Below are 72,089 nucleotides of genomic sequence, written 5' to 3' on the forward strand. Positions count from 1 at the left end.
TTAGTGCAGACGATATTTAAATTTACGAAATCAGGCACAAAAATGTACATTCTGTGAATGAATAAATCTCCTTTTCGACGGATTCGAATTATTGATACGCCAAATATAGGGGATAGCCCCCACTCTGGGAAATATAGTACCATTAGTTTGGTTGGAAGAATGATTAAAGGTTAGGTCCCTTTCATATTAACTTTATTTTTTGCACATTTCGACATATTTTGAGAATTTTGTAAGCTAATTGAAAAGTTTCGGCACATAATTATTAATTTCATTTATCCAAACATAATTCCATGCAAAAATAACTTTTAGTAAGTATTTATTACTTTATTTAATAATAGTAGCAGAATTTTGAATTATAAGGTATGCTATTCTTTATTTCATTTTAAAGATTATAATTTTACATGGAAAAATACAAAACCTGAGAGACATCGGTTGAATAGTTGTTGAGAAATTAATTTGTTTTTTAAAAAAACACGCTTTTTATGGTCTGTTTGCATTCATTTTTAGACGTTTCAATTATTTCATATTAATTTCAACCTTAGAGTAAAAATTATATTTTTTAAACTTTCGATTTACTGCAAAAGTAATTTAATATTGATAGTAAGCAATTGTCTTCTGTATCACTTGCAATAAAATAACAGTTTCCTACTACCTACTATCTTGCTGCAAATTTCGTGCTTAGATCAAAATTTCGTAAAATCTAAATCATAAAATTCTTAGATCTAAACTATTCAGTCTTGATTTCAGGGCAATAAACGTTTTAACAAAACACTAATTTAAACTTACAAAAAGAATATTATAATATACTAGCTGAATGCTGTTTTTTTGCACTTGTTATTAAAAGTAAATAATCAAAATATCGGTATTGATCAGCACTATGAGATCATGCATAAAATTGACAGACATATACGGACACATTTATTGCCGCTAAAAAAATACCTCATATTTGTCTCTTTTCGAGAACTTTACGTTATTAGATTAAGTAAAACACGTTTTAAAAATTCATTTGATTAATATAAAAATTTACCATATTCAGTGCAATTTGGCATGATACTGCGACTTGAGGTTAACTCATCATAGTAAAAACTTACCACAATCAAGCGATTTTCTCCAGATATTATCCATTTAATATACCCTTAAGCAGGGACAGCGCTAAGGATTTCAAATTATTGGCCATTTAATTTGCCAGATATCAAAAGTATTCACCAAATGCAAATCTTAAAAAAAAATCGTGATAAATTATTTTCCCTTAGAAAACTATTTTACGATAGTTTGAATTATGCTTATACTATTTGGAAGTTCTAATAGGTTATGCATCGTATCTACCAAATATTATAGTAATCGAATAAAAAATACTGATTTGTATTAAAAAATTAATTTTTCATTTTTACGAAAATTTATTTTCGTCCCAGAGGAAAAAAAATCATTCTCCAAAACACATTTTTAATTTCCAAATTTACGATTTTATTGCATTTGGCGAGGTACTGAATGCTTAGCGAAGGACCTGCTTAAGAAACTTTTTATCAGTTTTTTTAAGATATTCTTAAGAAACATTTTTACGCCAGATGCTTACATTAAATAACCAAATTTTAACATATTTGCTGCGCATGTAGTATTACTTATTTATACCAAATATCGGTGCATATTAATCTTACACCTACTACCATAATACGAATAATACCCATTACCAAGATTATTTAAGCAGCTAAGTATCAATGACAGTAAAGTGGTTTTTTACGGTTCTTGAAACGAAAAGTTCCTCTTCCCCATTAATTTTACTTTCTCATATTACATATGATTTGATTTGTCATATGATTTATTGCATTTCAATTAAAGTTTCAATTCACTTTTCCATAAAAACACGTTTCCAAAGTGTTACTATAAATAAAATGAACACATGCTCTCAGATAAATTTTTAAATAGTATTTCAGTGACGTAGCCTTCACTTTGCTATAGTTGTTGATACGGAGTTTACTGCCATGAACAGTAAAGAAAAATTATAATTTTAAGAATGTACAATAAATTCCCTTTCTAATAAAACAGAGCTATAAGACAAAACTAAAGTCAGTGGTAAGACATTACATAGAAAGCCAATGCTTACTGTGCCCATTGCAGCTTTCTTGACTTTTGGGCTCTGGGGTGCAAGAGCAGATATTTCGGTTGAGTGTTCAGCCTAACGTGGAACTCCCAGTGTTACCAAGCATGCTTGGTACTCATTTTATCGACTCACTGAAGGGATGAAAGAGTGAGTCTACATTGCTCATCCCGAGAATCGAACCAAGGACCAGTGGGACGACATAGCAAAATGCTACTACTCAGCGACCGAACGTCGAGCTATGAGACTAGCAAAGTAAATTACATATGGTAAATAATAGAAAAAAAACATAATGTCTCAATGTAATGCTTGAAAAAAAATTATTTTTCCTGCATCCCTCTCCGAGGTATTATATAATATTTTTAGGATTAATATGTTTTAGGATCCGACTGCAAATTTCAGGATTATAGCAGAAGGAAGAGACGCACTCGCAGAAGCGCAAACTTTCTCTTTTACTCTTATAGATTATTGAACAAAAAAATAAAAGACATGCGAAAAAGTAATATATATATAATTTGTTTCTTCTCATTTAAGTATTGCAACAGTCTGTTATCTCGTAGAGAAATTTCTGATCTTTCAGGAACGTTAGTAGTCGTTAAGTCGAAATTGGGTTGGTTGTTCAACGATGGGTCTTGAAGTAAAATAATCTTTCAAGAAGAACCGTGGTGGATCAGGGGATAGAGCATCAGCCATCCAATGAGGTAAACCGGGTTCGAATCCCAGTGATAGCTAGTCAATACAAATTCCGCACTCGGCTCACACCGATCACAATGTTGACGAAAAATATCATCAGTGGTAGACAGATCATGGGTTAGAATCCCCTTGCCATCAGGCTTACAGTGGGAAGTTTTCGTGAATTTCTACTCCATGTAACGTGAGTACGTAATAGTTCCATCAAAAAAGTCCTCGACTAAGGCAAATTTTTCTCAATACTTGATCCAGGAGTTCCCTTGTCTTTTAGATTGGGTTCAAAATTTTAAGGCTACTGATTCCAACAATAGCAGTCGTAAGTCCGTAATTGGGTCGGCTGTGCAGTGACGATTATAAAATAAAATAATCTTTCACGAAAGAGATATTTATTTCCATCAAGTACTGAAGTCATTAATGAATATAAGATATTATTAGGAATCACGAACCAGATATCTTCTGTTGACAAAAAAACTTTTTCTAATTAAACCATGTTTTTCCCCAATCATAAAATTACAAAGTTCTCCACCATATGAAAATGTCTGAATTACTAGAAAACGCTTATTGATGATAATAAGTTTCTTAAGCATTATGAACAAGCATGTAATTCTTGCTGATTAGATCTGTCAGACACTAATATATTTATAAATATCTGAGATATATCTGAGATTTACAGTTTTTATATCTTATCTTGTTTCTCAAAATTCTTCTTAAAATATTGCATCAGTCTATCTGGAAAATTTTTCTAATATTTAAATAGAAGGCATAATTATTTCCATAGCCTTTTTAGAATCAGCAATAAGCAGTCAATATTCTATTAGAAATCTTCTATCAGGTACCTTCAGGGACAAGATTGCGATCCATAGGTATATCGTAATTTCCATCAATCGTAAAACCAACATTCTTCAAAAATATATAATTGCGCGGTTTCAAAAAAATCATTTCTAATACGGATATCAAAGTTTCTTGAGCACACTGTAAAATATAAACCTTCAAATTTCCCGATCAAACTTTCTTCGTTTTTTGAAGAAATCATTTACTGGTATATGTTCTGAATGAAAGTTTCTTCAGAGTGTCAGGAGGAGTGAGTGTCTTTGAGGAAATGAATTTTGTCAACAGTTAAAAAAAATAATTCAACATATTAATTTAAAAGAAAAACGCACATCGCAGTGTCTAATGTATCTAATAATCGTTCTATCGTGGTACTACATAGATGAGTCAATGTCACCTTAATAGCAAAATAAAGACAAATACAGCATAGAGATAAATTATACCCATACCTGAAGTGGGATCTGTACTCCGCATCTTCTTGGTTCGAGGCCAACTCCTCGTCCACCAAACAGCAGGTAGGCTTATTTCGTCACTTTATTTTCGTTATTCTAATCTTCATCCTAGTTTCATCATTCTAATCAACAATCTCCCACAATGCACTACGATGAGGCTTCCAGTTGAAAAAACATTTTCGTCATACATTTTGGAGTTCCGTTTCATCACAAATCACGTAATTTGTGACGAAATAATTCTAAATATTAACGAAATATAACTAAAGGATTGCTAAATCGCCAAAAGCGAGAGTTTAAATCTGAGAATTCATTATGTATTATTAGTCAATCCTTATTGAAGCACACTAAAACCTGTAAGGCCCTGATATGGTGTAAATAAAACTTTCAGTGCATTAGCGATTTCCAGTTTTAAATTTTAGATTTTGTGGAAAGTAGATTGATAAATGTAAATGTAAATGTGGAATTAGACACTGATAAATGTAAATCAGATTTATTTTGGTAGAAAATGACTGTGTATTTCATCACTTAAAGTAATATTACAACTACTACTTATAATAAAAACTACTGTCACCTATTATCTTGCTGTAAATTTCTCTTTTTTGAAGAAAGTTAAGTCTCAATTTCTTGAAATAAAGACTTTTAGAAAAAAAGCAATTTAATCTTATAATAGCATTTATCTAACATCATTGTTGTAATATAAAAAATAAGATAAAATAAAAGAAGTAATCTGTCTGACTTGGATGACAAAATATTTCTATTTATGTATTTAAATAGTCCGTTTCCACGAAAAACGTTTTCCAATCCTTCATGGAAGCTAAAATTATCTCCATCCTCTCAGCCTTTTTAATGTTGATGATGCTAAGGCTGATAATGATGTTGATGATGATAATATTAATAATAATAAAACTTACTGTCACTTATTATCTTGTTGCAAATTTCTTGTTTTTGAAAAAAGTTTTGTCTCAATTTCTTGAAATAAAAAAATGGAAAATAAGTATTTTAGTCTCAATAAGAGCATTTATATAGTAACCAGGATTGTTATAATATTCAAAAAAATAAAATAAAATTGAAGAAGTAATACCTTTGACTTGTAATACAAGATATTCCTATCTATGTATTTCAATAGTCTGTTTTCACGGAAAAAGGTTCCTAATCCTTCTTGGAAGGTAAAATTATTTCCATCCTCTAAGCCTTTTTAGAATAAACAATATCTAGAAAGTATCGACTATCATAAGAGTTTCTCATGGATCAGGTATCTGTTATCTTTTAGAATGAAGATTATTATTTGTAGCTAAATAATGTTTCTCATCAATCAGGAAATTTCATACTTCCCAATTATATGTAAATGTTCATATACTTGAAAATGATTATTAATAAGGATGTTAAAGTTTCTCAAGCATTATAAATAATAATTTAATCCACAATAGGGTCTGTCAGACCAAAATATATGTTGAAATAGTATTGAATATCACAGAGAATAGAGTNTGATTATTCGTAAGGATATTAAAGTTTCTCAAGCATTATAAATAATAATTTAATCCACAGTAGGGTCTGTCAGACCAAAATATATGTTGAAATAGTATTAAATATCACAGAGAATAGAGTTGTTTTATGATATATATATATATTTGCCGGATTTAAATGTGATAAAATATTTGTAACAAGTAACCAATGCTCAGTGTGTTCAAGTTCAATGTGTTTAATTCTTCATAAACATCAAAAACAGAGTTAAAGATGGATTATTTTTTGTTATTTTTATGCAAATTAATTTTAAAGGGAATTCTAATATTTGTTTAAAGTTTCTACATGATTGTTCGAAAAAAATGAAACGTCGATTTGAAATGCAATGAAAAATACCGAGATAATATCATACTTTAAGATTCTAAATAATGCGAAAAAAATTAATTTCCCAAAACTGTAGTTTGTGAAAATTTTTCGTTCGAGTTGAATGAGTGAGTTAAATGAAATAATAGTATTTCGCATTTTAAACGAGTTAAAAAGCAAAATATTATTTTTTCAGTCTGATATTGAAAAAAAAAGTATTTACTCAAGTGGGTAACTTAAGTATGATTTGGATATTCATTCATTTCATATTCAATGAAATCGTTGGTATAGTTCTAAAAAAATAATTCAATAAATCATTTTTTTTTATTCTAAGCTATTTATATATGAGTTTTAATGACTTAGTTATCTATAGTTAAATAACTCTCTTTAACTAAATAATTCTAACACTAACCATATGTAGAATCTAGTGATGCATGTTTGAACTAGAATTTATAATAAGAAAAAATATTAACTTCCAATATTAAATCTGTCAAAAATTGTGTTTTAGTTTCATTTAACTTTCATATTATTCCCAACAAGTATGAGAAAATAATAAATATTGTCCTCAATTTTTTCTTGTTCTTAAATATTTCTGAAAAAGAACATTATTTGCTTTCAGGTAAATCCTGAAGCTTTAATCCTTTATCTATTGCATTTCACAAACGGAAAAACTATTGAAAGTATGAAAAATTAAATATTAATGTATAATTTTCAAAATTTTTTTTATGCATTTAGCTCTTATTTTTTTGTTTTATTTACATTTCTGTTAGTAACTTTTTGTGGCTTTTGAAAATAATTTACCAGATATTTTTTCCCTTCTCCTTCGGAATAAAATAAAAAGGTCATTCAGATAAAAATAAAAACGTAAGTCTAACTTTAAAGTAAGTCTACTTAAGTGCTTGGGAAAATGATACTGATTATGCAAATTCTGCGGCGAAAACTTTTTGAAGTATTTATTTTTAAATTTTATCAAAACTTAAAAGGTAAATACATGTTAGTTAAAAATTTATTTTAAAATTAAACATTCTTTTGCTTTGTACTAATAGTGTAAATAATGTAATTCGAAATATTTGTAAGTTGTTTTACTTATTATAATTATTACCATTATGAATGTGAGTATAACTCCTATCTGAAATTGAATTCCCTAGAGTTTTTACCGAATCTCATTATTCAATTGAGTTGAGGGCATCTTTCATTTCAAACCTTTCACTAATTCAAAGTATAATTAGTTTCATCAGTAAAAAAAATTAGATTTTAAAACATAGTTTCTAAATTTTTTGAGCAAAAATGGCTGCCTTGGAGTATTAAGCATGCTTTTACATTAAAGTAATTAAAATTATTTCCGCACTAAAATGTTTAATAGCAATTAAGATTGAAACCTGAATAAACATGAGCTAAAATGAGCACTTTTGTATTTTATTAGAGTATCAAAATNAAACATAGTTTCTAAATTTTTTGAGCAAAAATGGCTGCCTTGGAGTATTAAGCATGCTTTTACATTAAAGTAATTAAAATTATTTCCGCACTAAAATGTTTAATAGCAATTAAGATAGAAACCTGAATAAACATGAGCAAAAATTTTATTTCAAATTTTAAAATTTTATTTATATCAAAATTTTAAAAAGGTCTGTTGCTATTTTTTCACTTTTCTAAATGCGTCTATCACATCATATTCTATATGCATTATTTTCGTATGTTTGATTTCTTGATTTACAATTCAAATGTGTTTCCCATGAAATGGAACTGACTGAAATAACTCTTTTTAAGAAGATAAAAGAAAAGTCTGTTAGCAGAACTCTTTGAAAAATTTTTTGATATCTGTTTTATAAATTTTCTATTCTTTATTTTGTTTTTAAACTAATTTCATTTCGTTTCTACATTTGTCATTAAGGAGGAAATCGAAAGATGATGTTTGATGTAATTTATATTCAAACATTTTCCGATCATTTTTTGAATTATACAAAAATATGTTTGTAAAATCAATTTTTGGAAACTAAAAATTATACTTTCACTGACTTATAATGCTTTTACAAAGAAGGATTTTTTGCCCTTTTTTGTAAATAAGGATTCCTTATTTCCCTTTGTGCTAAAAAAATGTATTATGCTTGTAATTTAAATAACATTATTATAACTGCATTTTATTATTAAATTTTATGATTTTAATTAAATTAAATAATTTTGAATTTCTATTTTTTAATCACTTTACGTCTGATTCAGTAAACTTTGATTCAAAAGTATCATGATATTCATCATTGCATAAATAATCATCAAATGAAACTGAGGGTGTACACTCTAAAAGAATATCTGTAAAAATTTATAAGAAACTACTGTTAGCTTGTGTGACAGTATAAAACTGCGTATGTCACATATTTGTTTTTTTTTAACAAGCAAGCTCAGTTTTTTAAACAAATTGACTCAACTCAACAACTAAACAAACTCTATAAAATAACTATGTCTAAATTATGGTTGTATTTACCTTAGGAATCCTACTTATTGAAATAATATTCAAGTGTAAAAATGCTTATAAATATATTGTTTCTTCACCTTATAAAAGTGCCTGGCGAATTTACTTGTCGAAAAAGTATATCTAAAGGCGGATAAAAATCGGGAAGATTTCAATTCACAATGAAGTCAAATCACAATTTTATTTATACTTTGTTCAAAACCGGAAAATAAGAGCAATTATAGAAAATTGTCGAAAAATGATTTAACATTTTTTTAATTGATCTAAAATTAATTGAAAAGTTATCTTAAGTAAGTTAAGTAAAACTGTACCGCGTAAACTAGAGTGGTTGATCGTTTTAATCCGTTTATGATTAGTGGACAAACTGCTTTAAACAGCCAAATATACAGAGAAAATCCTGCAAAACGTTGGAATTTTTTGCAACGCTCGGGAATCGATTAAAAACTGGAAAAATATCTAATTATCTATTAACAATATTTTTCCATGCAAATCTTAAATGCGAAAAATAGCCATGTACACTGCGCAGAAACCTTGAATAACTTTTTATCTTGCTATCGAGTTTTCAAATACTAAGGCTCAATCATCATCGTTGGAAAAGGTGAGCTCAAATATGCTTATTAAGACGATATTTTAAATTTCGAAATCAGACTCAGAAAGGTTTTTTCTTTGAATGAACATTACTGTTTGTCGGCGGATTTGGATTTTCCACCGCAATCAGAGAAACATATGGTCTGAATACTTTAGTCAGGAGAGCGGTCAGAAGTTTGGATCAATTTGGTTTGAAGTTTGTTTTAATGTTAATTTTACTTTTTGAGTATTTCACCATGTACCGAAAATTTTTAAGAGTTTTTAAGATAAATTAGTTTATCTAAAGAAACGTTCCATGCTAAAAATAATTTTTAATAACTATTATTAAATGTTTTATTTATTAGTAGTAGAAAAAATTTTAAAATATAAAGTATACAAATTTTACAGAATATACATTACAGAATATAACATAATACACATTTTACAGAATATAATTTTACAAGGCAGACATAGAATATTTAAACGAAATCGGTTGAATAGTTTCTGAGAAATTGAATTTTATAGAAGCAGTATACTTAAAACTAGATTTCTCCGCGACTAATTGACCAGTTTCATTGAAGTTAAGTATTTTGTTTTAAGGAATTAGATTATTTAAAATTTTATAAGATTTGTAAGCCGTACAATTTAAACTTTTTTTTGACTATTTTAAAATGAAATACTTTTGAATATTATAAAAAATAATAAATATTAAAAATATTCTTTTGCAAGGGATTGTCTTTGAATAAATGAATTTTGTAATTTTGGGCAAAAATTTCATGATTTGTTTAAAAAATTCTAAGGAATGGCGAAATATGCAAAAATTAAATTTACATTCGGGACCAAAATCTGGACCGCTCTCCTGACTAAACTATTGAAATTATGTTCCCCAAATTGCGATTGTCTACTTTTTATTCTGAGAGTCAAAAATTTATATCCATAAAGGAAAAAAAAGGAATGTTTATTTAGCAAAACTACATTTTTGTTTCGGATTTCGTAAAGTCACCCTCTTGTACTATAAGAGTGAGCCCTAGTGCTTGAAGATCTGATCACTAGAATCAATAGCTTTCGCACACGCTGAGGAAAAAGCATGACTAAAACTACCATAATATGGTAAAATTTATCTTATTATTATACCCCTAATAGATACTTAGTTTTTACCGAATGTTGGTAATAATTTTAGTAAAATTAACAATAAAATATTGCTTTATAAAACGTGACAAAATTTGTTAAATTGTTTAACATTTGATAATTTTATCATGTTACCTTAGAGCATGACATAAAAACAATTTATTTAGTTTAATTCATTTTTCAGTTTTGTATCTTTCACCAATTGTATGGTAATACGAACTATAATTTTGAGAACTAGAATTCCCTGATAACCGTTGCCATATAAACAGAAAAATTGCCTAATGAGGTGTTTAAATACAGTATATTTTGGTTTTAATAATAAGAATTAATTTTTTTTACCACAAATGTGATTACCATTTACCATTTTTGTTCCCTCGTACACGTATTTCAGCGGTTGAATTTTTTTTCTCAGTGAGATTCGAAATTAGATTGATGATGTTACAAAATGAGATTACATTGAGGTAATATACAATGTGAAATTAATATTGTTTTTTATTTGTAATTAAAATAGTCTAGAAAGCAGAAACTGATTTAGGAGTATATAGAAATGCCGACCGGCCTGTGTAGGGAGCAGGGAACTGTCCTTGCATCAGAAAGGTCCGGGGTTCGAATCGTGGAGTAATACCTGGATCCAATTAGGCATGGAAGTTTCTTTCTCTCTCTGTGTGTTCTATGTCCTTTCTCTTCTGTGTGTGAATGTGACCCGCCCTATAAACGGGTTGTGGTTGTGTGAATGACGTGCCAGAAGTCGAATTCCTGGCCATAGATGGCGCCACTGAAACACAGGAACAATCGCACCCCCACTGCCTAAACAGGCATACGACAAAAAAAAAGAAACAGTATATAGAAATATCAATGTAAAAAATGCATGAAGATGAGTCATTCAAACTTTTTAATGCTTTCTGAAACGTCAACATTTCATCAGTCATTTAATCGTCTATCACAAATTTCTAAAACGATTATTTCAAACTCTCAAAAGTAACTTTTTTTAGAGTCGTATCAATCATTGCTTAACTTATTTAAATATCCACGTTATATTTCTGAAATATGTTCTGCGAACTGAACATTTTTCTGAAATGGATAAATAAATATAAAACTATAATTAAAAAATGATAATCTCGCGCATCCGCTTCATTTGGATCATTCATGGTAATAAGAAATAATTAATTTTAAATCAAAATTACATTTTATACATTAAATAACTATTATAATAAAATATTTCGAAGGACAGAAGATTAAATTTTATTAAAATTGAGCGAATAATTATATTGCAATCTGAATGAGACGCTCAAAAGTGACGTTAAAACTTACTTCTTTGCAAAATCGATAAATTTTAGAAGAGCAGTAATAGCACTTTAAACCAAATTTTAATTTTTAAAATTGGGTTAGTAAATGTGTGAGGCTAATTAATTTCTAGAATACTCAATGCAGGAATCAGAATATTTCTACTACGTCACATTTTCTAGACATATAAATGAATTAAAAGTAAGGGCGGCCAGGATCCAGTGTTAGAAACATTTTTACCATTATGCCGTTAGTTTTAAAATTCTTGAGTCTTAACCCTCATAATCTCTAACATGACTAACAACTGGCTGTATTTTAAGTAAATGTAACCTGTTCGCAATGCTAACAAGGCTACCATCATACTACTAATCTCCAAAATTATTTAGTTTTAAACTTTTAAAATTTTTTTTTTTTTTATATATTCAACAATTAAAAACATTTATGAGCTGACTGTAAAACTCTATTTCGGAGAAATTTAAAAATAAAAGCTATGAAAAAAAATAATGCAAATAGTCAAACAGTGTTCATAGAAGAACATAAGGCTAAATATAAATTTTGTTTTTCTAAAAAGGACGTCGATGAGTCCTTTTATTGCCATTTTAGCTCTTCAAAAGAAGCATTTAAAACGCATACTTCAATACCTATTTTCAAAATATATTTAAAACCTTACATGATGCGATACATCCTAAGAAAATGTTTGATTTTACTCAAAATATAAGAAAATTCCATATTTTAAATCAGATGCAAAATGGGTGTTGAGTAGCATAAACAAGGACAATCAACCACAATTCATTATATCCAAATAGAACAGCAGGTTTTTCAACGCATGGAATATTTACAGAACAGATAAATTAAATAAAAAATTCTTCTTAAGTCACTGTTTTCTTTTTTAAAAAAAGTTTATTTTTAAAGTATCTGTTCAATAAAGACATTCAAATTTATTTATTCAAATAGCTTAATTTATATTCATGTATGTGCAGCAAACATCGAAACAAAAACTGTCAGATAGAAAACAATTGAGAAATGTCATTATAAAAAGATTTTGAAGCTTTCTTCCAGATTCCTTCACGCAATTGTATCTTTCCTTTTTTATGGTCTGCTAAGCGTACAGACACGGGAAATAAAGAATTACCAAAGAATAACAAATACTAGAACACAATTCTCGCAGTGTCATTTATTGAAATAAATATCTAGTTATTCGAGAACCAAAAAAAAAAAAAAAAAAACGGAACAAATGTCAAGGAACATCTCGCATTCTGTTCTGCGAGATCTCTTCTCGCAAATAGAATATTTGAGTTGAGGGAGTGGAAATTAATTGAAAGACAGTGGCAGAGGCTAAAATAAAACAATATTCACCCCCCCCCATATCACTTCTTCAAGCTTCGAAGATCTTCTAAGATCTCAGAGTGTCGTCTTTATTATTTATCCCCAATGAAATGCGTTTTTTTCCCTACCATTTTTCTCTTTCTTGTTTTTATGCCTGTCAGACGAAAGATTGATTTCGAAGAAGAACAAATAAAAAAATAGTAATGCTACTCATCACCAACAAAAAAGAAACGGAAGAAATGCGTTAGAAACCGCGAAATGTGTGTGGCTGGCCTTGTCAAACACATCTTTCTGAATCGCTGACCCCAAATTCTCTATTTATCCCTACGATCAACTCATCTTTTAGCTTCTCCCTGGTAGGAAAGTTGTATAAATTCTGACTTCAACAAATGTTAACTAGATATAAATTGTTTGCTATTGTCTAGTGCAGGCCTCGCCAAAGTGGTTGATATCAACACCTGGAGATTCGGTATAGTATAATTAGGGATCGATCCAATCTGAGGGGTTCTCACAGCAACATATGCTTTTAATTATTTCTTTTTTTATTGTTTGAAGTAAACAAGCTTATGAAATGAAAATTACTGTCAGTAAACTTTGGACAAATATAAATATCATGCAATATATATAATTGATNTATACATATATATATATAGTCATCAGAAACATAACTCTCATTCATTAATGCAAAAATTTTACTTTTTTCGAAATGAAAAAATAATTTGCGATGCAAGTTGGTCCTTCTTTTTTTAATACATAAAGAAGAAAAATCATGGTTAATATTTCACCCATCCCGCTACTTCAAGCTTCGTAGATCTTCTAAGATCTCAGAGTATCGTCTTTATTTATCCCCTATTAAATGGGTTTTTTTCTCAAACATTTTTCTCTTTTTTGCGTCAGACAAAAGATTGATTTCGAAGAAAAACAAAAAAAAAAAGAAAATAGTAAGTCCTCTCATAACCGATAATAAGTATAGTAAAAGAGAAAAAAAAGTGTAAGAAACCGCGAAATGAGTATGGCTGGCCTTGTCAAACATATTTTCTGAATCTCTGACCGAAATTCACTATTTATCCCTACGATCAACTTATCTTTTAGCAGCTCAATGGTATGACAGTTGTATAAATTCTAACTTCAACAAATGTTAACTAGACCCAAATATCTTCTATTGTTTAAAGCAGGGATCGCCAAAGTAGATGATGTAGATTCATAGTATAATTAGTGATAAAATTACCAAATTGCACCACATTTTTCAAATTTTATAAATCCATAATTTATTGTTAATTTTGCCAAAATCATTACCAGGTGCTTTAAAAATTTCAGAACTTCTTGGGGTTCCCATAGAGCCAGAACTATTGTGAATTTCACCTCATTCTGGTCGTTTTGATATCTTTTTATGCGCTAAAGTAAAATATCCTCAGGGGTAGAAAAATCATAGATTAATGTCCCCTTATAGTCAGGCTAGCCTTTCTAGGTTTTCCTCTCAATGTAACGCAAATGCGCGTTAGTTCCATCAAAAAATACTCCACGAAGGCAAATTTCTCCCAATACGTGATCCAAGATTTCCCTTGTCTTCTGGATTGTGTTCAAAATTTATAAGGCTAATGAGTTGAACATTACTTGTCGTAATCCCCCCCCCGAAACTTTGGGTTGACTTTTCAACAACGGTTATAAAATAAAGTATTTTTTTATATGGAGAATTAACTTGTTCGGAATTTACTGACTTATCCGATTCTGAATGAACTTGGTAAATAGTTTTGCATGATTTTTGAGTAATTCCATTCCTTGAAATATGTCATGTTGAATTTAGTTGCTATTTTTTTAATTTCAAGAATGTAAGTTTAATTTAAACTTAAACATTGAAAAACTTCATACTTTGAAAACATTTTAAAATTACTTATAACCCCAAAATTTAAAATTCATCAGCTGATTTCAATTGTTTTTTTTTAGAAGAATAAAATTAAGCAAAAATTGTTCAGAAATATTAATCCGTCGCAAGGTAAAAAAGGAAATTCTAAGTAGTAAGGAAATTCCATAATTAATCATAAGTGAACGTAAAGGGAGTAAAACATTTCTTTTTTCCAATTCAATGAAAGAGACCCTTAAAGCTGATTTTTCAAAAAACCACGAATATATTTGAAAATAAGTAATCAATATAATCCTTTGCAAACTCAAACTGGGTGAATTGAGATGTTCGTTTGTTTCCAGCCCTTTCAAGAATTTCGAGATAAAAGTTTCTCCACTTATTTTTGACAATGATATAAACATCAAAATTACAGCAACAGTTTTTTTCTATCGGATTTGACTGTTTTATATCAAGCACTTTAAGTTCCCGAAACATATAGACTGCTTCATTGTGGAGATGAATACGATAATTACACTTCTCATATCTCTTAGTGTTTGAAATTTCAATTTAAATTCTTCTGTAACACAATGGGTGGAAACAACTAAAATATTTCATAGTATGTCCTTATAATTTGATAAAATGTATAAAAATTTGTTTAACTCTTGAAGATGTTTCGGTAGTGATTCCATCAATTAGTTCACGTATTCTTTATTCTCAATTGTTTAACTTTTTATAGCATAATTTACATTTTGTTGTATGTACAGAGCACTGAAAAGGGACCATCTCGAATTACTTTTAGTCTAAGGATTGGATCTTCACGTTCTAGGACTCAATCTTAATGGTTCGGGGGGGGGGGTGAAATATGATATTTAATTAGTGCAGACTATATTTTCAGTTATGAAATCAGGCACAAGAATGCACTTTCTCAGAATAAAAATACTTTTTTTTAATGGAATCATATTTCTGACCCTCAAAATATAAGGGGTAGCCGCATTTTGGGAAATATTTTCTTCATAGTTTGATCAGGAGAACGAAGTTTGAACCTCATAATAATAATTTTATTTTTTGAAAATTAGTATTTTTATATATTCAAAAAAATATGTGCTTTGCAATTCAATATTCTTCCAGAAAATAATAAAAAATAATAAATATTTAAACAAGTTATTTTTTAAAAAATTGAGCAAAATCGGTCGAATAGTTCCTGAGAAATTGAATTTCAGGAAAGTCTGCTTAAAATTTAATTTCTCAAGAACTATTCGGCTAATTTTAGTCAAATTTTGTATTTTGTCATGCAAAATTAAATTCGTTAAAAGCATGCACAGAATTGTATACCTTACAATTCAAATTTGTTTCAACCATTCTTAAATAAAATAATGAAAAATAATAAATATTTACTAAAGGTTGTTTTTTTGCATGGTATTATCTTTGGATAAACGAAGTTTATAATTATGCGTAATTTTTTAAAAATTTCTTTAAAGAAGTTTTTGAGATATGGCGAATTACGTAAAAAGTAAAATTATCATTACGGTGTCTAAACTTCAGAGTGCTTTGCAGACCAAACTATTGGGACTATATTTCCAAGATTGATACGATATTTTGGGAGTCGGAAATTCGAATCCGTCTTAAAAAAAGTTTTGTTTATTCAATGAAAGTACGTTTGAGTATCTGATTTCATAACTTACATTATCGTCTGCACTTATTGATAAGCCTATTTGAGATCACCTTGAGCCATTAAGGTTGAGTCTCAAAATGTGAAAATCGAATCCTTAGGATCAAAAGTTATTCTGAGTGGTCCGTTTTTCTGCGCATTGTTCATTGCTCTCAGCAAGTGAACACTCTAAATAACTTTTGATCTAATGATCGAGTTTGCAATTACTTGGACTTAATCGTTAAAGGGTATATTATTTAAACACCTAATCAATTAGAGCAGACGATATTTTAAGCTATTCCAACAAACATAAGAACACATTTACGCTGAATAAATATGCTTTTTTTATGGATTTTAGTTCGTTCTTGACCTTCAAAATAAAGAGTGGAGAGTTGTCGCTATCTGTAAAGTATGGTTTAAATAGTTTAGTTAGTAGAGAATGCAAAAGTTTGGATCGCTTAATGTTTATTTAAACTTGCGTATTTTGAAATATCTCGAGAACGTTACGAAAATATAGAAATTTAGTATGCAATTTTAAGCAAATTTAGACTCTAAGTTAGAATGTTTAAAATTTTCCTCTTTAAGAATTTAAATTTACTCTTGGTGAGAGAAATTTTTATTATTAAACCAAAAGTTGCTGACGATGTTATCTTTTTCCTGATTGTACATATTTTAGTAACTATTATTACTCATCTTCGTTGAGAGTTACCATGTCTTATATTGTAAAAACCTTACAATATTTTAAATATAATATATTATAATATTTTAAATATAACATATTATAATATTTCAAATATAATATATTATAATATTTTAAATATAATATAGTATAANTGATTGTACATATTTTAGTAACTATTATTACTCATCTTCGTTGAGAGTTACCATGTCTTATATTGTAAAAACCTTACAATATTTTAAATATAATATATTATAATATTTTAAATATAACATATTATAATATTTTAAATATAATATATTATAATATTTTAAATATAATGTATTATAATATTTCAAATATTCTATTTATATAATATTGTAATGACATTATAATATTAATAAATAAAACTTAGTGATAAATATAAATTTTAAGAATAAATCCTATAGCTCTAAGTGAAATAAAAATTCCAATTAAAGTTTTCATACATGCTTAGTTCTAATTTTTAATGTCATCTACTTTAAAAATGCGATTACAAGAATTTAGAACAACACATCTTTGTTTAATAAAAACTTCACTATACTTGATAATGCAATTAATTACTTTTATAAATGCGATTATGTAAATAGTTAATTGTATTAAATCTTGGTTATCAGTGACTGTGATATTTGTTAATGAATAAAACTTTTGCATCCAAATTCACTTTTAATTTTGAAAGTCCAATATTAACATATAGAAAAATACTATCAAATTTAATTTAAATTTTTTGTATGGAATTTGTTTTAAATAATAAAGAAATTGTGAGTAGTTTTTTAATTTCATTTTAGGTAAAAAAAAAGAAATCTATTTGACTCTTTTTTTATCTGTCTCACTAATAAAAAATGCGACGATGTATTTTTCATATCCATGAAATGTGGAATACTTTTTTCATGTTTTAAGAAATATTTTTTCTTTGAAATCTGCGCATTTTTTCTGTCCCTTTTTTGAGTATACGGAACGAAGAAGAAAATTCATCCTTAATCCCTATTTCATCGAGTCTAGTGATTTAATATCGTGGATTTTCTCTAATCATCCTTTTCATTCCAGAAAACTCTTCTTTTTTGCGGGTTGGGAGATAATATTTAAATGAAGGGGGTTAAAGAGATAAAACACTTCTTCCAAACTTATCGAAGAAAGTGGTAAAGAATGCAAAGCCCTGTTGAGATGATTTTGATCTCATACTGACGTGAGTTGAGTGAGGTTTCACTCACCCTAAAGATCAAAGTTTTTGGCTATCAACTAAAACAGTTTGTTGACGGCAGATCATATTTTTTTCAAGTTATTTTATGGATGAACTTTCTTGTGTCATTTTCTTAAAGGAAAAGAACAGAATTAAAATAAATGCTACAGTATCGGAAAAATTGGCACAGATGACAGTGCTAATTATAAAATTATACCATGATAAAAATATCAAGCTAAATGTAAAATTATCAAATATTAGCACATTAAGTATAACATGATTAAGTTATATTATTACATATTAGGTTATATATATGTTACGGTGAAACACCAAAATCTGGAGAATGTCGGCATTCACCGGTGAATGTCAACAATCGCATAGTCGCTTAGGTGAATGTCCGAAATCTTTGTTATATCCAATTTTATATTAATTTATTCGGTAATAGTATTATATTTATTTGATATATTTATATTTATTCCATATTTTAATACTTGCTGACGATAGATTAGAAGAAACATCAGTGTTTGGAGTATCGGGCAAATATATACCGGGGAATGGCACTTGACCTTAAAAAACATCAGTGTAGGGTATACCGGGCAAATGTATACCTGACACTGGCACTAAACCTTAAAAAAACATCAGTGTAGGGTATAACGGGCAAATGTATACCGGGCAGTGGCTTAAAAAAACATCAGTGTAGGGTTAAAACATCGAATAAATGTAATTATATCCACGAATAAATTTATATCAAATCGAATGTAATAAATATTTCGGATATTCACCAAAGCATATCTGTGATTGTCGACATACACCGTTGAGGGTCCGAATGTACAAGAATGTAATGAAATATTCGATTTTTCACCGACGTATTTGGTGTTTGTTCGACATTCACCTGTGAAAGTCAACAACCACCGATTTCGGTCTTTCGCCGTGACATATATATTACATGTTATGTTTTATTCATGTCATTTTAGGTTTCTAGAAAAAAATTTTAATAATGATTATAATAATTTGTTTCTTCTTAACTTTTTGCTAAAGAAAATTCAGGGGTGATATATTATTGGGAAAAATGAGAGTGGTTTATATTTAATGATGTTATACCAAATGAATGTTATTCTTAGTTTACAAAAATAGTTAAATTCTTACAAATATTTAAGAAGTTTGTAAAAGAAATAAAAACCAAACAACCAAACCTAGTGCTAATTAACTAAACAAATTTGCAAATTTAAGTTAAAACTAATTACAGCTATTCCTAGTTTGCAAAGTTAGTTCATTTATGGTAAATCGCTGAATAGTTAGAAAAATAAAAAGTAACTGCATATCAAATTATTAGAAAAATGTACTAATTTGAGAGTGATTTACGGTAAATCCTTTCATACCTAATGACAGTTATTCTTGATTTTAAATAATAGTTAGTTTTTTGTAAACCTCTTAATAGTTTGCGAAGGAAAGGAATTGAACTGAAAATTGAAAAGTGGTAAATATACGAGTGATTTGGGTGTTAAAGGGATAAAACAACTATTTCATATTTATGGAAGAGCAAAGAAAGTAGTAAAGAATGCAAAGCCATTTTGAAGCTATTTTTTCCTCATACTGACGTGATGTGCATGAAGTTTTGCCAACACTGAACATGAGAGTTTTTGGATATCAATTAAGAGCAGTTTATTGATGGCCGAACATGTTTTTACAAGTTAATTTATAGTTAAACCGTTTTGCGTCATTTTCTCAAAATATAAGAACAAAATTTAACTAGGTGCTAAATTACTGGAAAAATTGGTTAGTGTAAGACTGATTCGTATGTTAAATATAACTCGTTTAATATTACATGATTAAGTATGTCATGTTTAAAAGGAGTTATTCTTGGTTTGCAATAATAATTAGTTTCTTGCAAAGATTTTTAATAGTTTGCAACAAAAAAAAAATACAAAATTTAACTGAATGTTACATTATTGCAAAAAATTTCTACTTATAGGAGAGACTTGGAACTTAAAGAAATAAAACACTTCTTCGAAACTTATCAAAGAAAATGGTAAAAATTGCACAGCTTTATTCTGTTGAGGTTCTCATTAAAGATCTCACTCCAGATCAAGATCAAAGTTTTGACTATTAACTTAGAATTAATCATTGGCAGATCATTATTTTAACTAATTTATGGGTAAAAAATCCTTTCTGGAGTCCTTTTTCTAAAAGAAAAGAACAAAATTTAGCAGGAAGGTTTGTTGTTGGAAATATTGGTAAAAATGAAAGTTCTTTACATCTAATCGTGATATATGTAACGACAATTACTAATGGTTTGAAAGAGTAGTTAGTATATGTTTCTTCTAAAACTAACAGTAGTTGGAAATAGATATAAAAAAACTGGATGCTATATTATTGGAGAATTTCTTCCGTTTCTGAACATTGAAATGGATTAATTGAAATAGAAAAAAAAGCTAGATTTTATGTAATTGGGAAAATTGGCAAATGTGAGCAAATATTAATTTCTTGCAAAACTTTCAAAAGCATGAAAAAACAAATAAGAAAATAACAGGGTGTTACAGCTTTGGAAAATTAGCAAAAATATCAGTGGATATGTTTAATCACAAAGCATTTAACTACAGTTATTTTTGGTTTGTAAGAATTGTCTGAGTCTTGTAAGCTTTTTACTAAATATCAAAAAAACTGTTTTGAAATTTTGCCTTCATATTTCATTCTAAATCTTTAAATGCAAAAGAAATCATAACTATGCCGGGCTTGGGAAGATTTCTATTTATAATCTTCGGTCTCGGTTCTGAAAAATTGAGCCCTATCCTATTTCTAACCTTTGGTTTACAAATTTTATATATTTATATTATGCATGTCTGTAAAAAAACACTTTATTCCAAGTCCAAGTAATATTCTTATGAGTTTTAATAATTAATAAATTTATTTAATTTCAAAATTTCTCCAATATCATTGAATATTCAAAGTCGTTTTTTACAGGTTTGAGAATGTCTGAATGTTGAGCATTGAGCGAAAGTCACTTGTACAAAGATGAAAAATTAAAAAGATATATAAACCTAGCACTCTTGAAATATCCCATTACAAGGTATTTTCCTAGTGGGACATTTAGTAATAGCAAGATAAATGATTGTTTTTAATCATAGTGCATTAGTTTCAGAAAAGAAAACATAGGTATTAAGTATCTCAACCTAAGGGATATTTAAAACTAAAAAAAATAATTCTGCGTACTCTTAAAAGCTCTTAAAATCAGAAAGCATAACTAAACTATTGTAGATTAGGAAACATTTGGATATTCAGTATATTTTTATTAACCTTAAAATGAANATCCCATTACAATGTATTTTCCTAGTGGGACATTTAGTAATAGTAAGATAAATGATTGTTTTTAATCATAGTGCTGTAGTTTCAGAAAAGAAAACATAGGTATTAAGTATCTCAACCTAAGGGATATTTAAAACTAAAAAAAATAATTCTGCGTACTCTTAAAAGCTCTTAAAATCAGAAAGCATAACTAAACTTTTGTAGATTAGGAAACATTTGGATATTCAGTATATTTTTATTAACCTTAAAATGAAATGGAGCTAGAAAGAAAAATGGGATAAGGGATCATATAGCTATGATTTACGGCATTGCCTTCATACTTATTATGATTTGCTTTATTTAAATTATAGTTTGTTCTCTAACATTCATTCTGATTTGAGAAACTCTTACAGAAAAATAAAAACTAGCAAGGATTTATTGAAATATAATTTCAAAATAATTCAAATAATTTTTTTGCAATAGCGCTGAAAAAAAAATAGATACGACAGGCATACTCTTTCTTTTAAAAATTCGTAATAAATTCAATCTTAAAGTATGCTGATGTACCGTGAAAGCTATTGGTACATATTTTTATTCTTTCTGGAAAATAGCGATGCCTATCTTCTATGAAATCAGCAGAAATATAGCTTTAATGCATGAATTCTGAACAGTGTTTGAATAATTTATATATTTTTTTTTCAAAATCAAATATATTTTGAGTAGGTGTAGGCGCACAAAACACTATATAATTCCGATATCTATGATATTTTCAGCTAAGACAGTGTTTATTCTGAAACTTGAATTTTTCTTCAAAGGGTTTCTTTGCTTCTCTTCTGCAACTCTGTTCCAAATGCTATTTAATTTATACTCTAAAGATTATTGAAATTATTTTCCGATCGAAGAAAATATTCCAAAAAAAATATATATATATTTGTTTGCATAGGCTTCTTTTGAAAAGCTTCGTTCCATATTTTGCTTATAAATTACTAAGGGATTTGAAAGTAGCAATTTTGACTTCAGAAACAGTATAAAATAAATATTCAAACTAGATAGTTGTTTGTGTAGGAGGAATATTAGATACTTTAAATTTTTTTAAAGAAATGTCATGAGAAATGTCAGTATTATTGATTAAATATAAAAATAAGAGAATCGTTGAATCGAAAAATCATAAAACAAAAAACTAAAAATCATTTTTGGAATAAAGAATATATATATAAGTTACGGTGAATGACCGAAGTCTCGAAAATGTCGACATTCACCGGTGGATGTCAACATTCACGTAGTCGCTTGGTGTATGTCCGAAATATTTGCTAAATACCCTTATTTCTGACTTTCACCGGTGAATGTCAACAATCATATAGTCGCTTTGGTGAATGTCCGAAATATTTACTACATTTGATTTGATATGAATTTACTTGTGGATATAATTACATTTATTCGATATTTTAATACTTACTGACGACAGATCAGAAGAAACATCAGTGTTTGGAGTATCGGGCCATATATTTACATTCGCCCGGTATACATTTGCTCAGTATACCCAACACTGATGTTTTTTAAGGTTAAGTGCCACTGCCCGGTATACACCAAGTATCGGGCAAATATATACCGGGCAATGGCACTTGACCTTAAAAAAACTTCAATGTAAGGTATACCGGGCAAATTTATACCGGGCAGTGGCACTTAACCTTAAAAAACATCAGTGTAGGGTATAGCGGGCAAATGTATACCTGGCAGAGGCACTTAGCCTTAAAAAAAACATCAGTGTAGGGTATACCTGGTAAATGTATACCGGGCAATGGTACTTAACCTTAAGTGGTTCGGTATACCCTACACTGATGTTTTTTAAGGTTAAGTGTCACTGCCCGATATGCATTTCCCCGGTATATCATACACTGATGTTTTTTTAAGGTCAAGTGCCATTGCCCGGTATATATTTGCTCGATACTCCAAACACTGATGTTTATTCTAATCTATCGTCAGTAAGTATTAAAATACAGAATAAATATAAACATATTAAATAAATATAATAATATCAACGAATAAATTAATATAAAATTGGATATAACAAATATTTCGGACATTCACCAAAGCAACTATGTGATTGTTGACATGCACTGGTGAGGGTCCGAATGTACAAGAATGTAATGAAATATTCGATCTTTCACCTACGTTTTTGGTGTTTCTCCAAATTCACCGGTGAAAGTCNATATATATATATATATATATATATATATATATATATATATATACTGAGAGGGAGAGATTCACATACACACGCGAGCTTTCAGACAAAATTTAAAATGTGTATGAAATCTTCTCTAAACATCTTAAATGCAATTACGGATACTATTCGGCTTTCTCCTTTTTATGCGTGTCTATACTGGTCCTATGAAAGCTGCAATACTGCAAAAGAAGAAGATAGTTACATCCAAATATGATCAAAGATTTTGCGGGCCCCATTACGAAACCTAATTTGTAGGACACATCCACAAAGCATTAAAGACATATTTCGCAGAACTACTATAAACTTTTTATTCAAAATTTTGCGTTTTATGGACATATAAAAAAGTCTATTCTAAAAAATTGCATTCTTTTCCTTTATGAAAACTAATTAATAAACACTAGATATATTTGTAAGAAACTTCGGTTGGGCTTTTAGCAGTTCCGGAAACCCCTCTCTTCCTCCTTACGTACGGCTTTATGCACAGGCTTGACTACATCACATATAAATTAAATACATTATTTTCCTAAATTATCATATAGAGTAAGAAATACCTGTTACTTTTTCATTGAAAATCTATTATTTCTACGTTTCCTATAAATTCAACATGCGTTCTCGGTCTTGATCTACTAGTGGGGATAGAATGAGATATTTATCTTAACCTAGAAAATAATAATTTATGCAAAAAAAAGTGATTAATCTACGACTTTTCCGGAATGCCATATTGTACACAACAAAACAATGAACAACTTGATTAATTTTGATAGTTTCTAAGTTAAAAAGTACACGTCAAACAGACCTTCAAGTTTTAGCTACCTGGTTTTAACCAAGTTTTCTCTTTGCTGAATGCTCTGATCAACACGACAAAGTCATGTAAAAAAAGTGAAAGACGCATACCAACACAATTAATAAAGCCATAATAAAAACACTTTTATATTTATTATTGTATTTTCTCTTTCCAATTAGCTTTAAGTTATTATATTAAGCAAAGTACGTTTTAGTAGTACATATCATCAAAACAAAGATTAATTGTATTCAGTATTATTTTGAATGAAGCTGTTGCTCCAGGTCAATTTATGATTGTCAAAATTTATCACTATCAGTCAATCTTTTCGCTTCGAAGGGCAGTTAAAACTTATTTCCAACTAAATCAATACTCTGTAATTTTGATAGGTATCAAGTATACCGATGTAATATATAATGCCTGTAGAAGTTTATTTGGTACCTATTAAAACTGCACCAATTACTATGATAGTAATAACGACTACTACCAAATTAATTAATCTTCATTGGAGACGATGATACCATGTCAAACTTTTACTTTTCTCCTAAATGAATTAGTAGTAATTTCTTTTAAGTACATAGTCTTTTAGTACATAGTCTTTTAGTACATAGTTTTTTTTAAAATTTCAGTTAGCAACAAGTACTGGAATTAATTAAACATCATTGGCTTCAAAAATGGTCTGGCGATTATTATTTTTCTCCTAAATGAATCAGATCCATTTCTCCATTCAATATGCTTAATAGAATATATATATATAGTTTTTTTTAAATTTTTTTAAATTTCTAATACCGTTAACTTTAAATTGCAATTTTATCAGCACCTTTTTTAACACATAACTATGAGCAAAAAACATATATAATTAAATAGGTTTGGTTTTACTCATTTCCTCTTATCTCTTATGCTACCATATTCACTTAGATCACTTATCTGGCATCACGAATAAAAAATAACTAAGTAATAAAGAATGTGCTAAATACACATTTTTAATGAGAACTATTAGCTAGAAACTATCACTGATATTTTCTAGGATCATAAAGGGTTCATAAAGGGTTCCTAAGGGGTATATCATAAAGGGTTCTGATGTTATTAGAGACACACACAGATACCTAAAAGAATTTTTTATCTTATTAATATACTAGATACATGCAAGTATTTTTTTCTGAACTATTTAAAATCAATTTTTCTTGAAAAGTTAGTTGCTAAATAGTTTAGAATTTTTTGCAGTATTTTTCGAATTTGTACCTAGCACTTTATTTTGTCATTTGAAATTTTAGTTACTTCTATTTTTTCTGTTTTTCTTTTATATTAAATCATTCATTTCAAACAATAATTTTAAAATCTAAATATAAGCATGATTCATAGAATAAAATAATTGAAAACTAGGTCAAATTACGTCTAGAGAAAATTATTAAAGTTTATTCGTGAAATAGAAGTTTAAATTTAAAAAAAAAGTGAAACGGAGATATTCCTTTTTACTAAAGCAGAACTGCATAAGCTCTAAAATTATAATAAAAACAGAACTCACTGAGAACATTTAATTTTTTTTCTTATTTCTTGTGAAACTAGTTCTTTCCTGAGCTATTATTCTGTTTAAAAAGATCTTCCTTCACAATGCAACACATTAAGTAAACAAAAGAACATTTCTACCACAGATCTCTTCCGAAATGTATTCTTTTACTGAATGTGGCCTATTATTATGATGCGGTTCGCGCTGGATTACATTTGCGTCGAAAGATGGTTTTCTGTAAGGAGTCATCACTTGCCAAATGAATTGAATGATCAAAAGCCTTCATCCTTTACAAATGTAATGGGGAAGGCATAAATATATTCTTGCGGTGATCCTCTGTAGTGGGGGAGAATTCGTAAAAGTGGTTTAGTTCTGGAATAAAAGAATCACCCAAGAGTATGGGTATTCTTTTAGCAGTTGGAACGAATATCGATTTATGCAGCGATGCCCACTTGATCAGAAGAAGAAACAATATGTTTATATTCATCAAACAAATGACACCCATGGAAACTATCAGCTTATGGTATTACGTTACAGTTTAACCATACTCATTAGACTGATTTAAATATGGATGGTGTTCCATAATCCCAGACTTAATGTGTCTTTTTATAAAATAAAGTTTACAAATTCAACATATTGTGGGTTGCACTTCGTTATTCAAGCGAGGAAAAGACAAAAATATTTTCGAAATGTGGCAAATCAATATTCTTAAAGTCGGGACTAAAATTCCAAAATATATTTGGCTCTCTTAAAAAAAGGGATTTGAAAGGTGAAAATTAGAAACATCTTCAAGCTCAAACGGCAATCAAACAAGTTTTGTGTTTTTATTCCCGTCTGTCAAAATAGTAATTCACCAGATTTCAGCAGCGCCTTGTCTAGAGACTAGAGCTTAAATATATATTTTACGAACTAAAATCAATAAAACAAGCTTATATAATTTTTTGAAGTGCATTTTAAAAATTTATTTAAAAATAGGTACTTCTGTAGCGATTATCACGAAACACTAAATTTTTTCCTAGAAAAGGCACAAAATTTAATATTTTTACTCAAATCATGAAACTAAATAAGGTTAAAAATGAAATAAGGATAAGATAAGTAAAATTAAATGATGTAAAAATGTACCTGACAAGTTTTGAAAAACAACTTTCATTCATTCATCAATTTGTTTATAGCTTTCCTGCACATAAAGAGAGTTTTAATATTCCTCTATTTCATGAAGATGAATAAAAATTTCAAATTATATCAGGAAGAGTTATTTTTATTTTCATCGCAATGACACAATATTTAGTAAAGCCTCATACTTAATATTTTTAGTATACTATGAAAAATAGAACAATTCAGCTGTTCAAAAATTCTTTTTATTCAAAACAGTTTTAGTGAAATATTTTGGAGCTTCTTTTTTTATCCCTTTTAATTCATGATGTGAAAAAACTAAATAAATATAAGAATAAATGAATAGAGTATTGCTTATGAACTTAACCCTCATTTCAAAACATAAATGATTATTACTGATCAAAATAATGTATAAAATTATACTCATCAGGCATTTAAAATAAGTATTTAAGCAAGATAAAAACAAAAACGAAAGGCAACTGCTTAGTTACTTGAAGAAAAGCATAATAAAAAACATCAAAATCACTTTGATTACCATCCCATACGAAGTAGTTTTGAGACTGACAAAATAGTTATAAAATGAAGTTATGTTTAGCCCCCAAAATAATTTCATCAATAAATCTCACTATCAACCTCATATGCACCGCATAAAATCATCCTCAGGCATAGCTCTGCAATACTCTTAGTAGAAATCGGGTGAAATTATTTACGTTTCTATTATACTTATTTGCTTAAAGTGTAGAAAACATAACCTGTAAACTTCGAAAATAAACTTTTCTAAACTGGTTGTATTAAGGAAAATTTCTATCAACCTCAAATCAATCTGAAGTTCAAATAAAACAACTTCATACACCTTGATTATAAATCATGTGAGGTTTATATTTTGAAGACAATTTCAAATGAACCTACCCCATCACTCAGAACAACCTCAGATACACCTCAAAAACACCTTGCACCTTTTTTAAATATTCAGAAACAAGAGTTCAAAATAAAATAAAAATTGTTTCTTCTCATTCACATCTGTCAAGTACTGGAAACAGGCCCCTGTTTTTGAGTGTTTGAAACATGTTGACTGCTATTTCCAATTTCTATACTTTTGAGGCGAAAGAAGTTTTCAATCAAGAAATTAGTTATATTTCAATAGTGGTTTTGTTTTCCTTACTTAAACATTTCTAGAATAATTTTTTAAAATCATTTTTGACAAGGAATTAAAAAAAATATATATTAACAGGTGACTTTGTAGAGCACCTTGTTAAGGCTGAAAATTTTAATAAAAATCTCAGGTTTAAATTTAAATGCAAAATTAATCACATTAGGAAATTCTGGAAATCAAAGGATCTTAAAATTGGCAATAATTTTCCTTTCAAAATGCAGCTGTTGGTAGTGATGGATAAACCTTGATGATAAGGTATCTAATAATTCTAAAGTCTGTGAAATCTTTTCAACCACTATCATAGTGAAAGCAAGAAAACATTAATTTTTAACATTTAGAATGAGCTATGCATTTCTAACATTTGCTAATCTACCAAGACAGCTTCTTTGCATGTGTTATTTATACATCATGCATGACTTCTCATTCTGTTTATCAAAACACGCAAATCTTTTGCGTAGATTTTTGTTTTATAATCCAAGTAAAGAACATATAAAATGAAGAAAAATACAGATGGTGATAATAAAGTTATTAGTATTTATAAGATGTTACATAAAATACGTCTGAAAGAAGTTTTTACATTAAGAATGTACACCATGTGTGCATTAAGAATACAAAATACGCATATTTTTTATTTCGAAATTTGGTATAAAAGTTTTTACCTTATCATTAAAAGTTGTAATGGAAAATAATAGACAAATTAGTCATTTATCAAGCATTTTATAAAAATTATATTAAATAATGTTTGGTAAGATATCATTAAAGAGTACAGTTTATTTAAACACATTTAGATAATGTAAAAAAAATACTGCCAGATGCAAAATGCCATCATTTAAAGTTAAAATATTAATATAGTACTAAACCAGTTTAATCATTCTAACTTTAACTTATGTTGAGTTAGACTGCATTAACCGTGAAATATTTTAGCTGGTACTTTTCAAGATCAGGAATATTAATAGGGTCCTTAAAATCTTCCCTAAAGCGGGTTGCTCTCTCATAAGACAAAATTACTAAACGTTATAAATAATGTTAAGTCTTGAACTTTAAATCTGAACATTTACAAAATTTAACAGATTTTATAGATCAAAGAACTTCCTTTTGGAGTGCAATTACTTTTCAATGAGTTTGGATCGATACAATTTTGTTTACTTTAATCAAAATGCCTAGATCGAATTTCTTTTTCTTTTTACTGTAGAATCCATTCTCTTTGGAATATGTTACGGAACACAAAAATCTGATATACCGTAATTTTTACAGTGATAATTATCGTAAAATCACTGAATCACTCAAATTAAATAAGCATTTTTTTCAAAGTGTACGGTATAATATTTTAAGGTAAAATCGATTATACGGATTATGCTCCCAAAGTACAGGAACTTTATACAGTAATTTGATCCGGGAGTTTTTACGTTGTATAGTAGGTTTTAAATTCATTATTATTCATAGAAAGTGGTATTTATATTATTGAACTTAAAAATGGGAAATTATGGATAAAATTAAGTTTTTTTGCAAAATGGATGAATAAATACTTTGTTTGAATGCTAAGATTCAATCCGTAAGAAATAAATAATTATTTTATAACAAAAATTGAATTATTACTTAAAATAGTCGATGGTTTGTATTGAAATAAGCATCATTATGTTAACATGATTATTATTCGTAAAAAGAGTATTGTAGTTTTATTATTACGCTTAGGAATGAAAAGTTATAAACAAAATTAAGTTTTTCACAAAATCGAACAATTAACTATTTTATTATAATATCCATAAAAGACAGATAATTATTTTTAAAATAGAATTAAATTATTACCTAGAATAATTGATGATTTCTGAAATAAAACTTTTACCATAATGAAAGTACTGGATACATCAATTATTATTGTTGACAGGAAAATATTGTTATTTCTACTTCAACCATAACATGATGTATATCGAGTTATAAGTATTATATTTTTGTCTTTATGATAAAAAAGTATTATTTTTTACAATGATTTTGAAGGTGGAAATGAAATTTAAAAAAATAGATATAGTGTCAATTTAAATGTAGAAGGGGAAAAAAAGAATGCGTCTTAGTAATATTGTTTTACACGAGATTAATCCCATTGTTTTTCTCATTGTTTACATGATATCAGTTCAGGAGAAAAATATATTCTAATTATGCTAATTGTCTTATTAAACTTCGGATAAAGTAAACAAGTATCGAAAATTATTTTTTATTAGTTATTATGATATTAGTTCTTATAAAGTGCGATAGTTATTTTGTTTTTGCAATGAATAGCTAAAATATGACTATTATAATACGTAATAAAAAATGTAACGTAAAGTTGATGAATGTGTTTACTGTTCTGATAACTAGTCTTTAAACTTTGAATTCAGTTTCGAAACAAATGAAGTAAGTGTATTACACCGTATGTTTCATACTTTAGTTTTAAAACAAATAAGTTTAAGAAAGGGTAAATCCATAGATTTCATAAAGAATTAGACTTTTCTACTAATTTGAAAGGAAAAAAAAAAGGTAAATATTTGCAACGTATAGAAACTTCCATGCCATTGTATTTGTTATACTATTCATATTAACTTATAAAATATAAAGTAATTTCTAATTTTCGATGGCTTCAGGCTAGATTTTAAATTGATGAAAAACGCGATCATTTTGTACATCGGCAAAAAATTATTATACGCCCAGGGAGATGTTCTGCAAATTTGAGTCCCACGTGAATTATTTTCGCTCTCATTATGGTGTTTCATTCCTTTGTTATTTTCTCCCAGAAATCAGCCACTGACAACAATGCGAGCAAAGAAACGATCAATTAAAAAATTATTCGAATGAAAATCAACCAAGAAATAATTTTTTATTTTATTTTTAACTTCTATCTTTTCATTAATTTCTTCACACCAGCGCTAAAACTCAAACCGAAATCCAATTTCCTCTTTTGTCTACTTTCACACACAATTTTACTTTTTTTTCCTTTTCTTTTTTCTTTACTCAAAAGCAAATGCGATGAAGCATAGTTTTTAAGGGAATCCAATTATTTAGCAGGGATTTTGTAAATGCTGTTTCGGGATGGTGCTATTATGATTTAAATCCTTTTCGAACTAAAAATCGCACTACTAGTAATGAGCTGGGTAGAAAAAAAAAGATACGAAAAGATAAATAAAAAAAGCAAAATAAAATATACCAGGCCGATTAACCAGCTATCTACGATAGAAAAGGGAGAAATAATACAAAGAGGGAAAAACGCCAGGGAAAAATGCAGTGAAAACCATTCAGTTTCCTTAGAGAGTCACCTGAATAGGTGTTGGAGGAGTAATTTCAGTAAAAGGGGCGCCTATACAATACTTGGAAGCAAAAGGTGGGGTTACAGGAGGGGTCCTCATGGGAGACCATCTGAAAAGTCACGTTATGACGTAGATCGAATCTTCTGAAGTCCTTCCGTTTTTTGTTTCTGGAGTAAAAATCTGAAGGGAAAAAAAAATTACTCGCTATTGTATGCTTGGTTATTTTAAACTCAGTTTGAAGTGTAGAGTTTAGTGCGATTATTTCACTTTGACACGCAATTCTTGTGAGATAAGGAAAGAGTTAAGTGCACAAGGTATTTTAGAAATATAAAATTCAAATTTAGGATTTCGTAGGAAAACTTTAATTGCTATTCCACATTGTCTTAAAAGTATGATGGATTATAACTGTCTTAGTTCTTAGATTCTTTCACCTGAAATAAGAACTTAAAACGGTTTTTCATGAGTTTCAATTTCTAAAATCTAATCATAATAAAGTCTTATCAAATTAATATACACATGTATGAAAATCATATTTTTTTAAGAAGTAAGATGTATTTAAATGCAAATAAACTGAAAAATATAATGTTATTTAAATTGGTTAAATTTTTTTTCTAACTTTTATTGTATTATACTACCTATTGCGTATTTTACTTTTTGATTATTATTTTACTTTGATGAATGCAGCGCAAAATATTTTATAAAATTAAATATGCCATAAGAAGATAAAAATAACTTATAAAATCATTGAGATTATTTCAATTGAAACTCATGAAGAGCATAATAAAATTTTTTGCGAAATACTGAGCTTTTGTGTCTCTTTGATTTGGTTAGGATTTTTTTTTAAATCTTTAAAATGAGGAAATATGTTTAAAAAGTTGGTAAGTTTCCTAGTACGCATAATATTGGGTTCATTGATAGTACGTGAGGCCAACAAGATGTCCAATTGGTTTAATTAACGATTGTGGCAATAGACAAATGATTCCAGAATAAATTTTTAAACTATTTTCAAGGAAAAAAAATAAAATAAAAAAACGGGTTGAATTTAAACATTGGAAATGATTTTTCGTCCAAAAGAGTATTAAACTCATCATATTTCCTACCAGGCAATCACTTCTTTACTTCTTTGCCCTGCTTGTTCCTGAAAGATTCCTGAATTTCACTGAGGAGTTTTTAGTAGATGTGCCATTTTCAAAAATCTTGAGAATTTCGATTCCCCATGATTTTAAGTAGTTTTAATTACTGAAATAAAATTCAAAGTCAAATTTTTAAGCATTGAAATTAATTTGCTATACATATATACTGTATAATTAATTTACTATATTTACTATAAATTTACTATATATTTTATTACATATAGATACATGAAACTAAGCATTTTAGGTATAATGCCTTTTTAATATGTAAGAGAACACCAAAATTGCTGTGTCCAGCTTTCGTTGCCTCTTATTTTATTGCAAAAAATAATTTGAATTTATCTAGTATTGAAAAATTTTAATTACGTAATATATAGCAAAACTTATCTAATGTACAGTTTTAAAATTACTTTCGAAAAACTCGAACATTGTATTGTTGTTCCAGGCTTTTTTGTAAAACTTTGTTATCATAATCATTGTATTGAATTATTTCAGCTGAGTTAAAAAAAATAGGTTCTTTTGCTCCCTGGAATTCCAACTTTTAAATAAAGTACTCATTTTTAAAATTGTGGATTATATTTGCTATGTTCTACGAACATAAAGACTCTTTGACAATTAAAGAATGTTTTATTTACTTTCCCTTCTGTTACTAGCATATTTTTTAAAAAAAAATATTTTTTTAACGTTTATTTGGTTTTTAATGTGAAGATTAAATTACGTTTTAGAGTTTAGTTTAAACGTTTCTTCATTTCAATTGCATCTGTCCAAGCAAATTGACTTAACTTTTTTCACCCTTTGTAACAATGATAATATAATATTATCATATTATTATATCATTATCCTTAGAATAATTTTATTTATTGGCTTTTAATTTAGTATTCCATTAGATATTTGGTTTATTATGGGAAATATAAGTAGGTATCAATATCCGTATAGGACAAAAATTCAGCAATTTGCTTGACAAAATCATTTAAAATTTAACTCTACTGTTAGCTTTTCCATCTGTTACCTTTTTTTCATTCTATTACCTACAATTTATAAAGTTTTTTCTCCTTACATAACTGAACAAAAAGCAATCTTAGTGATTTACAGTGTTAATTTGGCCTGAGTGCAAATTGTTTACTGTTTTATTTAGCTTATTTTTTTATTTAACCACTTTTGAACATTGGTAACAAATAGGAAGATAAAACAAATGCAAATGCCTGTTTTTTTTTTTAAATTTATCTTCCAAATTAAAAAGAGAGCCACTGTTTAATGGGCAAGAAACATTCGAAATGCAACTGAAATTGTTATAAGTAGTTATTCGAATATTTATTTTTTAAGAAAATTATTAGTAAATGTTATTAGTTTTAGAAATTAGTTTTAAGAAAATAACCAAAATAAAAAAGAAAGACACTCGTTACGCAACTAAGAAACCTTTAGTAGAACTTAAAAATCTTCTATTAGAAACAGAATAATGCTATGAAAAATTTATTTTTTTATTGGTGCACATACATACGCAAGTTTGTGATCTCAATTACATGAAAACTTTAATACATATTTGTGAAGTAAAATTTCAGGCAGCACAAATATACATCCAAGGTCACGATGGGATTCGAACTCTTTAACTTCACACAACACAATGAGCACTAGACCATCCTGATTTTCAAACATTTGAATGTTGGCAGGAAACTGGCTAAAATGTCATATTGAATGTTAAGAAAGATGCACTGCTATTTATCGTTGAAATTTTTCTGTAGAATTTTCTGTATTAGTTGAATGGAACAGCAGAAAATTAGCTTTAGAATAATATTTACTTTAAAAGTTCAATGAGTTTTTGCTAAATAACTGAAATTACAAATTATTAGTACATTGTTAGAAATTTCATTTTAAACTTACGGTAAAATAACCGTAAGCAGTCTGATGATCCAATTGACCGCAAAGTTTACAGTAAAGAACATTTTTTTTACCGTTACAGTTTTGAAACCTTTTTGTTGGTTAAAAATATGGTTCAAAAATCATGGTATAATATTTTGTCACTAAGTACTGTTTCTCTTCTTAATCAGTCTAACTTTAGTAACATTCACTTATTGATTTAAGAAGATTTAAAGTTTTGCTTAGAACTTGTTTTTGTTGAAAACGACGATAAGTAATGAGTGTTCTAATACGTTACAAAAATGCGAGAAAAACTTATTAAAATTTCTCAAGTATTGAAATAACACACCAAGCCTTTTTATAACCTTTGACTACTTTTTAATAACACCTTAATCATTGTCGCAACGGTATCAAAACACTTTTTGAAGAAAATAAATCTTTACACAAAAGAAGAATTAGTTTTAAATAAATTTTTTTAATAACTTTCAGTTTCCCTAGGCGAAAACTTCAGTCCTCTCAGTTTCATATTATTACTAAGCAATATTAAACAAAAAAAAATGATCGAAGTTCTTCCGATTAAGACATTATCAAGAAAGTCTTTGACGTTGAACATTATTCAAACTGTCTTAATTAATTTTTAAATCTTCCCTTTATTGTCGCATGTATTGCTTTCATCTTGTGTGTCTGGGGTTGAAAGAGGCTAGGGGGGAGTGGACTGAATAATACCTTGCAAGAATAATTAGAAGTTCCGTTTCTTTTAAAAAACGTGATCTGTTAGCAAAAAAGAAACGGATATTGCCCGTTTTTTTATGGTATTTTTACCGGAATAGGTACGAGGGTAGTTAAACGGAAGTTATTAAAAGTGGTTGAATCGTAGCATTTCTAGATACTTTGAGATGAACAATTCTGCTTAGAGCTCTATCTTAAGTGCATATTTTACTCAGATATTCGATTGACTATAGGGAAAATAAAAAGTATTGTTTTCCTGTGTTTTGTTTATAATCAAACGAATATTGTAGTTTATTATGCGGATGATTTTACTTTTTACTTTACTATTCGACTAGTAACATTGTAAATGAAGAAAAACATTATTCATGCTTCTTTTTATTATAGAGGAAATATTGGACCTTATTTTATTGTAGTTTTTATGACTTATTTTTTTATTTAATACAGGAAATGAAGAAAACAAACAAATCTCTTACAATCTTAAAATAGAATGAATTTACTTTTCACTGAAACATACTATAAATGAAAATACTATTTTTTTCTCCGTGATAAATTTTTAATGGAGGGAATTAGTGTTTATAGAAGGATTAGTGTTCAAACCTTTGAGTGATATCAATGAAAAGGAAAAAAATCATGCTTTATTAATAATAAAGAGACTTTTGGATATCATTTATAGTAGTTTATAGTTGACCTCATTTCAATGTAGTTTTTAAAATTTACCTTTTCATTTAATGCAGAAAAGGAAAAAACAAATCTCTTACAATCTTGCAATAGAATGAAAATTTAATTTAATTTAATCGTTGTTTTTACTGTTCCCTTAAACATACTACAAATGAAAACACTATTTTTTTCTCCGTGATAAATTTTCAATGGAGTGAATTAGTGTTTATAGAAGGATTAGTGTTCAAACCTTTGAATGATATCAGTGAAAAAAAATCATGCTTTATTAATAATAGAGACACTTTTGGATACCATTTATAGTAGTTCTTATATTTTACTCTATTATTCGAATGACAATCCGCCGATTGAAACTTTCCTTTTCGTGCATTGTTCATGGTAGGGTTAATATAGGAGCTTATTCTATAATTCAATGGACTTTATGGAGATACATTGGAATATTAAAAAGAATTAAAATTTGTTTCTTTATTAAAATTAAATATTTTTCAAGTTATGGTTGTCACTCATATTAGTAGATCACAAATAAGAACAATATATCACAAATAAGAAGATGCGACGTAATACAGTAGTATTTGCGACGTAATACAATAAAATAAAAGAGCCACTTTTGGATTTCTAGGTCTATGTATGAAACTTCAGTAAATGTGTATAAAATATGACTATCGGTTGTTGTTGCTTTAAGTCGCATGAGAAATTTTTTTTACAACAGTAATATAAAATTTTTTAAAAGTAATTTATCGAAAATAACTTTTAAGTTTTTTTTATTATTATTTAAAAACTCTTGCTTCAATAATACATACCTGTGAATTAACTATAAAATACTTTATTTAGTTTACTGGGTTTGTATAAGTAGATACATAAATCCATTAGCAATTATAGGTAATATTTTAACAAAATAATTTCAATTTAACCATAAAACATATTTATTTTACAAGCATGTTTTTTATTTTTTTATTTTGTCGCAAGCATATTTTTAAAACAAATTCTTTTTCGATTTACTTATTTGCAAATAAACCAAGGAAAACCTTATTAAATAATTCAAATCGAATTGACATCAAATTTTAATAATTTGAAATTTTACCGAAAAAAAAGGTTCATACACTTACTGCCAGTAAAATGATGTGCAGGTTGCTGTCATGGTTCATTAACAGCATTGAGAAGGTCATCTCCTCCTATAAAATTATTTTTAATACTTGAATTTAGAAGGAAATGTTATTTGCAAAACTGTTCCGATTCAGTCATGAAAAATTTCATCCGATTGTCCTTATCATCTCCGTTGCTGCTTCATCTCCGTCAAGTTTTATTTACATTTGTGAACGTCATCACATAGAATTGAAGTGTTATAAAATGCAAACGATCTTATTATTGCAAGTGCGAATTGCTTTGATTTATGGGCAATTTCTCTCTCTCTCTGTATATATATATATGGGTNATATATATATATATATTTTACTGTTGCTTGAAATATATAGTGTGTATAGGTAAAGAATTTCGTATTTGTATACGGCACATACACTCATACATAGATATAAACATTCAAATATATTAATATATATGTTCTCTATAAAGCTCTAATACGCCACCTAGTGGTGATTTTTGAAGAAAATTGATTGTGTTAATTCCTGTTGTAAATATCAAAAGAATATTGTCAATTAAGCAAAAATTTTATGAACTTTTTAAAGTCTACTTTATGAAGAGCTTTTGATTTCGTTTTAGAACTTTATTTCGATTATATTAATGATTCAAAGCATTAGGATATGTATATATACATAATTTTGAAGAAGTATAATTTTAAGAACGAATTTTAAGAAAATCAACTACGTTATTTTTCCAAAACTTGCCTTTAATTAACAAAAAATGTATGCATAATCTTTGGTGTTTAAATTAATTAACAATACATTCTTATTATCATGAAACTAAATTAATTCCGAAATAGCTTAGAACACAGTCATAGCAGTGTTCTAGCTATTCTTAACAAATTTTTCATTTTCCACGCTATTTATTAGAATTTCACATCTTATTTCATAGTGATCAGCATAAATAAACACATTATTCATTGGGTTACAATGGTAATTTCAGCTGTTGGGAAATGAATCAACCGAAAGCGTCCTTTTTTATGAGTTCACAAATTGCCAACAAAGATAAACACCTCACTTCTTCTAGTAATGGACCCCAGACTTTGACATCTCGATACCCAGTATCTGTTAAATGACCCCAGAACTTTGGTTGTGCAAACCCTTGTCCTCAATCTTATTCCATTGTCACTGTACGCTGTTTTCCCCTGATATTAAATTTAACGACATGGATTTTGGGGGGGCGCCATTAACAGTGGTCTGTCACCGCCCCTTTCCAAATGATTGAAAGATACATCCCCAGTTTGCGTGGGTGGATGATAGTGGAACAGACAATAGGGTTCACTCTTAGGGGAAAAAATTTAATCTACCCCCCGTCGACATGTGGCCGTCTGCGTGCAGTGGACACATCTGGCAAGAATATGAGAACTAGTATTCCATGCGAGTTTCACTGTATTGGTACAGCTATTGAACATAAAAATAAATTTATATAATTTCCAATATTAAGAATATGATGCCTTTGTAAACACATGTTTATTTATAAGTACAACATAAAACATAACTCAACGAGACAATTATATAATTACTACTAAATATCGGTGTGCAATGTAGCATGCTTTTAATAAAACGACTTATAATTATTTTTTATTATAAATTTTATATAAATTATAATAATGATTAAAATGCTTAAGAATATTGGTATAAATTAATTAAGTTTAAGATTTCAAATTAAAATATCACAATTTGAATTCTACGGTAATAATTAAATAAGTTTAAGTGCATGTTTATGTTTAATGAGAAGTCAATCATGTTTTCGTTATAATAATAAAAAAAGTTTTTGAATCATATTTACTCGAAAAATAAAATAAGAATTTTCTAAAAGTTTTATTACACATGTTCAATTGCTTTATAAATTAAGGAAAAAAAAAGGATTAGTTTTATTATCTCTTTTTACAATTAAAATAAACTGGTTAAAATTACTTATTTAATGTAAATTTTAATTCACGCATGATCATCATTTATAGCAGAAATACTTCCTTATAAAATTAGAGAAAATCATAATTTATGTCCCTTATTCATAATTATCTTTCGTAATTATAAATAATCATACATATTTAATGTAATGTAAATTTCAAAGTGTATGGTGTTTCTGAAAACAAAAATCTTACATCGATGTAAAATCATAGACAGTTTTACTGTGTATGTAAGCTTTAAAATTCAACCTTCTTATATTGCGTAACTTTCACATTCCCCTTTTTATTTTTTAAATGCACCTTGAAAATTATTTGAAACAAGTTGAATCAAAAGAATAAGGATGCATTGCTATAAAGTATTGAAAATTATACTAATCACAATATACTAAAATAGTCGTAAGTATTTCCTTTTGAATATTTACATATTCACTTAGATTTAAATAGTCTTGTTTGCTTTTCGGGAAAATGCTAATGGCATTTAATTGAAAAATCATGTATAAGAAACGAACATAGATAATTCATGCCTCCTTCCAACACCAAAACTTTTTTTGGCTGTCTGCAAAAAAGATTAGTCGTTATCAGAATTGAAAAAAAAGAAACATAAACAAATAAATATAGTAAGAAAAGAAGAAAAATCTCTTCTAGCCTATTCAGCAAATCTTTCCTCATTGCTAATTCTCGCAAACACCTCGGGCCTTCCTCGAATTAACTACACTACTTCGATTGAATGCGAAAATCTGGCAAATCCGGATCCGGAATTTAAGTGTCTCATTTAGGTACGCCGGTGTCATGTTTTCTATTCCGGAAACTTTCTCCGATGGTAGAAGAAGAAGAAGAAAACGGGAGTGGGGAGTGAGAAGTTTCCAAATAAACGGGAAAACTGGAGGAATGGATAGCAAAGGGCGTTCCTGCCTGGCGCAAGGTAATGCAACAATTAGGCAACTAATTGGTCTCTCGGGACGTTGTCGGCGGTTGTACTCCTGATGATTGCAAAATTCTATGGTTCCTATTTTGTTTTGCCACCACCTTGTAAGAAAGATTTTGTATTAATCGAAAAGAGTTAGATATATTTTTGTATGTTATTGCAGTATTTTACGTAAAAAATTATTTCTCGCAATTGGAAATTTTTAGTAGAATGAAAGTTTTCAAAAACAAATATCTTTGTAAGTTTTTGCTTCATTCGTTAATGTACCATTTTTAGATACAAAATTTTTCCTCGATAATGCGAAATTTAGTTTTTTTACTGGAATAAAACCACAAAAATACAATAGATTTTTTTAAAAAGCTTTTGTTTTGTGTCTGATTGTGAATTGTGTTCATACTGAATTATTACTCGGTAATATGCAATTAGAATTTTTGAGAGTAAAAAATATCTATAAAATTACACAGTAAAAAAAAGTTTTTTGTTTTTCACGTTATTGTACCTGTTTAACAAACAGAATTGTTTCCTATTTATAAGTAATTAGGAATGTTGAAGACAATAAGAGTTAGCGAAAATGTTCAATGCTTTTGAAAATTGTTTTGATCATTATTGCAATTTTTTATGCAAACTATTTATTGATACTAAGAAATTGGATTTTAATAGGAATAAAAAAAAAACACTCAAGATTTTTTAAATTTTCTTTGTTTTGCGTGTTTTTATTCACTTCTTTACAATAAGTAGTTAATAAACTTGATAATTCTGCAAAAATAAGATTTGTTATTTGATAAGTCCAAAAAGGTATAAAAATATTTATTCTCAAGAAGACTTTGTTTTATAATAACAAATATAAACTTTCGCCAAAATAGGAATTTGATATTCGTTTATAAAAATATGGGAATTCCTAAAGTTCCATTTAAAGCGTCTTAGAAATTCTGCTATGCTTAGTAATTAAAAACTTGTTTGTAGTTGTATAAAAACCAATATCTGTTGAATTTTTCAATAAATATAATATTAAATAAAAGGCTTTCATGATTTTTAAAAAGTTTCTATCGAAAGATAAGTAATGGTAAGCTATTTAAAAAGATAATTTTTATTCATTTCTCCCAAACATAAATTAAAAAATTCTTGAGTTAGGGAAAAATAAACATATTTCAAGAAAAAATGTATATTATAATATAGAGAGTGAAAAGATATACGAGTACCAATTTGTTGAGTCAGAAAATAAAAGTAATGAAACTTAAGAAATTTATATAATTGATAACAACTTAAGGCGTCTGACTGGTGCAAAAACATGATTTCGCGCAATAGTTTTGGTGAGAATGAGTTTCTTATAAATTTAAAACTCTTGTACTCTTAGCTTTCTAAAAAATAATTTACTTGAACTGAAATTCTAGTAGTTTTTGGCAAATTGATAACAGTGGATAGACAAATGGTTTAAAGTCTTAATTCGTTTTTCTCAAAATCAGGTTTTTCTCATTTTACACCACCTTAAACATGATGATTCATATTTTTTTAAAAATAATAGTCTACAATTTTTCATGAGTGCTTATGATTATAACGCACAAGTTTTGAGCTACAAACTAAGAGAAAAATGTAGAATTTCATTTCTTATGCATGTTTTTTCGCAAAGACAAGTACGAAAAGTTTTAAAATTTTATTTTCTTAACTACATTAATCCCTATCTCAGTAGTATACTTGTTTTGAAAATAATTGTTCAAAACACAGTTATTAGGTTCCTAAATATAATCCGCACCGGATTTTTTGTTTCATGAAATATAAATATTTTTACTGAGTGCAGTGTATATGCAAAAAAGGGAAACTAACTTTTCCTAAAAAGGGGAATTTAAAAAACAATAAGGATAATAATGTTTTTTCTAATTTTATAAATTTTTACACATAATAAAACGAATAAACCAGTTTTTTAAAATTTCATATAATAAAAAAAGTTGTAGAAATTAGTCGGATACCTTAATAGTAAAATCAAAGTGATTTTAATTTTAAATTGAATTTGGAAGTCATTACAACATTATGTTTCTCTGAAAATTGCCTCAGAAGAAAAAAATTCTAATAAAATTACCGTTCTGTACGGTAATGTTTTTTTTTATTAGAATACGGTAATGGTTTTTCTGATAAAAAGAATATGATTTTAGTTAATAAAATCAAGATATAAAGAATTTAAATCATTTATTTAGTAATTTCTGCGTTCATATGAATACTGTTTGCAGGAAATCGCAGTTTTCAAGATAATAGCTCTTTTAACCAGATATATACTGAAAAATATATTTAATCGAATAAAAAATATTTTATGCTAAGGCATCATGATATAATTGCCCAAATTTTACCTTACTTACCAAATTTTGTCGTACATTATAAAACCACATTTTATTGTTAATTTCACCAAAACTATTACCAAAGTGCTTTTTTTAAAAAAATACCCAGATTTTTGGTGTTTTACTAGAACCAAAATAACCAAGTTTTACCATATTCTGGCTGTTCTTTTTCTAAGTGCCATACTTTTTTATAAGGGCACATTGAAACACCATTTTTTCAATGTGAATCCAAATTTCTTGCTTAAGAAACACATTAAAAATGCTATTACAAAGTTGATGTTCTTTAAATCTATATTTATTTGTTTAAAAAAGTAAAATTGCTATTTTTTTAAAAAATTTTAAGTGCTTGACGCTTATTGGAATAATCTGAATGAATTTTTGAAAATTTGTATTCTCTAATTAACTTTGTAAAAAGGCTAAAAAATATATTTTTTCAAGTTTATCAAATTTATTTCCACATTACTTTTTTGTTTAAAAATTCCCTCATCGTAAGAAAAATGTATTTCTTATTATGAAACATGAAATATATGTAAACTATAGACACTGTATAAAAACATTATTAAAACAATTTACTTATTTTTTTAAATTGATTTTAAGTTAGCAAGTAAGATCGTAAAAGGAAAAAAATGTTCTCAAAACGTATAAAAAGTTCATAGATTAATTTCATTTTTACGCATTTTTAAAGCTATAATGATGATTTCATTTTCATGTAATTTTTTGTAATTCGTGAACCTGCAAAATTGAAATTAAATGAGATTTTCTACCACTGTACAGCTTATTCAAGCGCACAGAAACTAAACGTGAGTTTAATTCTTCCATTTAAAGATGAACAAATTTCGAGTTCTTTAAGCTTTCAAAAAATACATTGCTAGGAGCGGATAAGGAAGTTTTTTAAAGCTTAAAAATAAATGAGATAGCGAAAATCCGGTACAAATTCAAATTAGTTTTTATTGCAAAAAGCTTTAGGAAACTTATTTTAATTATAATATCGCACGAAAAGTTTTTCTTCCCTAATTGGACCGTTGGGTAAAACGGAATAGTGCTTCTTTTTCAATCCCTTAATAAAACCATCATAATGGCATGATTTTGAAGGAACTCATGAAAACCTCTTTTGTTGTTTCAAATTCTGATTCTCATTAATTGATTACAAGGAAGAAATGCGGTGTAAGTCATCGGAAATGTTTTGAATACGACTGTATTTATTATCTATTCAGTACAGTACGGAACAGACTGTATTTATTATCTTTAAAAAAATAAAACTAAATTATTTATTATGTAATTGACAGCTATTATTTGATAAAAAGAAGATAACCTTTTAAATTGATTTAGAAGATATAGCTTTTAAATTGCTAAGAGTTGGTAAAAAACATAATATGTAAATAAAATATTACAATAATGACATGATAAGATTTAGTATAATAAGACATAATAATAAAAGTCAGTTGATAAAAAAGACAATGTTTACATAATATCGGTAATAAATATTATTTTCATGACTAGAAATTATCCCAAAATTGTGTAAATTAAAACTATACAAATATTCCTATTTTGAAAAATTTTAGTACTTAAAAGAAATCATTTAGTCGTATGAACTAAACATTATAACATTAGTAATAGAGGTAGAACAAAACACTGTCTCTAGTCGCAGTATATATATTTATTACATGTCAGGTCTTAAAAAGACTTAACCCCAGTAGTACTGTTATTATTTTTTTCAATTAGTACTTTTTAAAATTCAATAAATTGTACTATTTGTTTTCTATTGGACAGATATTTCTTTTATTTAAATTAATTTTTTTCAGATGGTAAGCTAAAAAGAAAGGCTTTTGAATATAGTATAGCTATATATCTTGAGACTGTAATAAAATCAATGATAAATTATTAAATAGAAATAACGAAAATCAAAAACTAACTTTTTTAAAGACAAAATTTTCAGCAATTTTCCAAAATCGTGTCACCGCCTGCTAATGCATACCATCTTCCTTCACACAAGTAGTGATGTCATTTTTGACCAACTACATGATCCGGCCACTTTGAAATTTTATCTCTCGTTAAAATTCTGGTTTTTTAACCGTATTAGGTGAAACCAATAAAAAAGTGGTTTTTCTTACAGTTAACAGTTTGATTTTCATTTTATTTATGGTTATTCGACTGTTTAGCTTAAATATGGTAAAATAAAAGTTAAATACTTTGTTATTTAACTATTTTTCTAACTGAGTTTTTGAATCTTTAAGAAGCCATTCAATATAGAATTCAAAAAATTATCTTTAGTATAGTAAAAATTGACGTTTTCTTCCGAAAAATAAATACCCAAGGCTTAGTTTTCATTGAAAGTTTTGTTAATGTGTACGCTTCCCTTATTTTTAGGAAAATGGGGGAGTATTGAATTTCATTTAGACAGGCAAGTGAGGCATTGTTATCGATTTCTTATCTGTACTTATGCACGGTTTTTTTTTTTTCGGTAAGAAACGTTGGCAGACATTTTTATAAGGGTGGACCATTATAGTGTAAACGGTTTTAAACCTAAATTTCAATTTAATAACTAAGACTCTCAAGATGAATGAAGTTAAGGGTTTTTCTTCATAACGAAGCACCATATCAGCTGTGGTGCAGGGAATAAAGTGCACTCTTCCCAATGAGGTTACCAGGTTCGAATCCCAGTGTTGACTGGACTTACGAATTTTGCTCTTGGCTCACATCGACAACAATGCTGATATTTCAATTTAACAGTTCGACATTTTTCTGAAGAAACTTTTTTTCCTCTGTTATTAACGGCATATTTTTTTAACGATTTTTAAGATTTTTTTCTTACAACTGGATTTAAAAATATGATATGAACTGCATGAACAGAGCTTCCATTTTTTCCTGCCAAGTCTTTAACAAGAGAAGTTTTAATCAGAAAAAGTGTTTCATGTACATCATTTCAAAGTTCCTGTTTTTTAAAGTTCATATATAAATAAGCAGTCAAATTTCCTTTCGAAAATTTTAAAATACGACTTTTTTGAAATTTGATTTTTTAGGAATTGTCAGACTTATTTTACAAAAATTTTGTATTTCGTCATGCAAAATTATATTTTTTAAGATGATGTAAAAAAATGTATACAATAAAATAAAATTTTTTTTCGACTGATATTAAATAAAATAATAAAAAATTATAAATATTTATTAAAAGTTATTTTTTATGAAATTATCTTTAAATAAATAAATTTTATTACTGTGCGCAAAAGTTTTTAAATTTACTTAAATATTTCTCCAGATATGGCGAAATAGGCTGAAAGTGAAATTAACATTAAGGGATCCAAACTTTGTACGGCGCTCCTAAACAAACTATTGGGATCATATTTCCCAGATTACGGCTAACCCCTACATCTAGGTGGCAGAGTAGGGCGCCGATTGCAGTAAACGATTACAATTGTAATTGATTACATAATTACTGCTTTGTAATCAATTACTTGTAATCACGAATACAAGTAATAATATTTTTTGAATACATCAGAGTAGAGCAAAAATGTAATTGATTAAATTTTTCAGGTACAGTAATCAATTACTTGTAATCATGACCACAAATTTTAATTACAACTGTAATCCTGATAACGATATTCACTAGCAGTAATCAATTACTTGTAATCATGATTACAAACATTCATAATTTTGATTACAACTGTAATCCCGATTACATGAGCGATAACTGCATGAAATCAATTACCTGCAATCGTGATTTCAAGAAATCAAAAAATATGATCACATGTAATCCTGATTACATGTAATCTTGATTAAATGTAATTATGATTACATGTAATCTAAACATACGATTACAAGACTATCGTATACTTACATATGATTATATTTCACAGTAGATATTATAAGGTATCATATAATGATACATTTTGCACTTATTTACATACAGCTTATGTACGAATGAATATAACCCAAATGTATGCACATATGCATTTATCTAATGCATATGTACAGACAATTTAGTTACACACATATACATATACTTACTTTGTATGAATAAAATATTTATATCGCTAATAATTACGTATGCATGTGCAAACAATGAGGACATGTACATTTATACACGATGTGTGCCTTTTATGCAAATACTTGCGTATGTAAAATATATAACCATGTTCATGTACGCATGTATATACTTGTTGTTTGCGCGAACATAAATACATTGTTTGTACAACGTATGCCCCGTACATGTCTGCGTGTACACATGCACGATATTTGCATGTCCGAAGCATGCATGTACGATTTATTTATAAAATATATATATATATATANAACATCAATCTTCAATTTGTCAATACCCTACACCCTCCTACAGCACCTGCCTATCATCATCACCAATATAAATGGCTCTCTGAATATTCCATCTTAGCATTATTGGCACTCTAACTCAATAATCCTTCTTTCATCATAAATGGTGCCTAGTTACAAGGAGCGAATTGGGTTATCAGCGCAAGTCTTTAAAAGCATCTACTGATCTTCAAATCCATAATTTTTTATCTTCACGGCTACTTTATACTTCATACTGGATGGAGCTCATGCTTAGCGGAGAATTTGCAATGCATTTGGAATTCGATGAAACTTGACCCTGGAATGGTTTCTTTAGATGTTCGACTTTCCCCCTCCTACGCTACTCGAAAGAAATATCTATTAATTTATGATTCATCATAAAGAAGAAACTAAATTTGTGTTTCCTTCAACTCTCGTCTTGCTTTTGATTTCGTTTTCATCAGGATTTCATCGAACAGTCATCCGTTACGTATCCTTTCAATTATTTATATTTTATGCTTACAACATTTAATTGAATTTAAAATTTTTGTATGACAAATTGATAGAGCATTTGACTCAAAATTTTTTTTAGAAGTAAAAAAATATAATAGAAAATTTTTAATTTTATTTAATTACAACTTGAAATTTTGTAATTTATCCTGTTAAGCGGCATATTTGATTTTATTATTAGCCTTTTGGTGATGTTTATACAGTTGAAGAATTTATTGAAAATTGAATTATTGTTGGAATTAACTTAAATTCTGAAACGAATATATTTTCACAGGATTTGAATAATTTAGTTTATATTTTTATTTCAGTGATAAGGATTTGTAATTAATTAATATACAAAAGAAATGATAAGTCAAATCAATTTTTCCATATTTTATTTTCTATAAAAAAAAAATCGAATGTTACGTATTTTATTAATGAACATTAACGAAGTTTTCAGTGATTTTAAAGAATTTTTGTATATTCTTAGCAATAACATTTAAGAGTTTTTATTATCCACATTTGTTATTCTATAAAATGATATTTGTGTTAAGATTTAAATTGCTAACTCTTGAATTAAACTATTTTAACGTCTGAACAGAATGATTCAAATATACTTTTGTTTTCAGAGAAAATGTTTTTGGTAAAATAAGAAGGAATGTTTTTAGACTTTCTTGCGTTTTGTTTTTATGAATGTTATGGGAGCTTTCGTGTTTTTGCACCTGATTTTACCAGTAAGCAAACTTTGTTAATTTGTAAAATTTCTTCAACTCTTGTATTCATATAACAGACAATTTCTTCAAAGCAAAACAAGAAATGATTATAGTGTTGGTTAGGTGTAATTTGCATGTGAAGTTTCTTTAGGTATCTTGTATTTACAGATCGTGAGGTGTTTGACATTCTACTTATGTATAAATTTATTTTCAAAGATTAATTTCTGCAATCTAATTAAGAACAACGGAACTAAAATATTCATATCATATATTGGTTCATAAAAAGAATTTCAATTTTGTATGATTTAATTGGTCATTTTAACATTATTTATGTTACGGTTAATGTTTTTCGTTGATCATTATCAAGAATTGCATTATTTCAAAAAAAAAAAATTTTTTTTATACTGTTTACCATAAATTGATATACTATAGATATATATATTTCAAGTGCATTTTTATAATTATTGTTGTTTATTTACAAATCTCATTAAACTAAACCAGAAATGTATTTTAAATAATACTGATAATAATAATGATATATTTTATAAACCCTTATGCACACTTAAATTTTGCAATTTAAATTAGCTTCAAGCTAATTAAGTTATTTTGAAGTGCTCATAAATATCAATAATTAACTATCTATTTTTTTGAAATGTTGAAATTTTCAAATAAGATAACTGTACTTAAATATGGAATATTGACATCTACACAAAAACACAATAGGGAATAACATGTTATTAAAATGTATTATAAGGATTAAGTTATCCCAAAGTGATTCTTAATCAGTACTTATAGTAGTGTAACATAATTTCACCCAGATTTTTTTTAAGAATTATGAAGTAAAATAATAAACACACAATTACACACTTTTGTTATCTTGGTATGAGTGCTTGCAAATTTGAAAATTAAAGAATTCAACCTCTATATTTTTTTCTTTAATTAAAAATTTCATTAACTGTCTCATTGTTGCTGTTGTTTTGCATGGAGGCATCTGTGCGGAATGATTTATGGTGATTTTCTTTACTTAGGTGCCAGGTAATTAAAATTCATTAAGTGACATAGAGATATTTTTATAATAAGATGAACATAGTAATAAAATAATTTATCTAATATATTTTTTTAATTTTACAATAGTTATTATATTTATCACAAATAGTTTTTCTCTTACATAAGTAAGCCATTTTATTCATTACAAGTGCATATTCAACAGGGTTAATTCAAATAGTTACTCACGAATATTTTGTTTTAACAAAACATAAATAAATCCAGAAATTTTATTATAAAAAAAATATATATATATTCTATTGATTTGAACAATGCAATTGTCGAATATTTTTTAAGTACTTTAATTTTCATTAAATAAGTGTCCAACTGAGCTAAAAATAAAATTCATGAAATTCGAAATAAGAATAATTGAGCATTTATATTTTCCTTCATTAAAATGAAGTGAATTTTTTTAGATGCAGTAAAAATAAAAAAATATAACTTCTACCTTCTTGAATACAGAAATATACTGCCATGATAGTATAAACGTTAATACAATGCATCATGTATGCAAAAATTCAGGTTAGAATCCTGATCACCTGCTTTTTAGATTATATTAGTTAGTTCAAAGGATTAAAAAAAAAATGTTAAATAAAAATATAGATATACATGCTGCATTTTTAGATAATTTTGCCTCTGAAATAATAGAGATGATTTTACCTCTTGAAATATAAGAGATGAAAATTTTGCCTCTTGAAATATAAGAGATGATAATTTTGCCCCTTATGAAAAAGGGATGACTAAACCTAGGTAAATAATGTAGCAGTCTGATCAACTGTTTATTTTGAGCTAAAATAAAAGCTCATATTTTTTGAATGATATGCTCTGCTCAGTATGTTTTTAAATAATAAACTAAAGAATTTTTATTGACACTTATAATTATTTGAATATTTGATACTAATAAACATTTTATTAATTTATAATCAGAAATATAGAATATGATATGATAAATTGCACTTATATGTTTAAATATTTTAGATTGTATATGTATATCAATGTGAAAAAGTATAGATAATAAGGAAACTATATGGTAAAATGAAATGATTTTGCAAATTATACTATTTGTTATGATTAAGTTTTCTCAAGTTCGAGAGAAATTAGAGTATCCTGTCCAGGTGATGACAATGCTCAGCAAATTTTACATCATCATAAGATTTAATAACATGAGTATTGAAAAGATATATTTGAAGTATAACTTTATGTCATAAATTTTTTTTAATAGTTTTGCTTTGATATTTAACTATACATAAGTGTATATTATAAGTTCCATGGATATATTATGTTTTAATGCATAAAATGTTTTTGTAACATGGGGGAGATCCATTAATAAAAAATAAAAAAAAATCTATATATATGCATATTTTTTTTCTGTGTTCAGCGGGGATATATGTGATGCCAGAATTGGCATACACATATTTATTTTCTATCTTTTAAAATAAATCACAAACTTAATCTTTTTAAAACAAACATAAAATATTTATTTCTTCTGTTTCCAACATCAATCTTCAATTTGTCAATACCCTACACCCTCCTACAGCACCTGCCTATCATCATCACCAATATAAATGGCTCTCTGAATATTCCATCTTAGCATTATTGGCACTCTAACTCAATAATCCTTCTTTCATCATAATATATATATATAATATCAAAATATGTAAGTATACATGTCCATTGTATGCATGTACATATACGCGATATGTTTATGTTCAATGTATGTTAATAAATATGCACAATATATAATACAATATATTTTCATAAGTGTTTATTTTTCTTTTAAGATTAACGGGATATTATGGTTGAAGGCCGATAAGGAATTTGTGGTCCCTCGTATAACATTGTTGAAGGGGTTTCTTTGAACAAATTTTATCAAATACTTTTTGTTGAATCTGCTACGCTCTGCATTCTTTACAAAAAAACGTGTTTTCAATGGGTGAGAAATTTCATTCTCGAAGAAATTACTGATCGACAAAAAATATGGATTTCTTATTACAAATCAAAATTTTCTATAGTACATTAAAGTTTAATTTCATTTTCACAAACAATCTTAGAGTTCAATTTCAAAGTCTGGCACACCATTTTAACGGAATGATTCGTTATGTAAATAACAATTTATAATGATATAGGTTTTTCATTTAATGTAATGTAAAAATCCAGTTGTCTAGTAATGTAAAAATCCAGTTATATTTTTACCAAAAACTTTAAATTCTCAACTATCATTCTTAACACTGATGTGTATGAAACAATTTAAGGAATGATTAAGATATAGATAGATAATTTAAAGTTAAAAGTGTATCAAATTATTATTTTTTTTAAAATTGCCCTTGTAATATTAGAATTCTATCATACTTTTATCTTGAAATCCTGCTATTTTTAGACAAAAATGCTGTTCGACTTTTAAAAGCTCAGCATCATTTTTAAAAAGTTACTTTTGCAAGAAGTATTTTCATTTAAAAGTATACATTTTGAGGTGCAAAACTGTAAATTTATCTTCTGAATTGCCCTTTGAAACGCTGAAAGGCATACTTTCAATTAAATTTTGAACTGTCAACTACCATCGCAGACAAAAGTAGAAACTAAACTTTAAAGTTTATATCACCATTTTAAAGAATAGTTTTTATTGAAATGTTTAAAGTCTAGGAAATATAGATTGTCAAATGTGTGGAAATTATTTCTTAATGATCATTCAAAATGTTAAAATTTAATCATATTTACATCCAAAGGATGATACTGCATTTGACAATTTCAGAAAAATTGCGGTTTAACATGAAATTTTATGGAATCATTTTAAGGAATTATTTATGAAAAGATATTTATGTCAAGAAAGTATAACTTACTCTGTGCAAATATGTTAAATAATTTTTTGAACATCCTTAGTAATGTTAAAACATATTACCAGTAACGTTAAAACTATTAATCGTAGATATTTTCACTTTAAACATCAAATTTATTTCCTTCAATTTCCTGACTAAGCAACAGATTCACTCGAAAGTATATATGACTCTTTATGAAATGAGTTTAAAAAATATGGTTCTTGTTCAAAATAAATCTGGAAAGTAAAAAAAAAAGAAAAAATAACTAAGAAAAAGCATAAGATTTTCATTTGGAATGTACTAAATCAATATCTAAATTGTCCTTTTAAACGCTAACATTCAGTCACACGTTTACTTAAAATGGAAATTTTTGACAGCAAGTTTCAGACTTAGATGCTGTTCAACTCATAGGTTTGTATCATCATTTTAAGAACAGAACTATTGTTAAATATAAAGATCTCCAAAGAATATGGGTTTCGTGATGCAAAAGTGTATATAGAATGCCTTATTTTTTCCTCGTAACGAAAAATATTTCGTCTTATTTCTCATCTGAAAACTGAGATTTCGATAGAAATTCCTAGGTCGCGTTGAAAATCAACCTCAAAATACATGGCATAATTTTACAAAATAACTCCAGCATAAAATTTTCCCCTGTAGCCCATTTTCACTTAAAAAATAATATTTCGCCAACAAAATTTTGTCAAAGTTACTGCTCAACTACAAAGCATAAGTCTTCATTTTATAAAAAAATAAATCTTTTAGAAGATATTGATGTCCAAAAGCATACGGAACTATTATTTTTTTTACCTAAGTAAGATAATATTATGCTTTAAACTATATCTATTATGTTAAGTGTATTTCTCTTTTTTTTTTTTTTTGCTGTCTTTTGCAGCTTGATATTTTGTTCACTGCATGTCGTTCAAATTGTATTGGAAAAAAGTTATAGAATTTACAGGAAGTTAAGACTAGACTTTAACAGAGAGTACATTCATTATCATAAGATTACAAACATCAAATCAAAACAAACATATTTTTAATTTTTTTCAAACATTTTATTGCATTTACTCCTTTTCTAAGTGGCCAGGACTTTGGTTTGCTATCCATAAATATCAGGTTCATACTTCTCATAAAATCAGTAAAATGTTTTCCTTTCTTTTTTGAAACTTTGAATTATAGATCCCTCTTTTCAAAAACTGAAAAGTTATCAAATACGCAAAAGTTGCATTCGAAATAAAATGTTATAAAAATAGCATATACGAGAGAAAAATCTTCTATAATCAGCGTGTTACAGTCCATAGAGTATACTGTAAAAGTATGTATTGTTAAATTCTGTTTTATAAATAAGTCATTGAAATACGATTCTAATGTCCTGCTAATAAAACGGATATTTGACGTAATTCTTTTGTGAGGGGAAGAGCCATTTTTAGAAAGTAAAATAATGGAATAATAACTTCTGGTCATCATCATGATGTGAAATAATATTTTTTTGGGAGATAATTATCAATGAGGCATTTTATGAGAATATTAAAATGCTATTCTCATAAAAATTCTTTCGAAATGGAAGAGCACCGAATTGTGCTGACATCTATTGACAAAATTAGGAAAAGAATAAAAGTCATAACAATTGCCGCAAAAATAAAATGTTTTATCTATAGCATCCACGACAAATATCGCTTGAAATAAAAATTTTATATTTATTTATATATTATTTATATGTTATTATATATGTTATTATTAAACTGCGTATTTACTATATAGAAGTATTTTTAAAAGTGTTACTTATAGAAATATATATTTGAAACTGAAATCTATCTGTAACATATATAAAATTTTCGTGTGAGGCGTGCGATTTCCTAAAACACGTAAAATAATGCAATAATTATTATTGCAAGCTAATTTTAATAAGTAAGACAGTTTTGTTGCGAATTTTCTTCTCTTAACCAGAGCAATTAGGAAATTGAGTTTTATTTCCGAAACTTCTCATAAAATAGTAAAAGATTGTTTTTTTTTTATTCTATAAAAGTATCTTATTTTTTTCACGTACTTCTTTAATTTTTAGAAAGAAAAGCAAAAGCATTATAAAACAAAAAGCAATTTTGTTTTATCATGCATATAGTATTTTTTATAATCTGGAAATAATGACTCTCCAACTTAAATAAGAGAATGCACTAGAATACTCTTCTATCGCACAAATTCACTTTTCTCATGAATTTCGCAATGAAAGGAGTAACATTTTATCTTTCTTCGAACCTTGAAAAGTGAATAAAAGAGTAATTTGTTTTGTTTGGGAGGTAATTATCACCGAAGCATTTTTATGAGGATATTAAGTTTGTCATGCTTTTAAAAAAGAGATCACCAGAAGAAGAAGAAGAGGAAAAAAAATCTATCCCCCTTTTATTTCATTTCCCCATCCGACAGAGATTTTTCTCCCTTAATTGTTATGGCAAAAGTGATATCATTAAAATATTTTTTTTCTGCACTTCGTCTTTCTTTACTTTTCGTTACAGTTCTGGTGGATCCTGTAATCTAATTTACTTCCGTTGTGTGATCAATATTTTATTTTTTAATAAAATCTAGTTATCAAAACCATTTATGTTTAGGAAATTTAATTATAATGTCAGTTTATAAATATATTCTGAGGATTTAAATCCTTTACATTTTTTGACGATTTATAAATTTTATTAAATATAAGTATAGTCTTTGTACTTTTTCAAACAGAATTAAAATATTTTCTTAGACTGATTCATCTTGTTAGATTTTTTTTTTACCTGTAACAACATAGAATTATTAAAACTTAATAAATTCTCCTGATATTTACATTTAGTGAATCTTATAAACTAAAGAAAATTCTAACTTTTTTTATTAATTTGTCTTCATCTTTTTTTATTCTGTTATTAACTATAATATTTTAGTTTGGTGGAGTAACTATAAATCTATTATGTAGAAGGTAATCTCTGTATAGAACAAATGTCAAAAGATATTAAATTGCGCAAGAAATACTAACACGCCTAAATGCAAATCCTTAAATTTACAACCAATCAGCAACCATACCTTTTCCATAATCATTTTATATCTTTTCCAAAAAAAAAAAGTGTAAATTAAAAAAGAAAAAAAGAAATATTTCAGGTAAACCTCCTGCGATAATTTTTGAGCTGCTTACTATACGCAAAGAGATTTACCTAAAACATTTTCTTCATTCAGCTCCGAAAATATACGAAATTATTTATTATATATTAGAAGCTATCTACCATCTTTTGAAGCAAGTTTCGTTTGTGTTTTTATGTAAAATTGGAGATATTGAGTTTTATTTTCATATCTGGAAGCGAAATTCTTTTTTCAGTTCCTGTATAATCAGAATTTAAATTCTCTGGTATAATATTTTGATTTTCATATCTATAATATTTTTTTAAAATTTGGTTATTAACTTTAATATAGTTTTGCGTATCAAATTTTCTCTTGTATAAAATTTTTAGAAACAAATTTATGTAAACCTTTACTCATTAACTTTTAATACTTCAGAATTTTCAATTTTTTCCCTACTTGATCGTATCTATCTGAGCATCAAATTTTTATCTGTGCATCAATTTTTACCATCATTTTTTTGTTGCTTTTGTTCATGTATCGCTTATGCATGTGTTCGAAAATGTCAATTTCAAATTAATATCAGTTACCATTAGAACTGACTTTGTAGCTTCTAAATGGCTACGGCAATTTGTTTTTGAAAAAAAATTCCGAGTTTAAATATTTTTATTCTTGTTTGCTCCATTGTTTTGAGATCTTAATAAAGTTCATAAAACACAAAAATTAGTAATTATTTAGAAAAAAAATTTAATTTTTGTTGATAGCTCTAATTTATATCCATTAGATTCCGGAATTTCGAGAAATGTAAAATTTTCTTGCAAATGGCTTTTATTAGCGACCCACACATAGTGTTAACAAAACGATTAATAAATGCTACGTTTTATGTAATTATGTTTTATGTTTAATTTAAGTATACACAGATTACGTTTTTGAACATAAAATAATAATATAAAAATTAAAAATTACAAATATTTATTATTCTATTGAAATTTAGTAATGAATCAAGCATACTCATTAAAAATAGTAAAAATGGATAGAATAATCTTTTATTTGGGAATGAATATTTCGTTTACACTCAAAATTAGTTAGTGAAATACTAAGTTAGCATAAAAACTATTTATATATTATTTTAGCATGTAACTATTTATATATTATTTAGCAATTTATTTATTGATATTTACTCAAGGTCTAGACATTTTGTAATTTGCTCTTCTTAAATCAAAAATCAATTTAAATTACAACCACAAAATGGAATTTATTCCGTTGTAACGTTTTAATAAATTTTCTTATCAAAAATCTATCATAAAAATTTCTAAAATTATAGAATGGCCATTATGGATAATTTATAAGACAAAGTTTATTTTATTGCAATATATTTCTTTTTAATATAAAAATTACTAAAAAACTTAAACTGAAAACTTCTTACAATATACATTTCCTCAGATTGATTACATAATTATTTTTTCCAGCCATTTTACTCAGAGACGCAAAGAAATTTTCAAGAAGCAAAAGTTATAGTTCTCTCTCTCTCTCTTGTAACCTCCTGAATTTCTTGAAGAAATATTTATACAGACAGATTGAGCTTAACTGGTCGTAACGCTTTAGTAGCTTATCTAATTGATAATCTATAAGAGAAATTGTCCAAAACTTAGAAGTGCTCGCCCTCTCCTGCTATTATATCTCGTGTTCTTACACACTCCAGAAATAGCTAAACTTTCCCCTCAAATAATTTAAAAAAAGTCTTCCTTGTAAATATTTAAGGCATTATAAAAAATCAAAAAAATAAATAAAAGTTTTTTAAGAGTGGAATTTAGATATATTTTATATCTATAAGTTTACGATCACTTCTCTAAAATCACTTTATCATACTTTAATCTACTTACCACTTACTATAATATAATAAAAATTTATAACAGTACAGATGTATTTTTTTATTTTTCTTACTGTGAAAAATTTTAAAATCTTCTTCGAGTTCATGTAGTTAGAAAATAATTATTTTCAGTTTTTGTGACGCCTTACGATTTAAAAAGTGAAAATATATCTTCTACCGAAAATAAAATAAGTTCTCCAAAGTTTCTTGTTTAGCTAACATGAAAAGAATATTTCACCAGAAATTTTTTTTTAACTCAAATACATATTTCAGCATCTGACCTTTTTCACAAGTCTTAAGGGGGCTTTCTTTGGACTACGAAAAGAGGTAGGTGCTTTAAGACCTATCGATTGACAAGGTCCAGCTATCAGCTCTCTCGTCCCTTCAAGGGTTGTTCAAATTCCCACAGTTCTAAACTTAATCTTCCCCTCCACCCCTTCAAGGAAGGATATCTTCTCAGTCGATTGTCGGGAAGCCAATAGTCTGGGACATTCGAATGCCGTGCACCAGGAAGATTATTGCCTAATTTATTCGAGAAATTGTTACGGTTCGTATTTCGCAACGTTCGATTACGACAGTGAGGGAAACTGTACCGGGAATTATCGAGTTTATGCAAATAGTGATGCATTTGTGATTGACGATTTATTAGCCACTTTCTCATGTCATCGAATCAAAACAGGTGTGGCTGACGTATGTGCTATTCTAAGGTTTTAGATGTTGAAGAACGGTTTGAATGAACTGAAGTAATTTGAGATTCAGAATATAATTTAACAGATTCTTTTCTTTAAGGAATCTATTAAATTTTGTTTTGAAATTATATAAATTATAAGGTTAAACTTTGAGTTTACTCAACTTAAACTATTTCGCTACCATTTTTACTTTTCCGGATATATAATAATCTCGGGATTGTAATATTTATAATTAAAATGCATAAATTAATACAGAATTTAATTTAATAGTTATCATTTAATATTTCTTTAAAGTGAACTATAAGTTTTACTCTCTTGCATCTTAAATTGATGTTTTCAAACAATTACATTTCGATGCAATTATAAATAAATGATTTTACATTTCTTCATTTGCATTGAAAATAAGAAAAATTAAACTTACGCAAAGTCTTTATATGATCATATAATCGTAAAATAAGAAATTTAATTAAAAAAAGTTTTTTGTTGAAATAAAGATGCTGAACTTGAATTGATAGTTGTGCTACCTGCAGTTATATAATTATCAATTCTGGCACTACGCTCGACATAAAAAGCCAAGCGTTGCAGTTATAATTTATTTATATCAATAATGCTTTTTTTTTGTTGAATATCTTAAGTAAAATTTTGCAAGTTATAGTTTCTTATAATTTTTTTTTGTAAAAATGATTGTGTTAACGCTATAAGAAGAAAATTTCAAGAAAACAAAAACACTGAAGTACTTTCGTTTCTTTATTAATAACTTCTTTTGAGATTCTTTAAATATCTAAGAAGATTGTCTCCTAATTTTAAGATTTAATTTATGACTTTGAATATTAGTTGGCAGCAATAAATTAAAAAACAACAACTTTAGAATGCGTCGATGACTCAATATTTAATTAATTTCAGTAAATCACTAACTCTTTTAGTTAAGATGACAGTTTATGTTAAGGCTATGTAGCCGTTACAACCACTATTATAAGTACTTACAAAATTTACTTGATCGCCAGCATATGATATTTTCTTTCACTTGAGCAATATGTTGAATGCTGTTAATGCATATTTTGTGAATGTCCGTAAGTGACTGTGTTATATTTTTATTCTTTATGTTACAGCCAATATGCTATGTTAGGCATTTGCTGCTGTACTTTATGTTACAGAAAAGTTATATGTTATGGTACTGCTATGTAATTAAGATAGCTACTCCCAAAATTCTATGGAGTTTGACAAAACCTGTGTTGGAGGTTAGTGTTGGAGCATTTTCATCCATCTGAGATACATCATGGATAATGGTTGGATGGGATTGATAGATGAATTAATAGATATTGTGGGGATATCATTAGGTGGATGTTTTCTGTTTATGGTTAAATCTCCTTCACTTTCGCTAAATCTATATTTTATGAACGTTTATCTCTAATATGAATCACGCGTAAGTTAATATTGGATGCATATATTTTCTTTAATAATCTTAGTTTTTCAACATTTTTGAGCAACACCATGACACGGAATTAGGATGGGCAAATCATCAAAGTTGATTTTATCTAATTATTCAAAAAAATAATTATTTCAAAAATGAATGAAAGATTTCTTGAGTTTTCTTGTATAGAAATCTGAATAATAATAACTATAATATAACTTAATTGTAACTATGATTATAACATAATGACTGTGTAATTTTAAAACACTGTCTTGAGTAAGTGTGTCTTAATGTGATAAAGATAAAAATATTAAGTCCTATTAGAGTGGGTAGTGCAGTTCAAACAAAAATTTTACATCAATAAAACCTAAGACGTAACTTGAGCAGTGCATTTAGAAATTTTAATTAGTTAATATTTTACTAAGAAATATTTAATTAAATTTCAAGATTGTTCTAAAAAATTAATCAATACAAAATGTAACTGTAAACTTATCCAGAATAAAACGAATTTGACAGACATCCGGGGGCTAACTAAAGCAGGTATGGAATAGACTACCTTTATTCCTTAGGGAAACATACGTTGGCGTAAAAGAACTAACTTTATATCTGTAATTATTAAATTAACTAATTTGTTTTAAAAAGAGAAAAAATACATTTTATAGAAGAATTAAACTTGTTATTATTTGCGTTTATAAATATTTGCACATGATTAATAATTTTCAACTAAGCAATATTCTATGTTTCATAAGAAAGAACTCATTAATTTAACCAAAATTGTAATCAGAGAATATAATTAAAAAAATATTAATTATATATAGTTGTTTTTATTTATAAAATGTATACTACCGATAAGGAATATTTTATCAAACTAGTTACAATTTATTCTTATTAAACTTGTATTAGATATTTGATTTACTTAATTATAAATGCGTGGAATCAACTATTTTTTGAGTTTTTCAATAAATTTTAAGTAGCATAAATGGTAACGCAAAAATCTTACATTATTAAAAAGATTTAAGCATTTATTTTTAACAATGGGTTAATTTTTCACTATTTAGTTATTCTTTTAATTTAAAAATTTGAAACTCATTTTTTGATCATTACAAATGACTCATTTTTTAAACAAAATATCAACTGTATATATTTTTCAATTTTCAAAAATTCTAGGAAAATAGAGGCTTTATAGATTTTTCTCATAGAGGGGGGAATAATCTATCCGTCTTGTTTTATTCTTAGTGATATTTTAATCGATTTTAAATTTATTTAATGATTAATAAGTAGAATTCATTGTTTTTCATTTCTTAATGAAAAAAATAAAACTGGATGGTAAAACCAAATCTTTATAGAAACATTTGAACATTTATTTGAAACACTGAACTAATTTCCTCTTTTTAGTAAGAGTTTTCATTTAAGTAAACAAAAATCCTTAATTTGACATCTTAAAATACCTTACAAAATTGTGATACAAATTTTAATTTTATTTAATATCTACTATACGTGAAAATATTCAATTAAGCTAATTTTATTTTAATCTTAATTAACTTGTATTACACAAATGTATATTTGTGAAATACGTATAAAGGGGGAAATATTAGCAAAGGTGATTTTACCTATGCATTATAAATTATAAATCGCTTATATATATTTATGACAATTTATTGACCAATTTCGAGCCGTTTATATATTTATGTCAATTTATTGACTCTGAGTGTCGGGATAGTAGTTATCGGCAATGTCAACCTTCATCTATGAAAAGGTACCCATACGTAGAATCGAGTTAACATGTCATATGCACTAATGAATTGGAATTGTATTTTTGTAGTGATAGACACACTACAATTCTCCCCCACCAGAATTGTAGTACGTATAAAGGGCTCAGCTACAATTCTCCCCCACCAGAATCGTAGCTGTGATAGATTTCGATGAACTGATACCACTGGTTGATTCATTGCCGCTTTTGTGAGAAGCCGGGAGAGCTGTATTAAGATCACCTTACTTTTGAGTGCTGATTGTGAGAGCTGTATTAAGTTCACAGTCAAGTATATACGTTCTGCGTTGTGTGTGATCGTAACTGAATAGTAACAGCGTGAGGAGGTGGATAATGTCGCAGTCATAAGTAGAAAATCAACTGTTGAATGTGGACCATAAAGTAGGCGTTTTCAAATTGAAACGGGAGTATCTGTTAGGATAGGCGTGTTCACATTACGTCCGGGTAACCAATGTGGGGATGGTAGCTATCGACAATGTCAACCTTCTTCTCTGAAAAGATACCCGAACCTAGAATCGACTTAACACGTCTTATATACTAGTGAATTGGAATTGTATTTATGCAGTACTAGACGCACTGCACTGAGTATAATCTACGTGATAAGTTATATCTTACTATATATAAAATTCTAATGATGGTGTCGCAGTTTTCCATTGTTGTCGGTGCATTTTTATTGGCCAGAAAATCACGTGGTATGATCCAGTTTTCCCCCATTCATTTCCATATTATTTAGGTTGTCATCAGCATAAAATTAACAAAAGTTGTAAAGGTATTGTTTTCCCTTAAATGTTTTTGTATCCCTAATTTAAAGTTATTTTTCAGTACTGCTATTATTAGCGAAAATTTTAAATTACGGTTGAGAACTCATCAAATTTGTTTGATCAATATAATGTATTAAGAATATAAATGTTATTTAAAAAAATGATAATTAAAAAAATCACTTCTGTTCACAAGGAGATCTAAATGTTTATAATACTAATAGATAGTAATATTTGGACGTGGGAAGTAGAGGCGCAAGAGCGTAAGTAAACAGAATTCCTTTTAGTACATAGATATTAAGTGAATATTTTTAACTTTAGTAGAAAAACTGTTTTCTGCCAAGAAAAACAATTATTGCGAAGCAATCATTGGGGTTGGTGAGCGGTAGCGAACAGGGGGCTTTGCCCCCTAGTCTTTAATAAAATTTTATTAGCCATTAGATAATGATAGATACATGGATTGTTTTTCAATAATTAAAAGTAATCCACCACTTTTATTACAAGGCTTATGTTTGCTAATTTATTAAAGATTTTTGAAAAGTATTAAGAAATTGTATTTCCAATATTAATTTTATTTTAGAAAGCAATCTGGCAGAGAATAATTAATCAAGTAGAAAATAATTAATCGATTACCTGAAAATGTTTTGAAAAATAATCTGTATTTTTCACTCCAGTTTTCTCTTTAAAAATGAGTCTTTTTAATAAAACTGAAATCGTGTTATGAATTTGTATGTCCCGAGATTTATTTTGATATCAAGTATATTTAGACATTCAACAAAATCGGATGTAAAAATTAGAATATTTTAGAGATAAGTGCACTGAATTAGAATTGAATATCTCCTTTGTGATTAAATTTAAGTCAAAATTCTTTGCTAAAACTAAACATCGCATATAATTAAAAACATTCAAACCTTTATTTAGGACTCGAAAACATTTCTATTCTTTTAATTAATCCAATTCCTTAAAAAAATCATAAATCATTAAGTTGATTATCGCAATATGTTTTTAAAAATTACATTTTCTCTTTGGTTTATACTTTAAAAATATGAGTCATTTTTAATAAAACCGCAATTCTATCGCAAGTTTGGATGTTTTGAGCTATTTTAATGCAAAGCTGTTTGCGTACTCTAACAAATTAAAGTGGTTTCTCCAGTAAAATACAGAAAAACGTCCAATTTATAAAGATTAAATTCATGAGCAGAGAGTTCATTAAATTCTCTTTTCCTAACTACGTATCATCTATCTTTATGATTTGCTTAAAGTCATCATAAAAATGCTCATCGCCGAAAACTCTTAATCTCCAGAAAATGAGACCACGTGACCTTCATGGATGAATGATTCAATGAGAGGGGTTTTGAAAACCCATTCACAAGGACTTTAAGTATCCATTTGGGATATTTTCCACCCCCCCCCCATATTCTAAATCTAAGGAGCCATTTACTATTATTTCCAAATATTTTAATTTATAATTAATAATTTAAATGTATTTTGAAGAAGTGATATTCTGTTTTGGCATTACAATATCTTTCGTACTTATTTAGAATTTATTGAGTTAGAGACTATTTCTATAATCCCTCTTTAATAAACGAAGAACTCGAACGAGTGTATTAATATTAATCGCAGTTCGTAACTGATTTAGCGTGGAATCAATTTTTTGGCCGTCAGTTGATACATTATATCAAATAAACTTGATGTAAAACTCTGAGTGAGATAGTTAAAAAAGTTAACAACTTTAAAATATTTGCTTGGTAAATTCGTGTATTTCGTCTTGTTTTCAAATTACTTTCAGGAATAATTTTTTTTCTCTTACTTGAGATTTTGTTAATAGATCTTGGATATTTTCAGATTACTGAATTCATTACAGTATGATTGACGCATACATTACGCTTGAATTATGTTAAAGCATAAATTAAAGCGTAAAATGGTAAGATTTAAAAAACAAATCTGTGCTTTCCTAACTAATTATGTCAAATCAATTTTAAGTCAAGATTCGGTGAGATCTTTCATTAATATCACCCTATTACTAACTATGAAATCAAAAAGAAAGAATTGCAAAATAATCATTTAAAACAATGTTTTTTTAAGGAAAAACAATACATTCTTCATGTCAAACGTAATAAATAAATAAAAAAAATCGATGGAATCAGACATAAGCCAACTTCCCCAATCGAATAATCTATTTCAAAACAAAGCTCACTTTTCTATTTATCTATTATTTCTCTGGTTGCCAAAGAGAGAGAAAAATTTTAATATGCAAGTATAGGCTGTAAAATTGCAAACGAGTTCAATGTTTTCATTCGATTAGGGTATCTGATATGTACCAAATCAATCAGGTGTTCACAAAACAAGATCCCTTTCTGGTTATTGGAATGTAAGTAAATGCTTAAAATAGCTGATGAATGATCTCGACAAAGGAAAAAGGAGAATACATTTTATTGCAAATGCTATTTACTGGGAGGAAAATCACATCCTGGGCGAAGACTGATGACGTCATTTAATGGATGTTACAGTGAAGATTTATTCATCGATATCGATTCCAGGTTGTGAACCCCATCCTTACAAATGATTTTCAGCTTAAGATATGAAGGCTCGCTTTTGACACACAACAGAATTCTTTTTTGTTGCTTGGCGAAGTTTTTCATTTGGCGTTCTCCCTCCAGCCATCGCATATATAACGCAGTGCATGCCTGTAATTACGACCGACGGTCGCAGTTAAAAGTTACCTTTTCGTTCCAATGCGTATCGTATTAAGGAACGTCTCCAGTACGCAGGCAGTAATTCGATTTTGCCATTTTGTTTTGGAACGAGAGTGAGGGTGGGGGGGAAAGACTTTACAAGCAAGGAAGATTATTCTACTTGTTTGGGAAAAATTGTTTCGAATATAAAGAAGCAAATATTAGTTTCTGACGTCGCTTTCTGTAATTCATTCTCTCAACCAAATCACATTTTCAGCGTAAATACAAAATTATTCTTGTTCCTGGTTGAAAAATAAAATTCCTAAGGGAGAACGTTTGCCGTAAGAGAGATTACGCCTATGCAAATTTGAATAAAAATGATATTCACAGATCCGTGGTGAATTATTTATTCATTTTTTATTTCTATTTCACGTTGAGAGTGATTATATATTTTAATACCAGACAAAATAGATTAGTCTTAAGTCTTCTGAGATATTATCGTTTTAAATATAACGCACGTTCTCCCGTAAATATCTATAAGTGTAACTGGAAAAATAAGTTAATTTAATAAAAACTACATAAATTATAGTGTAATTAGTTTTATTTATATCGATAAATAAGTATTTTTATAAAGAAATATTTTTTAAATTTTTATTTGTCTACTACAGTGAAGTATACTTTTTCACGATGTTATGTGCTTTAAAGTAAACATTATTCTTTATGTTTTAGTTGATAAAATAATTGGAATTAAAAATTTTCTCAGTGCCTTTTACTATACTACTTCTGGTAAAATATAAGAATTATCAAAGGAATTTAACGAAAAAAACTTTTTTTTTTGTAATAATTAAAATTTAAGAATTTTTAAAGATCGACTGAAGCTTTTTCCTCAAGGGTGGAAATTTCGCTCAAGGGAAAATGCATTTACATTTAATGCACAAATATTTTTTTTAATTTGTATAGATATTTACTTCTTTTTTAAAACATCAAATTTGCATTCACATAAAAATGAGCAGTTATTCAAGAAATATAAACTAAATACAATCTGCATATTCAAGCGAACAAACATTGGCACTTGACATCCCAACCAATTTTTTTTGGTGTATTTAAACGAATATTCACCTAAATAATACCTATACAATACCATGTGATATCTTTTAGTCATACTTGTAGTCAGACATGGCAGGGCTCCCAGGAGCAACGTGTGTGGTTGAACATTATCTTGTTGAAACAAGATAATGCTCAATCCCACACAGCACCATCCTTCTGTGCCCCCCCCCCAATATGTTACTGAACAAGCATATTCTAAGACTATCTAGGATATCTTATTATTATTCATAGGACATTATACATATTTTTAATGCAGATATTTTGTATTTTTAAATGACTTTCACCAATTGCTATTTTTTTAAGACTCAGTTCATACACTAGTGTATCATACTTTGCTAATTATATGTGCTATTTTAGTATTTCCAAAATAAAAATAAAAAACTCTGTTATGAGAAACGTTTTATTTAAATTTTAAAAAAAATTTAAAATCTCACAACAAATATTTTTTTTTTACAATGAGTGACAGAAAATACAATTTAAATCATAAATAAAATAAAAGGTACAAATTTCTGAAGGAATCTCTAGCATCATTTAAAAATGATACTGTAGACATTTTTAAGCATCTTATGCAGTTTTGTATACCTGTTATTGCATAAATGTGATTGGTATTGCAGTTTTCTGCATATCTGTTATTGGCATGAAGAGAGATTTATTTTAAAAGCTAAGAAATGACGTCATTACTTTAAAAAGAGCCTTTTCTTTTTAACAATTTTTTTAAACAGAATCCAAAATACTTTTTATATAAATTTTAATCAACATATTTTTATATATAGCAGAAGATAAATACTGTTATATAAAACCTGAACTTTTTTTTAAAATGTGAATCGAAAATATGCACTAAAAATAATTTATTAATTTATGAAAAATAATGTTTTCTATTCTTAAAAATTCAATAAATAGAAAATATATTTCATTCTCAAACAAATTTAATGCACTTACTCACTTCATAAATCAATTTTTAAATAAGTACAAGTTTTTAAAACCTTACAAGTTTTAAATACAAGTTTTTAAAACCTTATATACCTTTCTATACTTAGTATCAAAAGTTTATTTTTAAATCCTTCGTATATGGCCCTTATTTTTTGTTTAAATAGTTTTTAAATATTTTATACTCTCTTCAAAAATTTGGCTTTTGTTAAATTTTTGACATGATATTTTATATTAGTTTGAATACCATAAAGCTATATTTAAAAAACTAACATTCGTAAAGGTTTGTTTTTAAAATGATTCTCAATACTATGACTCTCATTTTTTGAAAATAGTCTAGTATAGTTAGAAACATCCTATTTATTGTCTCTAGTTTTTGACATTGAAGATCACAGACGTCACTAACATTTACCTAGCATTTATTCATTTTGAATATTTTGCTCCGTTTTCTTACAATCATTCAAGAGATTACAATCATTTAACATAAACTTTTTATTTGAGATAATCTGCGATCACTGTGAGATAATCTGTTAGCATTGTTAGATAGAAGATAAAGAATACAAGAATACCCATAAAGATTACAATGATATTCAAATCAATCGTTGCTGACAAAATCGATGGTTTGAGACCGTTATAGATTATTGAAAATTGAATGTATAGTTTAGTTAAGTTCGTGCATATGGCGCTCTATTTAGTCAAAACAGTAAAAATATGATAGCAAATTAAGTGGTGCGACATTTGGCTCTTCAAATGTGTTAATTGTAAAAAATTTCCCTTCGTTCTTCTCATTTGAGATTTCTTTTTTTTAATATTTTAATTTAGGGAAATAGTTTTCATTGGGCTAGAAAGAATAACGATAGGAACACAAGATGTAATGCAGGAAACGGATCGTGGAGTAATAATATTACTTATAACGTTAAAATAAAGTCCCAAAAAACAGATTTAAAAAAAAAAAAAACTTGTTAATAAGAAAACAAGGAGTGCTGGATTTTTCACTTGGAAATGTAAATGTAAGTGCATAAACCTATGAAATAGTATGAAAAGACTGAATAAATTACAAACTTAAGTAAGGCAGAATTGGAATTGTCCTGTAGCAGCTCGAAGTATTTTAAGTTTATCAAAGTGAAAGAAATCATACCTTTTCCACGACAAAAAGTGCTTTTAAACTGCAGCCCATTGTGGGCTAGGGGGTTTATAGTTTTTATAGACTCCGCAATTTCATCACCAATGGTAAGGCGGTCAACACTTTGCATTAACCTCCTTTTACTTTTCAGACAGACTGGCCCTCATCGATCTGAAGTTAAATAGCTTCAAGCCGCCACCATGGATCGACATTCACAATGACAGTTCAACTCCATAGAGAACCGTCACGGCGATTATTTAATGGACATATCGTCCAATATTTTAGTGACAGCTTTGTGTATTGTTTTCGAAATTATTTTACGACATTTTGAGCTTTAGATCTGGCATTGTTCTGTAATCATTGCGCTTTATTTAATGGCACGTATCTACATTGAGTCTGTTCTGCTTTACTTTAGAACATTATTCTATGCTTACACTTGTCTACAACTGTCTGTTTTATGCATTTAAACTGTGTTAAGTTTACAATTCTAACGCATTCTGTTTTCAAACGCTCCATGTTGAATCAATGAACAAAATATTTAAGATACCTCGTAATAAATTCTTTTTTAAGATCATACATGAAAAAACAAACTAAATTTTCCTTAATAACAAGCATTTTCTGCTACATTGTTATAGACGACACAGTTTCCAGCAAGACTCTCCAGAGAAACCGTAATTTTCCAAAAACTAATATACTCTTTTTTAAACACAAACATAGTATGAGCGTCGCTAGCCTCAAAAAGTTTTTTTGTTCACCGAAGAAGAGAGTGCGTCTCATCCAATACACACTCTAAAGTTAATATCCTGCGTGGAAACACTCAAATTGTGTTGCAAAAGGGAGCCAGAGGGGGGAGGGCTTTAAAATGTGTAAATCCGTCTGCCTCTCGTTTTTGAATTTCTTCGCGATTATAATACTTTTCGAAGGAAAGTAAAAAGTTTCCCAAAATCGGAGCTTGTAAATTGAATAACCCTGTGCTTCATTTCTTTTTTGGACTTCTTTTTTGGCCTCTTCTCAGTATAAAGAACAAGAGAGAAATCTTTCATGAATAATTCTGGAATGGATATCGCGGAGGAAAAAGACGGAATGTTTTAAGTTCACCTCTTTTATGGAAAGTGTCTGCCAGTCTACCTATCTGAATTGTGTATCAGTCAGCCCCTCTCTCAGGACCTCGAACTTCACTTCGTCCATGTATTTTATGTCCATGCAATCTAATGTTCTAAAAGTGTCAAAGTTCCGGATACAGTCCTAAAGAACATTAAAATGAATTTTCGCTCTTATTCATTCAGCAACAGGCTGCCTTTTCAAGATCTTTGACGGATTAGAATTGCACCTCATCTGAAAAACATAAGTTGTTTTTTTTCTAAACAAAAAACTTAGGTGCTAAACTAGAAATGTTTTTCAAAGTAACTTCAAGGATGAAATTAAAAAGAAAATTATTGATAATACACATTTGAAATATTTTATTATCTTATTATGATTTGTTATTTTAGTTTTGTTATATAATTTTCATTGTTTGCTGCAAACAACAGAGCATAAGTAATGGCTAATAATACTGACCAGATTAAAGTTATGTATACATTAATCTCTTATCTAATACTATTTGATAATCTTTTATTCATAACATTTTTGGTACTGTATTGCAATGACATTTCAGGCAAAAACTCATAATGTTAGTTAATATAACCGAAATATTCCCCATTTAAACTATTCATTTTGTATTTTTTCCGTTTATATGACAACGGTTTGCTGAAATGTGAACTTTGAAGTCAAATATTTAGTTATAATTAACCAAAATGAAGTATTATAAGTTGCTTTGAATTGTTTATAAAAATCTTTTTACAATAAATAATAATGGTTTGAATCTGAAAATATGACATTAAATTATGAAAATATAATGTCTATTAACCATTAAATTTCCCTTCAGTTCTTAGAAATGAAAAAAAAAAGTTAAAATGTTAAACGTTTATACATGTTGCATAGTATTTTGTAATGATAATGAATCATATCATGAAACATACCTAAGTACTTTATTGATTTAAATTCTTATTTTTTCCATTTAAAGGATTTTTTTTATGATCTCATTTATTTTCTCTTAAAAAAATTGCAGAAAAACGTTAGTTTTATTAATTGAAAATAAATAATAAAAGAGAATTAAATCATTCTATCTTTAACAAATCTGCGTGCAGTGATTATTGGAATTCATTCGATTATGTGGCTGAGTGAAATAACTGAACGTTTTCTATTTTGAATATAGAAAACGAGTTTTTTTTAAATTTCGATTATCTTTGTTAATCAAGTCGTGTGATGAAATATCTTTCCACAAATCACAGAAGGCTGTCACATTGTTAATGATGAATTTAGTTCTGTTTTTTACTGTAATGACTTCATCAACTTTCAAGCTCATTGTTAAGGGTACAGGAAATTGGTAATTTAATTAAATACCTAATTTCTTTTTGTGATATTGAAATATATCAATTTCTCTTGTAAAATGCACCATTTTATTTACTTTTCATATGATTTCTTTGGATAGAACTAGAAAAAGTTGTTACTCTAATGGATATTGATTATATTTGCAAAAAATTGATGCATTTAATCTCAATTTAGTGTAATTGATACAGATTCTTTTAAAACATTCCAATTTTTGATTAAAATTTGATTTTGATTTAGATTAACTCACACTATAAGAAATAGATGCTCAAATATCACGAAACTTTCCTCGATTTTGACGAAACCGTTTCCTGGTATATGCTTCAAGCAAAAATATCGTCAAAGTGACGAAAGAACTATCGTTACTTCTTCAAGGAAACGAATTTCGTCAAAATTAATGAAATATTTCGCCATTCCATTTTTCCAAAAGAAAAAAAAAACCTTGTGGTGTCTAATGTATATAACTTTACTATAAGTCACTTTAACGAAAGGACAAATAGATAAGTTATATCCCGGTTCGCAGCAAGTTTCAAACCACGGATCTTCATAGAACTAGGCTAACTCATTGACCATCATATAGACTAGGCAATTTACTTCGTCACTTTAACTTTGATCTTCTAGTCTTCATTTTAGTTTTGTAATTATAGTTAACAATCTCCTACAATGCACTTCGATGAGGTTTTGAATTGAGAAAACATTTTCGCCAGATATTCACATCGTCTTCAGAGTTTACGTTTCGTCACAAATCACGCTATTTCGTCACGAAATGATTTTAATTAACGAAATACTGCTCAATAATTTGCTAAATAAACAAAAGGGAAAATTTTATTTCTAAGAGCTCACGGCACAAACAAAAGAAACCGACAAATAAAGAAGTTGATTACATGTACCTCATTCAAGACTTCTATCTTGTTATAAAAATTTGATCGAAAAGCCTTGTTATCTTAAGAAAAAGTGTCTATATCAGCATTGTGGTTGGGGCGAGGTGCAGTTAGAATTCACACGAACAGTCAAAGATGGGATTCGAACCTAGACCCCCTCATTTTGAGTACCCTGAGGTATTAAGGCTCTAGCTTTTATTATGAATTAAAGCCTTTAACTGTCTTTATCTTAAAAATTTTATTAAAATCATATTTAAGTGTGAAAACATTTAAAGCTATAGTGACCCATTCTTAAAAAAATATCAGGCAACCTAACTTACATAAAAATTATATCCCAAGAAACATATTAATCCAGTCAGTAGCACTTTGACAATAAAGTTTATTTGTAGTAAAGACTGTTAAATTTTTTTATTCATAATAAAAACTAGAGCTTCAGTGGCTCAGGTTACTCAGAAAGAAGTGACCTAGGTTTGAATCCCAGTTTTGACTCTTTTTATGAGTTCTACCAGCAGCTTGCCCCAACCACAATGATATGAGGACTTTTTGTTAAAATAACAAGGCTTTTTTTAAAAATTTTTATAACAAGATTAGATACTGTATCTTAAATGAGGCACATGTAATCTTATTATTAGTCGTTTTCTTTTGATTGTGCAGTGCACTCTAAAAACTAAAACTTTCACTTTTGATTATTTAACAATCCTTGAAGAGTATTTAGTTAATTTTAGGAATCATTTCGTCATGAAACTATCAAATATATGACGAAAATGTTTTATTAATTCGAAATCTTATTGCAGTTAAAAGAAATGAAATTTTGCTTCAATATAAGGAATTAACAAAAATTAACATCAATGAAAATATGTTAAAAAGTATTTAATGATTTCAAAATATTTTCAAAAATTTCAATAATTAGGGAGGAAAATACAATGACCTTATACTCTTTCCTAATATCATTTGGATTTAAACAGGTTTATATTTGGAAATTTTAATTTAATTATTAAAAAATCACACAAAAAATTATTTTGCTTTTATTTATACTTCAGAATTTTGTCTACGAATTCGTAAATGAGATTTCTAGAATTGGCGATTTTTTGCTTGTTCTCATATTTTTTCGCTCTGTGTATGTAAGAAAAATTCCTTACTCAAGAATGTTTAATTGAATTTAATGCGACAAAAAGAAAATCGTTAAATTCCATTAACGATTTAAACGCAAACCGCGATCATTTTATTTTTTATATGATTTTTGGGTTTCTTTTCCTACTTACTAACCTCGATGGTGCGAACATTTTTCTTTCTTAATAAAAGTAATTAACAATATTTATCATAATTAGCGAGCAGGTGTCGAAGACTAATGAGGTTGAAAGACCGATTTCTTTAATCGAGGTTAGTCACATTTTTTGCTTCTTGTACGCTACATACGTAGTAAATATTTTCGATTTTTTTTTTTTTACTGATAAAATGCTTTGATTTCTTTGACTGAAAATATTATCTGATAATTATTACGGCATATTGTGATCAAGACAAGTATGAAATTTAATTTTTCATATTCTGTCAAACTTCTTGTTCATAATTTTGACCGTTACTAAGCAAAAGAAGCATATTTTTTACATAAACATTATGATACAGCACCCACATTTTATAATAGAAGTAAATGAAACAACGTTACATAAATATTCTGTTTCTTTTTATTAAATCTATTTTCATTTATTCCTCTAACTCTTTCTACACTGTTATAAATTTCTCTGGAAAAAGGTCAAATAACAATTTATTTAAATGTTATTATTCCAAATTTAGACAAAACAGTCTAATAACCATAAATAAGATGGTATTTAAACTGTTAACTGTGAGAAAAACCGTTTAATAACTTTTACTTAATGTGGTTTAACAGACGGAATTCGGTAGTCCGACTTCGGTAGTCCGACACTTCGGTAGTCCGACGACCTGCACGTGAAGTCGAGCACTTTACGGTGGAACAGTTTAAC

The sequence above is a fragment of the Parasteatoda tepidariorum genome, chromosome 4 (assembly GCF_043381705.1).
Source record: "Parasteatoda tepidariorum isolate YZ-2023 chromosome 4, CAS_Ptep_4.0, whole genome shotgun sequence".
Lineage (NCBI taxonomy): Eukaryota > Metazoa > Arthropoda > Arachnida > Araneae > Theridiidae > Parasteatoda > Parasteatoda tepidariorum.